General features: G+C 43.1%; 1 protein-coding gene across 5 annotated transcripts; it reads left to right on the plus strand.

The window, feature by feature from the left end:
- Positions 1-1,433: 1,433 nt before the first annotated feature.
- PLEKHB2 (pleckstrin homology domain containing B2) lies at positions 1,434-50,833 on the plus strand. Of its 5 annotated transcripts, none has more exons than XM_027082482.1 (8): positions 1,442-1,545; positions 14,953-14,997; positions 18,050-18,202; positions 19,221-19,323; positions 24,020-24,059; positions 25,340-25,429; positions 35,984-36,089; positions 48,077-50,833. In XM_027082482.1, the coding sequence occupies exons 2-8, from the start codon at positions 14,961-14,963 to the stop codon at positions 48,211-48,213; spliced, it is 666 nt and encodes a 221-aa protein (XP_026938283.1). In that variant the 5' UTR covers positions 1,442-1,545; positions 14,953-14,960; the 3' UTR covers positions 48,214-50,833. The 5 variants fall into 5 exon arrangements, with proteins under 5 accessions (XP_026938284.1, XP_026938283.1, XP_026938281.1 ...); XM_027082480.1 differs by having other exon boundaries at positions 1,445-1,545; positions 35,981-36,089; XM_027082481.1 differs by having other exon boundaries at positions 1,461-1,516; positions 35,981-36,089.
- The last annotated feature ends 20,677 nt before the right edge of the window (positions 50,834-71,510 follow it).

Raw genomic sequence — 71,510 nt, forward strand, 5'->3', positions numbered from 1 at the left:
GTGATTTTTAAGTTGTTTGAGTGATGCATTAAAGAAAATTTGGAAAGTACAGAAAAGTAGGAAGAAGAAATAAGTCATGCACAATCCCATCACTCAAAGACAATATGTTAGTGTATTTTTGGACACTCCAAATCCCTGAAAGATAGGTACCTAACACTGAAGGTAGTCAGAGTTAGACTTGTAGCTCTACAGAGAGAGGTCAGTATCCCCCAACGATACTGAGGGACTATACCCTTCACTCAGTTTCCCCTAAAGTTAACATCTTACATAACCACGGTACACTTGTCAAAACTAAAAATAGCTAATAATTACAATTAACTAAAATCAAGAATTTATTTGGAATTTACAATTTTTTTCACTAACATTTTTTTTCCCTGTTACAGGATCCCATCCAGGACACTACACTGCATGTGAGTCTTTCTTTGTTTTTCATGACCTTCATAGTTCTGAGGAATACTGGTGAGGTTTTTTTTTTTTTTAATATTTATTCATTTATTTATTTGGCTGTGCTGGGCCTTAGCTGCGGCACGCGGGATCTTTTATTTGCAGCATGTGGGATCTAGTTCCCTGAGCAGGGATCAAACCTGGGCCCCCTACATTGGGAGCGCGGAGTCATAGCCACTGGACCACCAGGGAAGTCCCTGGTGAGGTATTTTGTGGAATATCCCTCAATTGGGATTTGTCTGCTGTTTTTCTCATAGTTAGACTGGGGCTATGCTTGTTTTGGGGAGTAAGACTGCAGGAAAAGTGACCTTGTCATTATGTCGTATCAAGGGTAAATACTATCAACAAGACTTATTGCTGTTGATGTTAACCTTGATCACGTGGTTGAGTAGCGTTTGTCAGGTTTCTCCTCCGTAGAAGTTATTTTTCCCCTTTCCAACACTGCACTCTGGGAGGAAGTGACCATGCCCAGCCCACGCTCAGGGGTGCGTGGGTGGAGATTAATACACCCTCTGTATGGAGCATGATTAATTAGAATTCTTCTATAAGGAAGAGTTAGCTCCTCTCCCCAGTAATGTATTTAATTATTTATTTACAGCAGAATGGACTCTAATATACTTATTTTATATTCTAAGTTATAACTGTGCCAGGTTTGGGCACTGGAAGCTGTTTCAGGTTGACTCCTATGTCCCTTGACAGGCCTACACGCATTATTTTTGAGCATTCCGCACTTCTGGCGCTACACGATGCTCCTCCAATCAGCTGTACTTTCCCCGAAGCAGTTCTAGAGTCAGTCGTTTCTCTAAAGAGCCCTGCCTGGCTTCTTTCACTGGACGGTGGTACTTATAAGCAAGATCACGGGGCCTACAGTTCCTTTTCAGGTGAAACTTAAGCCTGCGCACCCCGCGCAACAGCCAGGCTTGCCCGGGCCCCACCGAACCTCCCGGCCTGCAGTGCGTGCCGTGCGCATGCGCGCCGGGGAGACGTGCCGTCGGACGGCAGCCAAGACGCTGGCGTGAGGCAGTCGGAGCCGAGGAGTCCGGCAGTGTCCTTGCGCTCCCACCCTGCTTCGGTACGTGGCTGCGGCCGGAGGCTTTGCAGGTGAATGTTCCTGTCTGGTCCGGGCGACCCAGACCCCCTCGGGCCGGGCTCACCCACCCCACGCCCTTCCAGGGAGACCCCAGGCCCGCGCCCTCCGTTCCCCACCCCGGGCGTCGGTCCCTCCGGAGCCTCTCCAGGAGACTCCCGTCAGCGCCCCCCAGCCCCACCCGAGTCCTTCCCCTCTTCTCTCCCCTTCCTTCCTCTCCTCCCCACTCCCCTTCCCCCTCGCCTCCCTTCCCCGGATCCCTCCGGAGCCTCCCCTAGAGCCGCCCGCTCGCCGCCCCTCCGGAGCAGACCCCCCTCCCCTTCCCCCTCCCTCGGTCAGTCTAGAGTCTCCCCTGGAGCCGCCCGCCCCGCCAGAGCGCTCCTGCTGCCGCCCCCCTTCCTGCAGGTGATCCCCGCCGGCCACCCCGCCTTTCTGCCCGCGGGGCGCAGGTCTCCGGCCCTGCAGCCCGTCTGGTCGAGGGGATTGGGGCTCTTTTTGGTTATCCTACCGCCCGGAGGTCGCAGCCTCCTTAAGGAGTCCGGAATGGCATTGAAGCTGTGCGCTCTCGGGTGGGGCCCGCCTCCGCTCGTTTCACCTACTCTTGGTTTTGCAGTGTCGTTGGCTCTAAGTGCTTGGTGTTGTATTATAGGTCTTTTTCCACGTTTGATTCTCTCACCTAACTACATGGGGAACCCCGAAGGTCAGGGGTTTTCATTTCGCGTCAGAGTAGTGTTTTTTGTTTGTTTTTAACTCAAAAATAGAGTAATTTACACAGAAAAGTCTGCATAAATGACCGAATAGTAAAGTTCCAGGTTTTCAGCGTGAGTGGGGGAAAGGAATGAGGTGGGATGATCACAGTGTCAAAAGATCCAGGGGAACATGCGTGGTTAATTCCAAACGCTGTTGACTCTTGAGAAGCTTTCGTTGTTTTAATACCTCCTCTGTCTAGGACGCGGTGGAGCCTCTGCCAGGGGGAGCGGCGCTTAGTCTAAAGGGAGGGAAGTTCCTGGGTCTTGGTAGTCTTTGAGGAAACCAGCGCCAATGCAGGAAGTGACTTGTGTAAAAGTCACGAGGGGAATTAGGGCCCAAGCTGGGACTGTTAACTACCTGTTTATTTACGACGCTTAATGTTTGTCTGACAAATTAGTGACCAAAATATCTGTGTATGTGTGCATGTGCTTCTGCGACTGGTTCTCTTGTGCTCAGGAGTGGCCCCTGGGCTGGGCTGATGGTTATTGATGGGAGGTGGGTATTGGGAAGAGAGCTGGGCAGGTGCTTGTCTGGGCTTCCCTTGTGCTTGGTGTTTACTCAGTGGGGTAGTGATTCCTTAACTCCCCCCATCTCTGAGGGCAGGAATCAAGCATATGTTGCAGGATTATCCTGGCAGATAAGAGTGTCTCGCACAGTGTAGGTGGTCAGTAAATGCTTCCTGAAGGAGGCTGCAGAAAAGAGCTCAGAACCTGACAATGGTTCTTTACTAGCATATTTTTAATGGTGTTAGCACATTCTGTAGGTAAATTTCCGGATAATCTCAGGGACTGAATTTGTGAAATGTATAGGTCAGTGGTATAGAAAGAACAGATACCACTCTTGAGGTAGTCATATTACTCCTTGGGGGAAGACACAGGTTTCTCTTTTCTTTTCTTTCTTTTTTTTTAAATTAATTTTTATTGGAGTATAGTTGTTTTACAATGTTCTGTTTCTGCTGTACAGCAAAGTGAATCAGCTATACGTATACATATATCCCCTCTTTTTTGGATTTCCTTCCCATTTAGGTCACCACAGAGCACTGAGTAGAGAAGTTTTTCTTGACTCTCTCTAGAAGGTTTGCTATACTTCCTAGCTTGTCATCCTACATTAATATTTGGGTTCTTTCTCCTTTCCTCTGTCTTTTTTCTTTTTTACTGGATGTCTAAAGAAATTAAAGAATTACTTTATTAGTGTCAGTAACTGCCAAAAACTGCTGAGTAAAATAAGCTATTAAAAATGTTACAAAAAGTGGGCTAGTTGAACCAGTCATGTTTTATTTGTTGTGTATTTGCTTCTGAACTTGATCATGAGGCCAGAGTTGAACTTTCTTGCCTCTTTGTTTTAGTCTGTCTGTCCTTTGATGAGTGCTTATTATTGGGCTTGTTATTAAGAACTGATTGCTACCTGAAATGGCCAACACCACATATGAACTGACTGGGATGGATCACCCAGTCCTTCTTGTCCCCTGTGTCGTTTTGGAGTCCTTGAAGAACAGAGTTTTCCTCTCTTTGATAAGGAAACAACTTTCACCGCTAAAATAATAGTTCTTCTAGTTAACATATTCTGAAAGTAGATTTCCTGATAATCTCAGGGACTGAATTTGTGAAATGTGTAGGTCAGTGGTACAGAAAGAACAGATACCACTCTTTTCTTTTCTTTTTTTTTTTGGCCACGCTTCGCAGCTTGTGGGATCTTAGTTCCCCGACCAGAGATCAAACCTGGGCTCTTGTCAGTGAGAGCACAGAGTCCTAACCACTGGACCGTCAGGAAGTCCCCAGATATCACTCTTGAGGTAGTCATATTATTCCTTGGGAAGATAGAGTGCTAACTAGAGGAGCCAGGCAAAGTGGGTTTTCAGTTCAAACTGTCAGATTCCAAAGGCAATATTCTTTCTACCTCTTAAGTTGGTCCCTTTTGGATTCAATGATTTTTACAGTGGTTTGAGTTCATATTTTAAAATAACTTGAATTGGGGAATTCCCAGGCGGTCCAGTGATTAGGACTGGCTCTCACTGCTCAGTCCCTGGTTGGGGAACTAAGATTCCACAAGCCTCGAGGCGTGGCCAAACAAACAAACCTCAAAAACTTGAATTGTTGAATATGGTTTGTATTTTTAAAACTTTCTGTAGGTTTTATTGGCATGTGAGTAATGTGGCTATTTTGCAACTAGTTTGCTGGCATCCTCTAGAGACCAGCAGCAGATCAGACTTTAGTGAGTTTTAGTTTATGCATTAGATCCTGCTCCAGGGTATAAATAATAGTGAAAGGTTGAAATAAGTTATGGAGAGTGGAGTTCAACAAGGTACGTCCAAAAGCTACTCCTGTTCCTTCAGAGACTAATTTAGTTATGTATTCTGGGAAGGTTTTTGGTTTGATTTTTTTTTTTTTTTCCTTCTAGGCATGTGTTCAAATTTTGACTGTCAGGCACATCTTACTAAGTCTTCTAAGCTATTTGAGAAGCAGCCTGATGTGCTTCTGTCTTCTAGAATGTTTTAGGCAAATTTTAGTCAGGTGGATAGTGAGGAAATAATAGCAAAAATAGTAGTAATAATTGCTGTGGGAGCAGCTACCATTCGTTAGTTTTAGTAACTAACAGGTACTATGCAAACACAAGTTATTTCACCCAATTTTCCAAACATCCTATCAAGTAGATGTTAGTATTCTCATTGTGTAGATGAAGAAATTAAGGCTTGGAAAAGTTAAATAACTTGCCCAAGGTAATTTATAAGTGACTGGGCCAGGATATAAACGCAGTTCTTTTAACTTCAAAGCCTGTATTATGAAACATTAGGCTCTATGAATTTTTCAAAGCATATTATCAAAATCATACTTTATGATTTTTGATTGCTAAGAATATACTAAGTTTCTCCCCCCATTTTAAAGAACTCTTAGAAGGGAGGTTCAAGAAAATGGTGTTCATCTAGGGTTTTTTTTTTTTTTGTATGTTTGAGGATAATTCAAAATATTGCGTACATGTTCACATTTATCAAAATAATACATATACATAGATTGAAAAGCCAAATAGCACTTTAAACCTCAGAGTCAAAAAATACTCACTCCCTTTCCATTAACTAGAGACAAACGTTTTCACCTTTTCTTAGCTGCCTTTTTTACATTTATATTCGGGACATGATAACATTGCTGTTGATTTAGATGTAATCTTTGACTTCTTGCCATAGAAGACTTCTGCCTCCTGTAAACACTCTTCTTGAGTCCACCAGACTCTCTTAGATGTCAGGCTCTGTCCCCTTCCCCTCCCCCGCCCCCCAACACTGTCCTCCAGTCTGGACTGGTTTCTTTTCTAGGCCTGTGGCACAGCTGTCTCCCTGGGACTTTCCTTCACCTGCATCCCCTAGTTCCTCTTGGTTTATGCTCTCATTTTGGTGGAATACATTCTTCGCTAGGCTCTGGAAACAGGGTAGGGTACATGGAAGGTAAATCTTAGGTCTTTCAGCATGCGTGTAAATGTCTTTATTTTATCTACTTGATTGATAATTTGACTGGGTGTGGAATTCTGGCTTGAAAATAATTTTCTCTCAGCATTTTGAAGATGTTGATCCATTGCCTTCCAGCTTCCAGCATTGTTGATGAAGATGCCCTAATGCTTTGTTTATCCTTTATGTGACCTCCTTTTTGCTCTGGGAAGTTTTTAGGTTCTATTCTTTGTCCGTAGAGTTCTGAAATTTCAGTTATAAACCTTACCGAGGATCTTTTAAAATTCATCTTAATGAACACTCATTAAATGTCTAGAAATGTGTCTAGAAATGTGTCTAGAAATGTATTGTCCTGTTCTGGAAAATGTTTGTATAGTACTTTTTTTTATACTTCTTTTGCTGGTTTATTTGTGAAACTCTCCTGTAAGCAGGATGTTTTATATCCCAGGCTTATCCTGTAAGTTTTTTCATCTCTTGGCCTTCTTTTTCTTTTTTTCCTTTCAGAGAGATTTCCTCCATAATGATCTTTTCAGTTCTTCTATTTTAAATTTTGGTTAATCACGTTTAACTGAGAGCTCTGAATGTTCCTATTTTAGAACATTTTGGTTTTGTTTTTTGGTTACAATATTGTGTATCATCTTTCTGATAATAGTAATTTTTTAAAAACTTTTCCTTTGCTCCCTGCAGTTGTCTCTGATTCCTGTGAGGTTTTTGAGTTTTTTTACTTTTATTTTTTTCAGTCTCTTTAAGCTTCCTCAGATGTCTGAACATACATGCTGTTTCTATTTAAGATATTAAAAAAACTGATTGAAAGTTCATGTGTTTGTTTAAAGTTTATCACTTGATGAGAATCCCTGTAGGGTTTTAGGCAGAGACCAGCTTTTTTTTTTAATATCTTTTTAAAAATAAATTTATTTATTTTATTTATTTTCGGCTGCATTGGGTCTTGCTGCGCGTGGGCTTTCTCTAGTTGCGGCGAGCAGGGGCTACTCTTCGTTGCGGTGTGCAGGCTTCTCATTGCGGTGGCTTCTCGTTGCGGAGCACGGACTTCATTAGTTGTGGCGCATGGACTCAGTATTTGTGGCTCGCGGGCCACAGAGCACTAGCTCAGCATTCGTGGCACACGGGCTTAGTTGCTCTGTGGCTTGTGGGATCTTCCTGGACCAGGGCTCGAACCCATGTCCCCTGCATTGGCAGGAAGATGCCTAACCACTGCGCCACCAGGAAAGCCCGGAAACCAGTTTTTTTATAGAAAAAATGTCAGTATCAACGAACCTTTGGCTGTGCCTTTCGTCCAGAGCTAGAGAGTCTGGGAGTTAAGTAAAGGAAGAGGACAGGGAGTTTAAGACATTCACTTACTCTGTTACTCCTCTAAGTTTGGCATCTCTCTTCCACTCTCAGCTACCCCTGGTGTCCCCAAGACTAGAGCCTTAGTGTTTCAGCTTTTCCAGAAAGACGATCCTCAGGATTGGGGAGGGTCGTTGCCTGGATGTGTAGAGGGCCTACTAACTCTTCTTAAAGACTTTCAGTAAATTCTGATATTCTTCCCCACCTTCAGCATTATCTCATACTTCCAGTTTCTGAATCTTTACAGTGTTCTGTGGCTAGAGTTGGCTTGCTGTGTTTTGGCTTATTAGCACATGAAAAGCAGAGAAAGCTTTTTATATTTTATATTAGTTACTACTTGTTCATTTGCCTTTAAAACTTTCTCAGCGTTTTTAGCATCTAATCTGCTTTTGTCTCTGCTGCGATTCTCTTTGTGTTTGTGGATTTATGCCTTGTTTTCCCGTTAACTGTCATTTTAGTTGCGTTTCAGGAGAGAGCAGAGTTAGGTGTTTAATCTGTCATTAATGTTGGAAATAGCAAAACAGTCACCGGCATGGGTGATCTTTACGTTATTCATAGATCTTTTGTCTTGGATTCTCATTTTTAAATTTTTAAAATATTTATTGATTTCTAGTTTTGGCTGTATTGGGTCTTGGTTGCAGCATGTGGGATCCTCCGCTGAGGCACGCGGGCTCCTCGTTGCGTGGTTCAGGCTTCTCTCTAGTTGTGGCATGTGGGCTTAGTTGCCCTGCGACATGTGGGGTCTTAGTTCCCCGTCCGGGGATCGAACCCGTGTCTCCTGCATTGGAAGGCGATTCTTAACCACTGGACCACCAGGGAAATCCCTGGATTCTCATTTTAATGTCACTGTTGTGTCTTCTGTCTTTGAAAATAACTCTCATGTGATTTGTAGTGTTTAGTATCAAGAAATATGTATTTTCCAGAAATATGTAATATTTCTATATACTGTAGAGGGAAAAATGGGAAGATGGATTTTTTTTTTTTTTTTGTGGTACGCGGGCCTCTCGCTGCCGTGGCTTCTCCCGTTGTGGAGCACAGGCTCCGGACGCGCAGGCTCAGCGGCCATGGCTCACAGGCCCAGCCGCTCCGCGGCATGTGGGATCTTCCTGGACCGGGGCACGAACCCGTGTCCCCTGCATCGCCAGGCGGACGCTCAACCACTGCGCCACCAGGGAAGCCCGGGAAGATGGATTTTTAAAGTCTGCCTTTTTTTCTTTTTCCCCTCAGAGCACTGGTCCTAGGTAACCTCAACGCAGGGCAGGCTAGCAGGATTCAGGGCCAGGAATTGGTCTAGGCTAATGAGTAGGGTACCTGTTTTAGGCAGTGGCATGTGAATGCTCTATAAGGCTGAGGGCAAGTAGGCTGAGTGATAGGCAATGTTTTCTTCTCCTCTGCTTTGTGGTCAGGGTTCAGGATACATTGGAAGAGCTTGGCAGGGGACAGACTCTAGATAGAAGGATTTAGCTGTGGTCCAGCATAGGTGAGGTGGGTCATTTGGGAGCAGATGAGGCAGCTGCTTATTTAAGTACTTGTTACCCTTGGTGTCTCTTACTTACATGGCCCAGTGTGGGGGTCTGTATTGTGTTACATCTTGCTTATGGGTTGGGAGCCAGAGGCGAGGGTGCTCCTGCTGATGAGGCAGTATGCTCCAGTGGTGATGGGATACCAACATGGTACCTGACAGCAGAGGCTGGTAGGCACAAAGGACACATACCCCTTTAATGGAGATAAAGAACTTACTTTTCTGCCCTCAGAGGACTGCCCATCTTGCGGTCTCTGCTAGATGGTAAAATGTCCAGCCTCAGTCCCCCAAGAAGATGACTGTTGGCTGATAATGTTGCCTGATCTGAGTGAAGACACCACAGGTGCTTTAGGAAGCTCCTTTATTTTATTTTTATTTTTTTTAAATAAGTTTATTTATTTTTTGGCTGGGTTGGGTTTTTGTTGCTGCGTGTGGGCTTTCTCTAGTTGCGGTGAGTAGGGGCTACTCTTCTTTGCGGTGCATGGGCTTCTCATTGCGGTGGCTTCTCTTGTTGTGGAGCACGGGCTCTAGGTGTGCGGGCTTCTGTAGTTGTGGCACGCAGGCTCAGTAGTTGTGGTGCACGGGCTTAGTTGCTCCACGGCATGTGGGATCTTCCCGGACCAGGGATCAAACCTGTGGCCCCTGCATTGGCAGCAGATTCTTAACCACTGTGCCACCAGGGACGTCCAGGAAGCTCCTTTAATATCCTCTTGGCTTCTTCTGACTTCTGGAGATTGGCTTGTAAGTGCTTGCCCAGAAAGTGCAAGTAACCAAACTCAGCGCATTGCTGAGGGTGTGAATCCAGGGTTCTCTTCCAGGAGTCATTTCTCCCCAGCAGTGTAAGTTTTAGGATGGTTTGAAACCTGTTCCTGCGGTCTTCTCTGCTGCCTATGTAGCAGTACACTTGAGTCCTTAACTCAGAAATCTAGACTTTTTGTCTTAAAAAAGAAATCCTAACATCTTAGACAGTAAACAACAAACATCTCTTACTTGTTAATTCAATAACTGTTTGAATTATTTACTGAGAGGAAGGAATTACACAAATCAAAGTGTTTAACCTTTTTTTTTTACCCCCCCCGCACCTCCCCCACCCCAGTTGTGAAATTGAAGTCACATTGGAAGGTGTGTTTCTCTAAAACATTCTATAGTGATGTATATGGTTTTAATCATTTTATACTTAGGATGCCTTTTAGTCTCAGTTGGTTCTAATGAACCATAATTATTATTTTCACATTGGCACCCATGTTGTCACAATTTGGCCATTAGATGCCGTTTCTTCAGCTGGTTGACTTCTTTTTTTCCTGAAATCATCTTTGTTTTTTGACAGTAAGACAACTTAGGCACATCTTGAGGTGTCCTGTCCCTGAATTGTAACCAGCTCGTTTTCAAGGAGTACTGGCTCCTTTTAGAGGAGACCAGTATTAGAGATAAAGATCTGGACATGTGAGATTGTTTCACATAATGACTAATGGTAGACAGGATGATACCAGATAAGAAGCTACTTGAGTCCGCAGAACAACTAGCCTTTCATAAAAAGTCGTGGGTTTCTGTTGCTAATTTCAGTTCAGGTTTCTTTCTACCTTGTAATTTAATTTTCTCTTTCTTTAATAGTTTGGAACTATTTTATATAGGCATGCCAGAGATATGTTTATAATGTTGTCCTCTTGATGGAGAAGGTTTTTTTCCATTTTAAATTCTTGACTCCAGTGGCCTGAAATTGATTTCCAAGTTGGCTTTTCAGTTTTCTCTTTTCTTAGTACATTTATTTATTTTATTTATTTATTTTTGGCTGCGTTGGGTCTTCGTTGCTGCACGCAGGCTTTCTCTAGTCGCGGTGAGCGGGGGCTACTCTTCGTTGTGGTGCGAGGGCCTCTCATTGTGGTGGCTCCTCCCATTACGGAGCACAGGCTCTAGGCACACAGGCTTCAGTAGTTGTGGCTCGCGGGCTCTAGAGACGAGGCTCAGTAGTTGTGGCGCACGGGCTTAGCTGCTCCGCGTCATGTGGGATTTTCCCACACCAGGGCTCGAACCCGTATCTCCTGCACTGGCAGGGGGATTCTTAACTACTGCGCCACCAGGGAAGCCCCAGTTTTCTCTTGTTGACGTCCCTTGAGCCACTTCTACCTGAGAAGTAAAAGAAACCCCGCCTCACCCGAAGGAAATGCCAAAGAAAACATAGGCACAATATCTGGCGACTCAGATGCTGACCCATACAATTAGTAGATAACTGGAAAGCTCTAGGTCCTTAAGGAACTCTGTTTTTAACTCTTTATTCTCCTGGATGCTACTGGTGGTGGTGTTAATCTTACAGCCACCTAAAGTTGTTGGACTCGGATTCTTGAAGACCTGTGAATAAATGAAGCTGTTCTTAATATCATTGTTAGGCTGAGCTGACATTTTGACTATTATGATTGTCAGCAAATAACAGCCAAATTAATATCAAGAATCATGAGAGATTTTAAAAAATTTACCACAGAAGTTCGGGAGACTCCTTTCTGTTGCATCACGTTTTTGCACTGTTCATTTGGTTCCATAACCAACTCAGAAGGTACCAGCAAAGTTGTATGACAACATTTCAGTCAGGTTTTAAATTTGTATTGTATCTAGGTAGCTCCCAATACATTCTACAAGTAATTTGTGATCTATTCCCAGCTATTTTCCAAAGAAAAATAAATGAGTTTATGTTATGATCGTAGGAAGTTTTAGTATAAATATCCAGGATTTGGCATGAGTTGAATACGTGTTATATACCCTTCCAGTTTTATGTTCTGGGGTAATAGTATCACTGCAGAGATGTGATGCTATCTATAACACTCCATCCTCTATCTTTTTAGCTTACAAGTTTAACCTGTTTCTTCCATTAGAATGTACACTAACATGAAAGCAGGGGTTTTAGCTTGGTCACTGCTGTATCCTTAGTGCCTGCTGCAAGGCTGGGCACACATTAGATGTTCAAAGAATATTTGTTGAATGAAAATATGTTGGTATTATTTCTGTGCCTCGAATCCTTTTGGAAGTAAATGATTGTTTTAGGATGTTTTAGGCTGCAAGTTGCAGGAAACTAGTTCAACTCAGTTTAAATAATGAAGAAACGCATCGTTTTGCTTAATGGAAAGCCTTGCATTAGCGGGAGATCCCTGGTTGGGTGAGTCAGTGACTCAGCAGTTAGCGCTGCCATCTCAACAGTCAGCTGCCCTCAGGCTCGTCCCTTCACTGTCAGCAGGTGTCTCGCAGCAGCAGTGAGCAGTGTGAACATGCACTGAGAGAAAGAGAAGAGACTGACTGTGCATCTGGTTCATCTGGGACTGTACGTTTGAGTACCTAAATGTGGGAGGGAAAAATGAAAACCATCTTTCCTTTCTTGGTGAGGACAGACAGCATGAATTTGCAGAAACTGCAGGGAGACTAAGAACATTCAGATTACAGGATTTTGGAGATGCTGGAATATAGGATGATTTGTGAGACTCGAGCCATTCTTAGACATGGGGAAAGTTAAATGAGGGAGAACCCATTTGTTCTTTTGAAGTGCCCACTTGGGCTTGCGTTCCATTTTGCTAACCTTCCAAACCTTTGTGCCTTAAAGAGAATACCTAAAACTGCTAAAGTAGAAAACAAAAGTGGCCCATAATCTCAGCCTCCAAATAATATGTGTTGATTTCAAAAATAAAATGATACAATACTTGCAAATGTTTTTTTAAAATTTATTTATTTAATTTTATTTTTGGCTGCGTTGGGTCTTTGTTGCTGCACGCGGGCTTTTCTCTAGTTGTGGTGAGCAGGGGCTACTCTTCGTTGCGGTGCACGGGCTTCTCATTGCAGTGGCTTCTCTTGTTGTGGAGCACGGACTGTAGGCGTGTGGGCTTCAGTAGTTGTTGTGGTGCGTGGGCTTCAGTAGTTGTGGCACGCGGGCTCAGTAGTTGTGGCTCGCGGGCTCTAGAGCGCAGGCTCAGTAGTTGTGGTGCACGGGCTTAGTTGTTCCGTGACATGTGGGATCTTCCTGGACCAGGGCTCGAACCCGTGTCCTCTGCATTGGCAGGCAGATTGTTAACCACTGCGCCACCAGGGAAGCCCCGCAAGTTGTTTTAAAAAACTTAAATAGTACAGAAAGGTGTAATAGGCCTGAATAGTCACCCCCTTTTCTGACACATATGCAGCACTGCCTCATTCCTCTCCTCAGAGGTACACGTTGTTAACAGTTTTTATGATTCCTTCCAGAAAATAGCTGTGTGGGTATCAGCTACGTGTGCTCATCAGCACATACTGTTCTACTTCATTCCTTTTCACATCTGCATAAATATGCCATGGGTGGAGGTGCTCATTAAGCAGTCCTCTTTCGTGGAGCCCTTTGGTTGGGGCTGGTGTTACACATGTGTTGGTGAACCTGTGTATGTTTATCAATGAGGCATATTTCTAGTAATGGTGAGAAAGCTAGGTCAAAGTATATGAATATCTAAAATTTGGATGGATATTGTCAAATTTCCCTCCCAAAATGTTAACAACAGTTTTCATTCCTGCCATTATGCTTTCTCCTTTCTGGGTATCATAGTTTTTTTCATTTGTGGCCCTCTGATAGGTAATATTGTTAACTTGTGATTTGAATTTTGTTAGTTGAATTGAGAGAGAAATGGAGTAGCTTATGAGTTTTTTGCGCATTCATGTTTCTTTTCCTGTGAACTGCCAAATGATTGTTGTTTCTGTTATAAGTGAGCTTTGTATGTGAAGGAAATTAACTCACTGCTGCCATATATATATGGTTGTAAAACGTATTTTTCTTAATCTTTTATTGGTCTTTTTGACTTTATTTTTTGCCACTCAGATTTTTATTTTTATGGAGTTAAATTTATCAACCTTTTTCTTCATGACTTCCGGTGTTCTGCTCTGACCTGGCCACTCCACCTGCTGACACCAGTGCGCACCTTACTGGGCTGTGTGCAGCTGTGTTCTAGGGCTGCTTTATGTCTGTTAGATGTAAGTGGAGTTAGACTTAGTTAGGTGGACAGGGTGCTGAGGCTAAAGCCTAGGGTGCGTGTGGGGGGTTGTATTGGCCATATTAAGGAGGTACTGGGTAAATTCCAGGTGGCCAGTGAGGTAAAATGGCTTTGGTCCTTTCCTCAGCTGACACTGAAAGGGCTAAGGATAGAGAGACCAAAGGGCTGTGATTTTGTGATATAATAAGAAACATATGAACTTCTAAAACTCTTGGAATTTCCTGAGAGATAGAGGTACTAGGGGTGTCTTTTTGTTGTCTTTTTATTCATAATAAACCCCTTTCAGCCATATCTAAGTTTATGTTAATGAGATGATGGGCCCCTAGATAACTTCAGGGTAGGGCTGGTTGCCAGAGGGACCAAGCTTGTGATGAGCAGGTTAGAACTTTAAGCCCCAGGGGCTTCCCTGTTGGTGCAGTGTTAAGAATCCGCCTGACAATGCAGGGGGCATGGGTTCGAGCCCTGGTCCAGGAAGATCCCACATGCCACGGAGCAGCTAAGCCTGTGCGCCACAACTACTAAGCCTGCGCTCTAGAGGCCGTGAGCCACAACTACTGAAGCCTGCACACCTAGAGCCCATGCTCCGCAACAGGAGAAGCCACCGCAGTGAGAAGCCTGTGCACCGCAACGAAGAGTAGCCCCCACTCGCCGCAACCAGAGAAAGCCTGCGTGCAGCAACAAAAACCCAACGCAGCCAAAAATAAAATAAATAAATGTATAAATAAAAAATAAAAAGAACTTTCAGCCCCATCCCTGGACCTCCAGAGATGGTAGAGAGGCTGGAGATGGAGCTTAAGGACCAGTGTCCAATTATATAATCAGTCATGGCTACCTAATGGAACCTCCTTAAAAACCCCTAAATGACAGGGTTCCAGTGATCACATGGAGATGCTGGGAGAATGGTGGCTGGAGAGGCATGGAAGCTCTGCGCTCTTCCCCCAATCCTTGTCCTCTGCATCTCTTCCATCTTGCTGTTCCTGAGTTGTATCCTTTTATAATGAATAGGTAATAGTAAGTAAAGTGCCTTCCTGAGTTCTGTGAGCCATACTAGCAAATTATCGAATCTCAGGAGGGGGTTGTGGGCACCCCCAATTTATAGATCAGAAATATGGGTGGCCCAGGACTTGTGTCTAAAGTGGGAGCACTCTTGTGGAACTGAGCCCTTAAGCTGTGAGGTCTGATGCTAAGTCCAGGTAGTTAGTGTCAGAATCTAATTGAATCAGTAGACATCCAGTTGGTGTCCTGAGAATTGGAAAATTGGTTGTTGGTATGGAAAAACCCCACACATTTGGTGTCAGAAGTGTTGTGAGTAAAAACAGCTCATACGGGTCATTCTCTTTTCTGGGTATAATTTTGAACCTGCCTGTTTCTTCTTCTACAGGTGGAAAGATGGCGTTCGTGAAGAGTGGATGGTTGCTGAGACAGAGTAAGTACAGGACGTGAGCCCCTTGGGCTGGGGTTAGTGTTGCCTTAGGGCACATCTTTATTTCTGTGGCTGACACTGCCAGTGTTTACAAACAAATAACAAAGTCTTACTAATGTTGTTGCCCTGGATTTCCTCTTGCAGATTTTTAGAGCTCTATGAACAGTTTTTCTGCACACGTGGAGCTTCTTGGTTGCTGGCTTGACAGGAACCAGGGGACAGTAATAGTCCCTGCTGGTTTCTCTTTTCTCACTAGCGTGCTATATTATTATTATTATTATTTGGCTACGCCGTGCGACAAAGTTAGCTCCCCGACCAGGGATGGAACCTGTGCCCCCTGCAATGGAAGCATAGAACCTTAACCGCTGGATGGCCAGGGAAGTCCCTAGCATGCTGTACTATTAACGGCTGACCTGAGGTTCTTGGACCTACCCAAGCTGAGCTGATATATTACCATGGAGCTGAGCTAATATATTAGCATGGAGGTACTGCTCGCTTTGTGGGAAACACCTGTCTCATCTGGGGATTGAACGGTGACCAGATTCTGAAATAGTAGAGTCTTTAATTATAGATTAAGATTTGACCTGAGGAAACAAGTTTATCTGAAACCAAATCTTTTGTGTCTCCAAAAGGACTCTGGAGAAGGGACTCAGTTCTTTTTTTATGGGATTAAGTTCATTTTCTTAGACTCATCTCTATGGGCTTGCATATACTTAACTCTGCTTATCTCTGAGGCTGCCACCTTAAGTAGGATTCATAGTATGTTTTAAAGCAGGAAGAAGCAGCTCTGTTTATTGCAGAAAGAGTAAGCAGATCATTCTGCTGTGTTCTAGAAAGAGCAGCATTAAGGGAAAAGTGACTAGTATATTGTTTATGACTCCAGCAAAAGCTTGAGTGGTGATATATACTGTATTGTTCAGATAGGAATTTGTATTTAAGGACTATTTTCAATACTTAGCTAAAATTGAGCCTAGCAAGGAAGAATGGACTTGCATACCTTAGACGGTTTATAAAAACTATTGTTGAAGCTTGTTTGTGTTCCCATTGTACAGATTTTTATATCAATATAATTATCACAACAGCTCTGTGAGGTGGGTGGCATTACCCCAGCTTCCAGCTGAAGAAATAGAGGTTCACTGATAACTGGTCCAGATGTTAACTATGGGTGGCAAATCTACATTCAGACTCAGGGCTGTCTCGTTTCAACATCAACACCCTTTCTACCAGGAGACGAGCTTTCAGACTGTCTGTCCTGTTACTAGTTTTACGTTCTCAGACCTGGAGCTGAACAGGTGTCCTTTCAAGGTCTATGACAGTTCTGTAGTCTAAGAATAGATGCAGCTATTGTATTGTTGGCTTAAAAAAAAAAAAAAAAGTTGTGACATATTGGAATCTAGCCCCAATGTTTGTGTAAGTTTCCTTGTCTTGGGTTTTGAGGATCTTGGGTGATCCTAAAATGGTCAGGGGACATGGAGAGCCTTGCTCAGACCTGGAGGATGTGCCTTCCCTTCCTGCACTCTTTGAGGGCAAGTGTCTTTTCTCCATCATGACTCAATGTAAATGCTCTGTCAACATAAGTGAACAGTGACCCTTTTGACAATTTTGTGCTTCCCATCAGCGCTTAGCGTGATGATGTACACAAAATAGGAGTTCTGTAAATAAGTTGTACAGACTTTTCCACTGTCTTAGTTATGGTTATCTCAAAAGTGTGTATTCGTAAGACTTATTCCACTTCCCAATCTCCTGATGTTGGGTTGATTTTTCCGTCTTTGCTAAAGCAGAAGTATCATTCATAATAAACTAAAATGAGGTGAGTTGTATTATATTCACTGAGTTGCAGAGCAGCAGAGATACACATGTAGTTACACATATGCACCACTGTCTTCAGGTTTCCTTTTCTTGCCATTGGCAGACTCTTAGGACTCAGTATCTGGACTCTGGAGGACAGCTTAATTTAGGGTTCTGCAGTCAGGCCTTTGATGGCAGGTGCGATTCTTGGGTAGAACTCCCCAACCCGGTGATTACACCTGTCTGTGTTCGGGTGGCTCTCTTTGGTAGTTTCTGCACAGCTCAGGCACTGCCAGTTAAATGGATGCTGGGTGTCACTTATTTATCAGTTTGGGCAAGTGCTGTGGTTGCCTCTCAGCAAGGTGGGTGTTTGATAGTGGTAAAAGGAATTTGGAAGGCTGCTGGGATGAATATTTGGAATTTGTGCACATTGGCCATGAACAGGGTGGGATCTATAGGAACAAAAGATGCAGCCGGTAGCGTATGGATGTGAGAAAGGTGCAGGGGTAACTTTTAGATTTCCCTTTTGGCTGACAAGGAAATTAGAGTTTTATGAAGTTAAATGCCTAGTCCAAGATTACAAATGAATGGATGAATTCTCTCAAACCGATAGAGACATGTGAGTTAGTAGGATGGATGCGTGCTGGGTAGGAGTCAGGCCCTGGGCCTGGGTCAGTGTCTGGGTGTGGATGTATCCAGTGTCTGAGCCTGCCTCTGCATAGTCTTAGGCAGGGAGACTCCCCACACTGTGGGCTGTAAGGGAAGGTGAGCATTAGAGAAGAGTATATGTGAAGGCCCTTCAAGAAAAAGAGAAGTTTTTCCAGAAGAGGAAGGTATTACTGTTATTTGTGTGTAGAGACTTTACAGTTCAACGTTTTCTGATCAATCTAGCAGTTAGATACTACTGGGAAGGATTAGGTATACCACATGGAGAGTTAAATGTTAGACATGTTTCATTAGCTCAAAATCAAAGTTTTATTGAACTTCCTTTTTTTTAAAAAATATTTTGATACTTTTAAGTTGGCAGCGTTCTCAGTAAGATCGAAGTTCTCATCTTAGAGCATGCTGCGTGCAGCCCTGGTACAGCATGGGTGTTCATGCAGTTCGGGTCTGCTTTCACTTCCATTTTGATGGACTGCTCTGGGAAATTGTATGCAGGTATACTTTGGGGACCAGAGGAAAGTTTCTTTTGTTTCTGTTACCGGTGAATTAAAGGACAAAGTCCTTGCTTTTCCACTCAAAGGCAACATTTCCCACTTTTTTTCAGGTACTATTTTGAAGCGCTGGAAGAAGAATTGGTTTGACCTGTGGTCAGATGGTCACCTGATCTATTATGATGACCAAACTCGGCAGAGTGTGGAGGATAAGGTCCACATGCCCGTGGACTGCATCAACATCCGCACGGGACATGAATGTCGGGGTAAGTGGGTCTGTCTTGTCCAGCTTCTGTCGCCTGCCCTTCTGCTTTCCTGATGGGAGTTGATTCTTCTTCCTTACCCATTCTGCTTTCATTTACAGACCAAAGAAGGGTTTCATCTGGGAAGAGGTAACCAGATGAAACCAGACACTTGGATTATGACCCATGTGGGTTGGCAGATTAATTTTCTCCTCTGAATTAGACCCATCAGTCCACATTTCCGTTCTCTCTCATGGAGAAGGTGGTGGAAGACTAAGGAACCAGAGTGCTGGGAACCCCAAGAAGGATGGAGCTACCCTAGGCAGTATAGATTTTGTGACTCAGAAACTGGCTTATTGATAACAACTCTAGTCAGTCTCTTAAAATCCATGATGTCTTTCAATATAATTATCACAACTATTGAAGGAATAGTTTTTTTTTGTTTTAATAAGCATAGACTTTTCTATTTCTAATTAATGGCATATGTAGACTTCCCTGTTTGTTTTATTAGCTCTGTTGCTATTTGGAATAAAGAGGCTGCTGTAGTCACCATTGGTGTAATAATATCCTGCCCCTATAAGTTCTTGAAACACAAGCCTCTATGGACTAGCTATTGAAATCCTTACTTAAACCAGGCTCAGATATCATAGGTCTTACTTCTTGGTACACAGAGATACTTTAAACAACCGATTTTCACTTTTAAAGCAGCGATCTAGTTTGATGCTTTGTGAATAAAAGCAGTAAGTATTCTGTTAACTGCTGCTTTGCAACACTTTCCGTTGTGCTTATTCTTCTAATGTCTGGGCTGTTTTGTGTATCACCATATGTGGATTGTGCTCTGGAAGAGGCTTCCGTGTTTCTCCAGCAGGAAGTTTAATTAGAATGGAGTAATGATTCATGTGTTTGGTTCTGTACCGCAGAACAAAGATGTTTTATAATTGTAATGTTCTGAAGTTCTGGTCCTTTGCTTATCTGAGCTGTTAAGAAATCCTTAAAAAAAAAAACTATGTAAATACTCCTGTATTCTATATATTTTTCATAGATATTCAGCCTCCAGACGGGAAGCCAAAAGACTGTCTGCTGCAGATTGTTTGCCGAGATGGGAAAACCATCAGTCTTTGTGCAGAAAGCACAGATGATTGTTTGTAAGTTTTTTTCCAGTGTGTTTAATTTTAAAAGTGTTTTCTGTTTTAATTTCCAGTTATGAGGAAGGGAGAAGAACGGGAGTGGTGTGTTCCTGTAGGCAGCAGAATAAGTGACTCAGAGGTTGTGTGAAAGAAATGTTAAGAGTCTTACTCCATGTCTGATAACCCTGATCCTCGTTTCTGCCTCTGCAGAGCTGCCCATGCAGGGTCCCATTGTAGTGAGTATGGCAGAAACTATTAGATACAGTCACTTTGCACTCTCTTTTTTCATTACTAGATGCCCATTGGGCGATGGGCATAGTTAAGTGGGTTCTTAAATTTTCTTTTTTTGGCCGTGCCATATGGCTTGTGGGGTATTAGTTCCCTGACCAGGGATTGAACCTGGGCCCTCGGCAGTGAGAGCGTGGAGTCCTAACCACTGGACTGCCAGGGAATTCCCCTTAAATCTTGTCCTTTTTATGTAAATGTCTTTTTAAAAAGCACTGACATCTGTATTATATAGCCTTTCTCCTTTTGGTGGTTCTTATTTCCATCTGCCATCTCTGAAGAAGGGGTATGGAACCACAAAGAAGGAAAACCCAACTTTATTAATTCTCAGTCTGTTAACATTAGCGTTGATGTAGGATCAGAATCTTGAAAACACTGATTTTTTTTTTTCCTGTCCACACTGTACCACTAACAAAGGTTAACTCTGGACATTGCAGATCTCTAGGGTTTATTTTAAATCCTAGATGTAGTTTCGTTTTTACATTCTTCTCATTTATATTAGTGAATCTTAAATAGCACTTTCTGGAAAAGATGTACCTTTCCTAAAGACTAATGGAGAAATGAACACAGGTCAAGCCAGTTTGCTACTTTTTTATAAACTGGATCTATATTTTTACTCTTTAATAATTTGAACACTTACTTTGCACTGGGTACTGTGCTAACTGCTTTATGTATGTTGTTTAATCCTCACCATATCTTATAAAGTGGATACTGTTCTGTTGTAAAAAATTGAGGTATAGTGAGGTTAAGTAACTTTCTGTATCAGTTTTTAATGCTCTTGTAATAAATTACCACAAGCTTAGTGGCTTTGAACAGTACACATTTCTGATTACATTTCTGGAGGTCACAGTTTTACACTAGGTTTCAAAGTGTTGGCAGGGCCATGATCCCTTCTTGAGGCTCTAGAGGGGAGTCCGTTTCCTTGCCTTTTCTAGCTTCAAGAGTCCTCCTGCATTCCTTGGCTTCTGGGCTGAGCCCTTCTCCTGCTGTCATCTGTCTGATTCTCTGTAGCTGGGGAAGGTTATATGCTTTTAAGGATTTAAGAATAGTTTGAGCCAGCCTCGATAATCCGGTATAATCTTCCCCATTTCAAGGTCCTTAACCTTAAGTATAGCTGCAGAGTCCATTTGCCTGGTGAGGTAACATTTTCAGAGGTTCTGGGGATTAGGATATGGATCTCTCTGTAGGGAGGAGGCATCATTCTGCCTGCCATACTTCCCAAGGTTTTAGAGCTTGTAGACTAGACTCAGAATTTGAATCTTTGTCTTCACAGCCCTTTGTTCTTAACTGCTCTATTCTACTGTTTGCTGAGATGTCACATGTATGGATGGTTCCTTTAAGTACTAGTGGAAAAAATATCTAGAACTAAAATTTTAGAATATTTTAACAAAACATGGGAGGCTTTTTTGTCATAGAGGAGGGAGAAGGAGTAAAAGTACACTGAAGGACTTGCCTTGTTTGGCATGGAAGGCTGACTTTTTCTTAACCTTTATGGGAAAATAGAGGTTTATTTATGTGTCTAATTTTAAGGGTACAATTAGGGACAGAGCAATGGAGGATAATACTAGAAGAATAAAAAAACCCAGCAGGTAAACTTAATAAGGCATGACAGGAGATGAAGTAGCAGTAATTAGACCAATGATATCTGTGAATTCAATAAATGTGAGTTGGTTAAATTCTCCTTAAAAAGGATAAGATCTGAGATTGGGCAGAAAATACAAAGTCCACCTATTTATTCTGTTAACAGGAAACACACTTGAAATAAAATGACACAGCAAGGTAAAAAAGTAAAGAAGAGGAGACCGTTTGTTTCCTGGGGCTGCTGTAACACAGTATCACAAGCTAGGTGCCTTAAAACAACAGGTTTATTCTCTCACAGTTCCAGAAGCTAGAAGTCTGACGTTACTGTGTCAGCAGAGCCATGCTTCCTCTAAGACTCTGGATAGAATCATTCCTGGCCTCTTCCTAGGTTTGGTTGTGGCCGGTTATCCTTGATGTTCTCTGGCTTGCAGCTGCACCACTCCAGTCTCTGCCTCTGTTATAACATGGTATTCTCCCTGTGTGTCTGTGTCCACATTTCCTCTTCTTATAAGGATATCTTCATTCAATATGACCTCATCTTAATTTGACTCCATCTGCAGCGACCCTATTTCTAAATAATTCACCTGTACTGGGGATTAGGACTTAAGCTTATCTTTCTGCAAGGGATACAATTCAACCCATGACAGAGACCTCTGAGAAAAAAGGGGGAAATGAATCTGTGTCATCTTCCTCAACTACCTAGTGAAATGAAGGGGAAGACATTCAGAAGCAACAGCCAAATAAAGAAGTTTAACTTCAAGCACAGAATACAAAGAGCAACAATCAGAAAAAGAAATAGAAGATTCTGTTGAGATGTATCACAGTTTTTAACCCTACCCCAACTCCCAGAAGCAGTAACAAGATGAGCTAATTTAATCTTAAAAATTTTTGGTAGTACCCTGCGGTCTGTAGAGGTGCTGATACTTCTTGAAAAAGCCAAGGAAAAACCCTTGAGCCTATGATATCCTTGGGACCTTAGCAGAGACTGGAAGGTTCCCCCAGGGCTTGTCATTTCAGAACACTGGAAGGCAGAGAAGGATAAGCGAGCCCCGGCGTAAGACATTCAAAGGAATTATGCTTAGAAGAGTGTAGAACCCAGATTTTTCAGAAAGGACTTACTCCCTATCTTGACCAGTCACAAAAATTAACTTGAAATGGATTGAAGACTTAAATGTAAGACCGTAAACTGTAAACCTACTAGAAGGAAACATGGGGAAAAGGTCTTTGACATTGGTCTTGGCAGCGATTTTGGATATGACACCAAAAGTGCAAGCAGCAAAAGCAGAAGTAAACAAATTGGGACTACATTAAACTAAAAAACTTCTGCACAGCAAAAGAAACAATTAGAAAAATAACAAGGCATCCTATGGAATAGGAGAAAATATTTGCAAACCATATATGTGATAAGGGTTTAATAGCTAAAATATATAGGGAACTTGTATGACTCCATAGCATAAAAACGAACCAATTAAAAGATGGGGAAAGGACTTGAAAAAACGTTTTTCCAAAGGTGCTCACCATCACTAATAACCAGGGAAGTGCAAACCAAAACCACAGTGAGGTCACCTCACACCTTAGAATGGCTGTTATCAAAAAGACGAAAGATAAGTATTGGTGAGGGTGTGGAGAAAAGGGAACCCTGTGCACTATTGGTGGGCATGTAACTTTGTGCAGCCACTATGGAAAACAGTATGGAGGTTCCTCAAAAAATTAAAAGTAGAACTACCATATGATTCAGCAATGCCACTTCTGTGTATATATCTGAAGGAAATTAAATCATTGTCTCAAAGAGGTAGCTGTACCCCTGTGTTTCTCACATTATTCGTAGTAGCCAAGACATGGAAACAACTCAAGTGTCTGATGATGGATGAACTGATAAATAAAATGTGATACACACACACACACACACACACGCACACACACACACACACACACACTTGTGCATGCATGGGTAATAGACTGTTAATCAACCATAAAACAGGAAACCCCGCCTTTACAACAACATAAATGGACCTTGAGGTCATTATGCTAAGTGAAGTAAGTCAGACAGAGAAAGAAAAATAACTATATGTTCTCACTTATATGTAGAATCTAAAAAAGCCAAAATCATGGAAGTAGAGAGTAGAATGGTGTTTGCCAGGGGTTGAGGGAAATGGGGGAGATATTGGACAAAGAGTACAAGCATCCAGCTGTAAAATGAGTGAGTTCTGGGCATCTATTGTACAGCATAGTGACTATAATTAATAATACTGTCTCATATACTTGAAAGTTAAGAGAGTAGATCTTAAGTGTTATCACCAGAAAAAATAAAAGGTAATCACGTGTGGGGGTCCTGGAGGTGTTAGCTTATTGTGGTAATCAATTCATGATATACGTGTCAGGTCATCATGTTGTACACCTTAAACTTACATACGTTATAGGTCAGTTTCTCAAATACCAACATTATTTTTAATAGCAAAATATTGCTGACCATCTAAATCTCCTATCATGGAACATTATGTAGCCATTAAAAAAATCAGGTAGATCTGTGTGTATAACATGAAGAGATACTGCTAGTTCTAGTATAGTTAAGCATGGTACATTTTACATTTATTTAAAAAGTAAAGGAAAAACTGTAGAGTAGATTATGCTTTAAATATTACATATGTACTGTAGATTTATTTCTTTACGTATCATATATTCCTAGTGCATGTCTTAGATAAGCTGATTGAGTACGTCTTGAGGCAAGGGCTTCAGATCTGCTCTTAAAAACAAGCTTTTTCAGAAATTCCGATGCCAATGCAGGTTTGAGAACCGTTGAGATACATGTTAGATTGCCTGAAATAAAGTACCTCTTTCTTTTCTTCAGGGCCTGGAAATTTACGCTTCAGGATTCCAGGACAAACACAGTAAGTTGCTAATGGCAGTCACTAGTAATGTTTTCACTTAGTCTTGCTGTAACAAACGGGAGAACAGGAGGTTAAGAAGGGAAATGGGGAAGAGGGTTTTTTTGCCATCAGGCCCAGGATGAGCAAGCAGAGATAGGCAGGCTGTGTTTCGCTGACAGTGAGGAAGCTGGATTTTGCCAGAACATTTTGGCAGGAGGAGCCCTCCTAACACAGGCACACTGGTCCCAGTGTTGTTTTCTAGAAATGTTTGTATCTCACAAAGATTTGCAACACTTTGAATTCTGCTGCCGTTTACAGAGAAGGCACAAAAGGGACCCCAGGGTCCTTTTCATGAATAGCATCTCAGCCTGTGAAATAAACATTTTTGGGACTTGTACTTGTCTCTAGTTTCTTCTGACTTTAGGAAGTAACTGAGACAGTAAACCCCATTTGTAGAGGCTAGTGATACCATCTTGGTGTCTGTCAGGGAATCAAAGGCAATTCCCTCTGTGGTCAACATTTTCATTCTTCAGGTAGGGTTTTATTTTTTCATTTATTTCTCTAGGAAGGAAAGAGAAAGGTAGATGGTGCTTTTAAAAGAATTTGTACAGGTAGGAAAAGAAAGTAAAAAGACTTAATATCCAAATGCTGTTTTTTCCTAGTTTTGTTAGCTCAGGACTGTTCTTCTTCCTAAGATTACAGGTCCAGTTACCTTTTCTTCGATGAAAATCCTTTACTTGAATGAAGTTAGTATTGATGATTCATATTGTTAGGGGCAAGAGCTAAGGTGATTCTTCATGTGGATATTTTTAAAAAGAGTACACATATTTTTGTTTTCCACCGGGGGTAATTTACTGAAAGATTTTTAAATTTTTTAATGGAAAAACCAGATTGTGAGTGTAGAACATATCCCTGACTGCTACATTTTAGATTGTAGGATTTTTATTTGTGAACAGAAGGGATGTTGAGAGTGGTGTAACATTTTTTAAAAGGGCTGGGTAACAGTGGAGGCCCTGTGGCCTTCTTGGGCAGTGAGAACTCTACTTCTGCCCCCTGCTGGTGGCTGAGGAGGGCCACATCCTCCTGAATTCAAAGGACACTGGAGTGCTGGGTGGTGGGCAAGGGGAGGGTGGTCCTACTAGTCATTGCTTCTCAGAGAGCTTTTATATTTCCTCTTCAAAGATTAAACTTTTCGGCTTTTATTAATTTTTTTATTTACTAAATAAAAGGGTATAGTATCATAAGAGCCTTTAGTTGCTTTGTGGCAACTCACTTGTTTTCATACTTTCTCTCCTCTCAAGGCTTATGTTGGCTCAGAAATCGTGTATGACGAGACTGCCGTGGTTTCCTCCCCACCTCCTTACACAGCCTATGCTGCACCAACCCCTGAGGTAGGGAGCAAATCTTTGCCTTATAGAATCCAAGTGAGGGAAACTTGGCGTCTCTGTGCTACTGTGCTTTTAAAACAAAAGAAAACTTTGAGCCAGCCAGTATCAGAGAAATTAGAAATGTACTGTAAACCCTTTCTTCTTTAAACTTTTCTTTTTTAAATAGATTGTTGCCATCTTCTGCTTTCCTAAAATAAAGCAACTGCTTTATAATCTTCCTGTTCACATTTTCTTTTTAAGATAGACCTAAAAATGAATCATGGTAATATGATTTTGATGATTCAAGTTTATACTTAATTATTTACTTGAATACTCTCTATCATCAGAAAAAATGCTTTTTTTATTTTGAAAAAACAAAAACAAAACCTTAAAAACAAAAATCACATGCCAAATACCTTGTGGTGGCCCCTAGTTAGAGGTGCCAGGCATTCAGTGCTACATATAGAAGTCTCCTGTGGGAGGCACTTTGATTTTTTTTTTTTTTTTTTTTACTTTTGATTTTGAAATAATTATAGATTCACAAGAAGTTGCAAAGGTAATATGGAGAAATCTCATGTCTCATGTACTCTTCACCCATTTCCCCAGCTATTACATGGTAGATAAAATCAAAACCAGGAATTTGAAATTGGTGCAATGTTTATGTCTGGTTCCATGTCATTTTATCATATGTGTAGATTTGTATAACTGCCACCTCAATCAAGATATAAAACTGTTCATAATATCTTCTTCCTGCTACACGCTCTTATAGTCACACCCTTCTTCCCCTTCCCTAACTCCTGTCAACCACTGATTTGTTTGCCATCTGTATAACTTTGTCATTTCCACAGTGTTACATACATGGAATCATATAACACGTGATCTTTTGAGATCTTTTGATGTTTTCACTAAGCACAACGCCCTTGAGAGTCATCCAAATTGTTGCATGTGTCAATAGTCTGTTCCTTTTTATTGCTGAGTAGTATGCCATGGTATGGACGTATCACATTATGTATTGAACGTTTAACTATTGGGAGACATTTTGGTTGTTTCTAGATTTTGGCTGTTACCAATAAACCTTATGTGAACACTCATGTACAGGTTGTTATGCAGACATAAAGTTTTATTTCTCTGGAATAAGTGCCCAAAAATGTAATTGCTGAGTTGAATGTATGGTAAGTATATGATTAGTTTTTTAAAAAGCTGACAAACTGCTTTCCAGAATTTCTCTACTATTTCTCTTTCCCATCAGTAGTGTATGTGTGGTTTACTTTCTCTGTATCCTCACCAGCATTTGCTGTTGTCGCTGTTTTTTATTTTAACTATTCCGATAGGTGTGTAGTGATATTTCACTGTGATCCTAATTGGCATTTCCTATAGCTTGTGATGTTGAACATCTTTTTATGTGCTTACTTGCCATCCATATATCCTGTTCAGTGAGATGTGTCTTCATGTCATTTGCTCATTTTCTACTTGTTTTATTATATTTTTATTGTTGAGTTTTGAGAGTTCTTATATATATGTTTGAGATAGGAATCCTTTGTCAGATATGTGATCAGTAGCATATATTTTTATTCTCTTGACAGTGCCTTTCACAGAGTTTTTAATTTTGATGCAGTCCAATTTATCAGTTTTTCCTTTTATGGACTGTGTTTTGTTGTCATGTTTAACACTTCACCTAGACCAAGTTTCCCAAGATTTTCTCCTATGTTATCTTCTGCAAGTTTCATAGTCCTAGGATTTATACACGAGTCTTTTCTGTTGTCAGTTAATTTTGAATAAGGTGAGAGGATTATGTTGAGGTTCTTTTATTGTTTTGCATATGGATGTCCAATTGTCCCATCACTATTTGTTGAAAAGACTGTGAATCCTTTCTGGAATTGGTTTTGCATCTCTGTAAAAAATCAGTTGGCTGTATTTATGTGTGTCTGTTTCTGGGTTCTCTGTCTGTTCCATCCTCTGATACCACACAGACTTGATTACTGTAGCTATATATCAATAATAAGTCTTGAGATTGGGTAGGCTGATTCCCCCCACTTCATTCTTCCTTTTCAGAATTCTTTTAGCTATTCTGATTCCACTTACTTTCCATGTAAATTTGTCTAAATGTACAACAAAATCTTTCTGGGATTTTGATAGAAATCAGGTTTTTGGGGGAAGCATTGACATCTTTATTATGTTGAGCTTCCAATCCATGAAAATGGACTGTCTATTTAGATCCTGTTTGATTTTTTTCCACTAGCATTTTGTAGCTTTCAATATATAAATCCTGTATGTTTTTTGTTAGATTTATACTTAAATATTTCTCTTTTTTTTGAATTTTTGTATATGGTATTTCAAATTTCATTTTCTCCATGTTTATTGCTAGTATATAGAAAAACAGTTGATTTTTATATGTTGATCTTGTAGCCTGTGAGCTTATTACTAACCTCACTTATTAGTTCTATAAGTATTTTATTTTATAAATTTATTTATTTATTGGCTGTGTTGGGTCTTCGTTGCTGTGCACGGGCTTTCTCTAGTTGCAGCGAGCGGGGGCTACTCTTCGTTTGCAGTGCGTGGGCTTCTCATTGTGGTGGCTTCTCTTTCTTGCCAAGCATGAGCTCTAAGTGCGCAGGCTTCAGTAGCCGTGGTTCGCGGGCTCTAGAGTGCAGGCTCATTAGTTGTGGCACGTGGGCTTAGTTGCTCCACAGCATGTGGGATCTTCCTGGACCAGGGCTCGAACCCATGTCCCCTGCATTGGCAGGCGGATTCTTAACAACTGTGCCACCAGGGAAGTCCAAGTGTTTTATTTTAGATTCTTTGGAATATACTACATAGATAGTCATGTCATCTACAAATAGAGTTATTTCTTCCTTTGTAGTCTGTGTACCTTCTATTTCCTTGCCTTGCCTTGCCTTATTGCCCTGGTTAGAACTTCCAATATTATATTGAAGAGCAGTGGTGAGAGCAGGCATTCTTGCCTTGTTCCTGATTTTACGGGGAATGCGTTCAGTTTTTCCACACTAAGTGTGATGTCTTTTGTAGATGTTGTTTGTCAAGTTGAAGAAAGTCCTTCTTTTTTTTAGTTTTCTGAGTGTTTACCATGAATGGGTGTTGGATTTTGTCAAATACCTTTTCTGCATCAATTGATTTGGTCATGTGATTTTTTTTTAAACCTTTTTTTTTTAAACTTAAATATGGTGGGTTACACTGATTTTTGAATACTGAACCAGCTTTGCATCCCTGGAATAAATCTCACTAGGTTGTGGTGTATAATTCTTTTTATTTATTGCTGAATTCTATGTTTGCTAATATTTATTAGGAGTTTTTGCAACTGTATTCATGAGGGATATTGGTCTGTAGTTTTCTTTTTTTGTACTCTGTTATATTTTGTTATCAGGTGATACTGACTTTATAGAAGTTAAGGAACTGTTCCATGCTCTTGTATTTTCTAGAAGATATTGTGTAGAAGTGATGTTAATTCTTCTTTAATCATTTGGTAGACATTTCCAGTGAAACTGTCTGGGCCTGCCTGGAGATTTCTTTTGGGGGATATTTTAAATTACAAATTCTGTTTTCTTAATAGTTACAGGACTATTCATTCTCTATTTCATACTGAATGGGTTGTGGTATTTTATACTTTTTGAGGAATTGGTCCTTTTCATTTATATAAGTTGTCTAATTTATGTGTGCAGCTCTGTCATTTGGTCCATACACACTTATATTTTCTTGGTGGATTAACCCTATTATCATTATGTTATGTTCTTCTCTGTTTCTGATAATTTTCTTTAGTCTCATGTCTACTCTATCTGATATTAATGTAGCCACTTCTGCTTCCTATTTATTAATGTTTGCATGATATCTCTTTTCCCATCTTTTTTCTTTCAACATACTTATTACATTTGAAGTTTCTTATAGACAGCATATAGTTGGGTCATCCCCTCATCCCCCCATCTGACAAATCTCTATCTTGTAACTGGTATATTTAGGCCATTTACATTTTTTTATTGTGTAAGTTTAAGGTGTACTATATGTTATTTTGATACCTTTATATATTGTAAATGATTGCAAATGTAGCAATATTTATTACACTACATAATTAAAGCATGATATTATTGTCTATATTCATTATATGATGGATTAGATCTCAAGGCTTATTTAATACTTGTTACAAGTTTGTACCCTTAAACACCATCACTCTTAACCTTCCCCACAGACCATTTGCATATGATGTAATTTTGATACGTTAAGTATGCCATTTTATTTTTTGTTTTCCTTTGGTTCTGTTTTTCATTTCTGTATGTTCTTTCACTTAAGCTTTTTGTGAGTTACTAGAACATGTTTTATTTTATCTTATTATTTATTTATTTTTACTTTTATTTATTTTTTGGCTGCACTGCACGGCTTGTGGGACCTTAGTTCCCCGACCAGGGAGCTAACCCAGGCCCTTGGTGGTGAGAGCGCAGAGTCCTAACCACTGGACTGCCAGGGAATTCCCATAGAACATGTTTTAGAATTACATTTTGATGTATCTGTAATGTTTTGAGTATCTCTTTGTATTGCTATTTTAATGGTTGCTCTAGTTGTTACATTATACATGTACACATATTTTTCAAAGTCCGGTGTTCACATTTTACCAGTCCAGTGAAGTATCAAACCATTACCTCTAAATTCCTTCTTTCTCTCTCATTTTATGGTATAATTGTTTTAAGTATTTCTTTTACATGTATTGAGAACCATATTAGATGGTGTTATAGATTTTGCTACAGCTGTCAAACTTATTAGAAAAATCAAGATGTGATTTTTATTATGTTTACATGTATTCTGCTTTGACCATATTTTTTTACCTCCTGATGTTTCAAGATTTCGTTTATTATTTACTGTTTAGTGAACTTCCTTTTGTCACTCTCTTAGGATAGATCTGCTGGCAACAGATCCTCAGTTTTCCTTCATCTGAGAATGTCTCAATTTCATCTTTGTTCTGAAGAATATTTTCAGTAGTATAGAATTCTGAGTTGACATTTCTTTCAGCACTTGATAAATGTGTGCTATTTCCTCTGGCTCTCCTGATTTCTGATTAGAAATCTGCTATCATTTGAATTTTTTTCCCCCGTGTACGTAGTGCATTGTTTCTGGCTACTTTCCTTGTCTTTAGTTTTCAGAAGTTTGACTCTGATGTGTGTATTTGGGGATTTATCTTATTTGGTGTTCATTCAGTTTCTTGAATACGTAGGTTTATGTTTCTTGCTAAATTTGGGAAATTTTAACCTATTATTTCTGGAATGTTGTTTTAGACCCACCCTCTTTCTCTAATGAAACTGATGACGCAGATGTTAGGTGTCCCACATGTCTCAGAGTTTTTGTTCATTTTTTTCTTCAATCTGCTTTTTCTCTGTTCTAATTAGGTAATTTCTACTCTTTATATTCATGTTCATTGATTATTTGTCATCTCTATTTGTTGTTGAGTCCATTCATTGAATAATTTATTAGCTATTTTTATATTTCTAAAATTTTCATTGGTTATTCTTGATATATATCTTTATATAGTTTTTCCTGATATTTTTCTGGTTTTGTGGAGACTTCCTGTTTCTTTTATGAATTTCAAACATGTTCTTACTTACTTATTGAAATATTTTAATGATAGCTGCTTTAAAATCCTTCCCAGATAATTCCAACATCTTTGTCATCTTGGTGTTGGTCTCTTTTGTTGTCTTTTGTCATCCAGTTTGAGATCTTCCTGGTTCTTGGTATGACGAATTATTCTTTATCAAAACCTGGACATTTTAAATATTATAAGACTGAATCTACTTAAGTCTTGCATTTTAGCAGACTTCCTCCTAATGCTCCTCTGCTGGGTGAAGAGGGCGTCTGCTTTGTTCCTTCATGTAACGGTGGAAGTCCAGGTTGTCCCCTGGGTCCCATTTGACACTGGCTCATTGTCACTGCTGAGAGGGCTGGGAATTCAGGCCCTTCTCTAGGCCTCTGCTGACACCAGCCTGCCTGGGAGTTGGAGAGACTTTCCCTGCTGCTCCCCACTAGCCTTCACTGATACTATGGTTACTGATAAGAGGTTGTGGTAGTACTTGCTCTCCACTGGGTCTCTGTTGATCCTACTCCAGCAGGACAGGAAGGGGCACCTTGTTTCTGCCGGGCAGAGATGGGAGTTCTGGCTCCTTGCATGGTCTCCACTGACACTGTGGTATGGGACTGGAGGTGGCCTGTTTCCATCTGGTAGCGATGAAATTCCCAGCTTCCCACTTGGCCTTCTCTGACACTGTTTGAGATGGGGGTGGGAGAGTGTCTTTCTCCATACTGGACTTTGCTGGTGGGAGTAATAGCCACAGCTATTTTTGTGTTGTTTGGCTGGAGTGAAAATGGTCTCTCTTGCCAGATTGGCCTTTTCCTTCTTAGGCTCTTTGGGTAGAGACAGCAGGCTTTCCTTGAGGCAGACCAAGAAAGGTCTGCACACGTTGGCATTTCTTGGTTGCCGCTTCTACATTATCCAGTCGGATGTAGGAGGCAAAAAGAAAACCCAGGGAACTCACTGTGTGTCCTTCTTAGGGTCATGAAGTCCCTAGACAGTCACCTGCTTTCTCTCTACCTTTCAGAGTCTCCTTGTGTTTGTTGTATGTATCGTGTCCAGGGTTTTCAGTTGTACTTAGAAGGAAGAATAGGGAAAACAACGTCTGCGTCTATTCTGTCTTACAGAAGCATACATTCTGTCTCCTGCTCTTGTAAGATAACAGGTTTAGATCTACATACGTATTTGCCAGGCCATAGCTCCCTGTTCTCCCCTGTGTATAGCCTTTGTCACATAATGACAATAATTGTAATTGTCTGTAAACATGTCTGCCCTGTCACCACCTGTGAGCTCATAAAGAAAGTCAGGCCTTTCATCTCCGTATTTCCCAGTATACGGTAGTCCTTTACTTGGTCAGTGGAGGCAGTCCACTGCCCATTTCTGGCAATGCCCTTTCATAGGCATGTCCTTGTGGAAAACTGCCAGTCACCTGCCCAGGCCTCAGACCTCAGACCCCCCGGTATCAGTCTTTTATATTCTCCTGCCAGGAACTGCTGGTAATTGGGCTGGGGAGGGTTTTGCTGCTAGGCTGGCTTCACCAAGAGAAAACTGGCTTTGGATGAATCTCGTTTATCACCTGGTCCAAACTGATCATTTCAGAGATGAACAAAACAAGGCCTACAGTAGTTAGATGACTTACTGAAGGTCAAGTTAGTGGTACAGCTGAAATGAAATTGGAATCTCTGGCAAGTCCAGTTCTCTTTTTTGTTGTGTTTTCCACCTACTTTATTTTACAGCCTGAAAGTAGATTCCAGTTGTGGGTTTGTTTTTTTAGGATCTTAAAACAAAGGGCATAAGCACACTGTCTCATGTTCTTTATTTATTGTTATTATTTTTAAAATATTTATTTATTTATTGGGCAGCACCAGGTCTTAGTTGCGGTGTGCGGGATCTTTAGTTGCAACATGGGAATGATCTCTTAGTAGTGGCATGTGTGCGGGATCTAGTTCCCTGACCAGGGATTGAACCTGGGCCCCCTTCATTGGGAGCGCGGAGTCTTAGCCACTGGACCACCAGGAAAGTCCCGTCATGTTCTTTATTTTTTTAATAGAGGGTCAAACTTTATTGACTGCAACTTGGAGAACCAATTTTAATATATTCCCGGTGGTTTCCAAATCGTATTTTTCAAAATTGAGGTATAATTGACATGCAACATTTTATTAGTTTCAGATATGCAACATAATGATCTGTATTTGTATATATTGCAAAATAATCACTGCACTAGGTCTAGTTAAAATCTGTCACCATAAAGAATTTTTTTTCTTGTGTTGAAATTTTTAATACATACCCTCTGTGCAACTTTCAAATATGCAGTATAGTAGTATTAACTATAGTCACCATGCTGTATATTATATCCCCATGATTTATTCATTAATTTATTTAATTTTTGGCTGCATTGGGTCTTCGTTGCTGCACGTGGGCTTTCTCTAGTTGTGGTGAGCGGGGGCTACTCTTTGTTGCCTTGTGCGGGCTTCTCTTTGCGGTGGCTTCTCTTGTGGAGCATGGGCTCTGGGTGCATGGGCTTCAGTAGTTGTGGCTCACGGGCTCTAGAGCGCAGGCTCAGTAGTTGTGGTGCACGGGCTTAGTTGCTCTGTGGCATGTAGGATCTTCCCAGACCAGGGCTTGAGCCCGTGTCCCCTGCATTGGCAGGTGGACTCTCAACCACTGTGCCACCAGGGAAGCCCCCAAGATGTCCTTTTTTAATGGCAGAATAATATTCCATTGTATATTTGGACCACATCTTCTTTATCCATTTGCTGATGGACACTTAGGTTGTTTCCATATCTTAGCTATTGTAAATAATGATGCAGTGAACATGGGGATACAGATATCTTTTTGAGTTAATGTTTTTGTTTCCTTTGGATGAATACCCAGAAGTGGAATTGCTGGATCAACTGTTAGTTCTATGTTTAATTTTTTCAGGAACTTCCTTCCATTACTGTTTTCCTTTTTGGAGGCACCAATTTATATCCCTGTCAGCTGTGTATGAGGGTTCCCTTTTCTCCACATCCGTGCCAACACTTGTTATTTCTTGTCTTTTTTTTTTTTTTTTGCGGTACACAGGCCTCTCACTGTTGTGGCCTCTCCTATTGTGGAGCACAGGCTCCGGACGTGCAGGCTCAGTGGCCATGGCTCACGGGCCCAGCCACTCCGTGGCATGTGGGATCTTCCCGGACCGGGGCACGAACCTGTGTCCCCTGCATCGGCAGGCGGACTCTCAACCACTGTGCCACCAGGGAAGCCCTCTTGTCTTTTTAATAATAGTCATTCTAACAGGTGTGAGGTGATACCTCATTGTGGTTTTGATTTGCATTTCCTTGATGATCAGTAATGTTGAGTATCTTTTCATGTGCCTGTTGGCCATCTGTATTTCTTCTTTGGGAAGTTGTCTATTCAGTTCTTCGGCCCATTTTTTAATCAGGTTATTTTTTTGCTGTTGAGTTGTATGAGTTCCCTATATGTGATTTGCAAATATTTTCTCCCATTCAGTAGGTTGCCTTCTCATTTTGTTAGTGGTTTCCTTTGCTGTACAGAAGCTTTTTAGTTGATGTAGTCCCCCATTTATTTTTGCTTTTATTGCCTTTGCCTTTGGAGTCAGATCCAAAAAATCATCACCATGACCAATGTCAAGGAGCTTATCACCTTTGTTTTTTTCTAGGAGCTTTATGATTTCAGGTCTTACATGTTTAATCCATTTTGAGTTAATTTTTGTGTATGGTATAAGATAGTGGTCTAGTTTCATTCTTTTGCATGTGGCTGTCTACTCTTCCCAGCACCATTTATTGAAGAGACTGTCCTTTCCCCATTGTATTCTCTTGGCTCCTTTGTTGTAAGTTAATTGACCATATACACTTGGGTTTATTTCTGGGCACTCTCTTCTGTTCCATTGATCTGTGTGTCTGTTTTTATGCCAATACCATACTGTTGTGATTACTTTGTAGTATAGTTTGAAATCTGGGAGTATGATGCCTCCAGCTTTATTCTTCTTTCTTTGGCTATTTTGGGTCTTTTGTAGTTTCATACAAATTTTAAGATTGTCCTGTTTTTGCAAAAAATGCCATTGGAAGTTTGTTAAGGATTGCATTGAATCTGTAGATTACTTTGGATAGTATGGACATTTTAACTATTCTTCCAATCCATTAGCTTGGAATATCTTTCCATTTATTTGTATTTTCAGTTTCTTTCATCAGTGCCTTATAGTTTTCAGTGTACAGGCGTTTCACCTCCTTGGTTAAATTTATTCCTAGGTATTTTATTGTTTTTTTGTTTGTTTTTGTTTTGCTTTTTAATTTTTATTTTATATTAGGGTATAGTTGATTTACAATGTTGTGTTAGTTTCAGGTGTACAGCAAAGTGATTCAGTTATACATACACATATATCTATTCGTTTTCAGTTTCTTTTCCCATATAGGTTATCACAGAGTATTGAGTAGAGTTCCCTGTGCTATACAGTAGGTCCTTGTTGATTATCTATTTTATATATAGTAGTGTGTATACGTTAATAATTTATTGTTTTTGATGCAATTGTAAATGGGATCGTTTTCTTAATTTCCCTTTCTGAATGTTTGTTATTAATGTATAGAAACGCAACAGGTTTCTGTATGTTGATTTCGTATCCTGCAACTTTACTGAATTCATTTATTCTTACAGTTTTTTTTGTGGAGCCTTTAGGGTTTTCTATATATAATATTCTGTCATCTGCAAGTAGTGACAGTTTTACTTTTTCCTTTCCAGTTTGGATGCCTTTTATTTCCTTGTCTAATTGCTCTGGCTAGGCCTTCCAATAGTATGTTGAATAAAAGTGATGAGAGTGGACATCCTTGTCTTGTTCCTGATCTTAGAGGAAATGCTTTCAGTTTTTCACCATTGAGTATGATGCTAGCTATGGGCTTGTCATATATAGCTTTTATTATATTGAGGAATGTTCTCTTTATACCCACTTTGTTGAGAGTTTTTATTATAAATGGATGTTGAAATTTCAAAATTGTATTTCTAATGGGCCTATATCTTTTCAGCAGGCATATGGCTATGGTCCATACAGTGGTGCATACCCGCCAGGAACTCAAGTTGTCTATGCTGCAAATGGGCAGGCTTATGCTGTACCCTACCAGTACCCATATGCAGGTAACTTATGCCAGCCTTTCATTCCTTGTTTCTCTTCATTTAGTGAGTAGATCAATAAAGCCTGAAGAATTTTTATTTCTCAATTTAAGGTGAGCTATGTTTCTTCTGGTTAGACTAGAAATCACTCCACTACTTAAAAAAAATATATATATATATCTTCACACTGCTTCACAAAAGTTAGAGTGGGCTTCATTTTTAAAACTTCACTATTGTATCCAGATTCATCCCCAAGAAGAGAATTTGTACTTACTGAAATTCATTTACATTAAGAAGCAACCAAACTAAGAGACCCATTTTAAGGGATAAAAGGTAATCTTTCTCTTTTATTTCCTTCTGGTAATATCCTTCAAAAATTATCACTACTTAGGTGTGATGTTCCATTTTGCAGGTGAAGTAGAGGCCTGGGAGGGCTTATGTTTATTCTGGGCTTTTAATGGGTTCCTTTCATCTTCCACCTCACCCGAAACAAGTTGTTAGGTATGAATGACTGGCCTGTGTAGGAGGCATCAAGTCCTAGGTGCAGCATGGTCAGGGGAAGTCTACAGGGCGGAGGTGCATGAATATGCTGGCGCCTACAACCAGGGCAAGAGGGACCAGAGCTACGTGCCTGATGGCCTGAAGAGTGAGGCCACACCCAGACCCCAATAAGCAGGTGAAGTCAGGCAGGGGCAGGTCACAGTGGATATTGCTTGTCAGAGTGACACACAGGAGAGTGAGTTGGTGAATAGACTGGAATGGGAGCCCAGAGCTTTCCAAGAGATCAGAACTCTAAGTGGCTGTGAGCAAACCTAGCACAGTGCCTTAACGCAGAAGCAGTAGAAGGAGAGTGTGTTACCAGAAGGGTGTGTGGTCACTGATATTAATGCCGCAGAGAAGCCAAGGGGCCTGCCACGGGGTCTCTGGATTTGGCCGGCCCCAGACTCAAAGTGTCCTTTTGGTTAGTGGTGGTTACTTTGGTTTCCCATGCATTAGCACCTAATACAAGAGAGTTTCTCCTGTTATCTGTGTCTGGAATCTGATGCAGTGCACTCATCTAGCATAGACTGAAGGATTCTGCCTTGCTTGATTTTTTTTTTTCATGTCAAGTTGAAAATTGATAAAATAATGATGCTGAAAAATGAACTGTCTATCCTCTAATCCTAGCACAACTATTTTTGTTTGAATTATTTTCCCCATGTAAAATAATTGTTTCATCTTTGTTATCTTACATTACTTTTTGCATTCTATTCTCATTTTATCAATAAAATTTTATGTATTTTGTTCAGAGTGCTACATAATCTTCTTAAGTATTTTTTTTTTTTTTGCGGTACGCGGGCCTCTCACTATTGTGGCCTCTCCCGTTGTGGAGCACAGGCTCCGATGCGCAGGCTCAGCGGCCATGGCTCACGGGCTCAGCCGCTCCGTGGCATGTGGGATCTTCCCGGACCGGGGCACGAACCCGTGTCCCCTGCGTCGGCAGGCGGACTCTCAACCACTGTGCCACCAGGGAAGCCCATTAAGTATTTTTAATGATTGCATACTGTCATGTGGGGTGATGTATTATTAGTTAAGCCTTTATTACTTTTTTCTTTTCATTTTTACTATTGTAGATATTGCTTTGAATATTTCTAATCATTTTCTTTTTCATTCCTGTTAAATATGTCTTAGAATACATTTCTGATTTCTCTACATTAAATTAATATGTCAAAGGGCAAAAACATTTTTGTTTCTTTTGATACCATTAAAAAATTATAAAAGTTTTCAAACACACAAAAGTAGAGACAGTAAATGAACTGTCAAATTTGCCTGTTACCAGCTTCAACAGTTACCACATCTTGTTTCACCTGTACCTTCTCTCCCCACCTCTGGATTGTTTTGAGGGAAATTCAGACTTTATATCATTTCATCTGACAGTATTACAGTAAGTCTTGATACCATTTACCAAGTTAATTTCCAGAATAGTTCATCAGTTTATAATGCCACTAGGAGTTAGTGATATACTGGTTTCTCTGTAGTCCCATAAAGATTACCTGTTGTTGTGCTCTGAAAGGTTTTTTTTTTTTGTGGTACACGGGCCTCTAACTGTTGTGGCCTCTCCCGCTGCGGAGCACAGGCTCTGGACGCGCAGGCTTAGCAGCCATGGCTCACGGGCCTAGCCGCTCCACGGCATGTGAGATCTTCCCGGACCGGGGCACGAACACGCGTCCCCTGCATCGGCAGGCGGACTCTCAACCACTGTGCCACCAGGGAAGCCCTGAAAGTTTTGATAAGGTCTTAACATGGAGTCAGGTTGCTTTAGTTTACATTTGTATGATGACTGGCAAAGATAAACATTGTACAGTTGTTTACAAATTAGATTTTCCCTTGTATGAATTATTTTTTTCCCCATGTATTTTGGGGTTGGTGGTCGGTTTTTAAGCCCTAGCCTAATCGTCTGATGAGAACCAGTCTTTTATTCAGCCCCTAGGCCACAGACTGGGATAATCCCAGCTGTTTCTAATTCTGTACAAAAGCAGAAGTTCTGTGCTTGTGCTTGTGAAGGGAATTTCTGTACATAGGATTCCATCCTTGCCTTTGACTTTGATGATGAAAAAAGAGACAGCACACTTGGGGCCACCTCAGCATACTTGCTACTGAGGGCTGAGTGCAGTCCATAGGCATTCGGCATTTGTGCTGTGACCAGCTAGCAGGGTGCTTGCTGTGGAAGGGCTGCTCAGTAGTGGTCGTCCCACTGCAGCATCGTGCTGGTAACCAGACAGGAGCTCTTCAGTCAGCCCGTCTAAGATACTCCGGTGCTTTGCCAGCTTCATGACACACTGCCTTGCAGTGTCCTTAGAGGCCCTGGTCGTGCAGAGAAGGTTAAAGGCCTTCTCTTTAATATGATTGGGGACTGGTGGCCGGGCAGCCAATTTAAAAGTGCTCAGAGTGCTGTGTACACACTAGAAGTATTCTGTTTTAATTTTCCCACATTAGTGGACATTTGTTCAGCTGTCTCTTGTTGTGGGCTTGAGGTCTTTGGTTTGAGTTGGCTCCTTTGGTTAGAGTCCTCTGTTTCTCTCTTACAGAGATGGTACTCATGTGACACATAATTGCACTACAGTTTCCAGGGCCAAGTCTGAGAGCAGACCTCTAGATTTTGTGATTCTTGGTGTCTCCTCCCCCATCTTTTATTGTTTACTCAATTCGTTGGTTTGATGATAATTTGTAAAAGTTACTTGCCTTTATTTAGACTTTCCTACAGTATCTAACTTAATTGTCATAGAAACAGTATCTGTCTTTTCTACATTCGTGTTTTGATCATTTATGTAAAGTTTAGTTAAATTAGATAATTAAAATAAGTACAACTTGGAAATGTCCCTAGTTGACTTTGTTAAGGACTTAGCTCCTGGGACTTCCCTGGTGGCGCAGTGGTTAAGAATCCGCCTGCCAGTGCAGGGGACACGGGTTCGATCCCTGGTCTGGGAAGATCCCACGTGCTGCGGAGCAACTAAGCCCGTGCGCCACAACTACTGAAGCCTGCGTGCCTAGAGCCTGTGTTCCACAGTAAGAGAAGCCACCGCAATGAGAAGCCTGCGCACCACAACAAAGAGGAGCCCCCGCTCGCTGCAATTGGAGAAAAGCCCGCATGCAGCAGCGAAGACCCAATGCAGCCAAAAATAAATAAATAAATAAATTTATTTTTTTAAAAAAAGGACTTAGCTCCCTGGTAGGAACAGAAGAAGTTGGCTCCTGGGCATGCATTGAGGAGATCCCTCTGGGGGTCTAACGGAGGGAATGCAGATTTAGAATTTTCAGGGGATCTTTTTTTTTTTCTTTTTTTAAATGTGGATTAAACATTTTTTTGTTTTACATCTTTATTGGAGTATAATTGCTTTACAATGGTGTGTTACTTTCTGCTTTATAACAAAATGAAACAGTTATACATATACATATGTTCCCATATCTCTTCCCTCTTGCATCTCCCTCCCTCCCACCCTCCCTATCCCACCCATCCAGGTGGTCACAAAGCACCGAGCTGATCTCCCTGTGCTATGCGGCTGCTTCCCACTAGCTATCTACTTTACGTTTGGTAGTGTATATATGTCCATGCCACTCTCTCATTTTGTCACAGCTTACCCTTCCCCCTCCCCATATCCGCAAGTCCATTCTCTAGTAGGTCTGTGTCTTTATTCCCATCTTACCCCTACGTTCTTCATGACATTTGTTTTTTCTTAGATTCCATGTATACGTGTTAGCATATGGTATTTGTCTTTCACTTTCTGACTTACTTCACTCTGTATGACAGACTCTAGGTCCATCCACCTCACTACAAATTACTCACTTTCATTTCTTTTTATGGCTGAGTAATATTCCATTGTATATATGTGCCACATCTTCTTTATCCATTCATCTGATGATGGACACTTAGGTTGTTTCCATCTCTTGGCTATTGTAAATAGAGCTGCAATGAACATTTTGGTACATGACTCTTTTTGAATTATGGTTTTCTCAAGGTATATGCCCAGTAGTGGGATTGCTGGGTCATATGGTAGTTCTATTTGTAGCTTTTTAAGGAACCTCCATACTGTTCTCCATAGTGGCTGTACCAATTCACATTCCCACCAGCAGTGCAAGAGTGTTCCCTATTCTCCACACCCTCTCCGGCATTTACTGTTTCTAGATTTTTTGATGATGGCCATTCTGATGGTGTGAGGTGATACCTCATTGTAGTTTTGATTTGCATTACTCTAATGATTAATGATGTTGAGCATTCTTTCATCTGTTTCTTGGCAGTCTGTATATCTTCTTTGGAGAAATGTCTATTTAGGTCTCTGCCCATTTTTGGATTGGGTTGTTTGTTTTTTTGTTATTGAGCTGCTGCTTGTAAATTTTGGAGATGAATCCTTTGTCAGTTGCTTCATTTGCAAATATTTTCTCCCATTCTGAGGGTTGTCTTTTGGTCTTGTTTATGGTTTCCTTTGTTGTGTAAAAGCATTGACAAGCAATGAAGTTTCATTTGGTCCCATTTGTTTATTTTTGTTTTTATTTCCATTTCTCTAGGAGGTGGGTCAAAAAGGATCTTGTGTGATTTATGTTATAGAGTGTTCTGCCTATCTTTTCCTCTAAGAGTTTGATAGTTTCTGGCCTTACATTTAGGTCTTTAATCCATTTTGAGCTTATTTTTGTGTACGGTGTTAGGGAGTGTTCTAATCTCATACTTTTACATGTACCTGTCCAATTTTCCCAGCACCACTTATTGAAGAGGGTGTCCTTTCTCCACTGTACATTCCTGCCTCCTTTATCAAAGATAAGGTGACCATATGTGCGTGGGTTTATCTCTGGGCTTTCTCTCCTGTTCCGTTGATCTATATTTCTGTTTTTGTGTCAGTACCATACTGTCTTGATTACTGTAGCTTTGTAGTATAGTCTGAAGTCAGGGAGCCTGATTCCTCCAGCTCCGTATTTCGTTCTCAAGATTGCTTTGGCTATTAGGGGTCTTTGGTGTTTCCATACAAATTGTGAAATTTTTTGTTCTAGTTCTGTGAAAAATGCCAGTGGTAGTTTGATAGGGATTGCATTGAATCTGTAGATTGCTTTGGGTAGTAGAGTCATTTTCACAATGTTGATTCTTCTAATCCAAGAACATGGTATATCTCTCCATCTACTTGTATCATCCTTAATTTCTTTAATCAGTGTCTTATAATTTTCTGCATACAGGTCTTTTGCCTCCGTAGGTAGGTTTATTCCTAGATATTTTATTCTTTTTGTTGCAATGGTAAATAGGAGTGTTTTCTTGATTTCACTTTCAGATTTTTCATCATTAGTGTATAAAAATGCCAGAGATTTCTATGCATTAATTTTCTGTCCTGCTACTTTACCGAATTCATTGATTAGCTCTAGTAGTTTTCTGGTAGCATCTTGAGGATTCTCTATGTATAGTATGTCATCTGCAAACAGTGACAGCTTTACTTCTTCTTTTCTGATTTGGATTCCTTTTACTTCCTTTTCTTATCTGATTGCTGTGGCTAAAACAACCAAAACTATGTTGAATAAGAGTGGTGAGAGTGGGCAACCTTGTCTTGTTCCTCATTTTAGTGGAAATGGTTTCAGTTTTTCACCATTGAGGACGATGTTGGCTGTGGGTTTGTCATATATGGCCTTTATTATGTTGAGGAAAGTTCCCTCTATGCCTACTTTCTGGAGTGTTTTTATCATAAATGGGTGTTGAATTTTGTCAAAAGCTTTCTCTGCATCTATTGAGATGATCATATGGTTTTTCTCCTTCAATTTGTTAATATGGTGTGTCACGTTGATTGATTTGCATATATTGAAGAATCCTTGCATTCCTGGAATAAACCACCCTTGATCATGGTGTACGATTCTTTTACTGTGCTGTTGGATTCTGTTTGCTATTATTTTGTTGAGGATTTTTGCATCTATGTTCATCAGTGATATTGGCCTGTAGTTTTCTTTCTTTGTGACATCCTTGTCTGCTTTTGGTATCAGGGTGATGGTGGCCTCGTAGAATGAGTTTGGGAGTGTCCCTCCCTCTGCTATATTTTGGAAGAGTTTGAGAAGGATAGGTGTTAGCTCTTCTCTAAATGTTTGATAGATATCGCCTGTGAAGCCATCTGGTCCTGGGCTTTCGTTTGTTGGAAGATTTTTAATCACAGTTTCAATTTCAGTGCTTGTGATTGGTCTGTTCATATTTTCTATGTCTTCCTGATTCAGTCTTGGCAGGTTGTGCATTTCTAAGAATTTGTCCATTTCTTTCAGGTTGTCCATTTGATTGGCCTAGAGTTGCTTGTAGTAATCTTTCATGATCTTTTGTATTTCTGCAGTGTCCATTGTTACTTCTCCTTTTTCATTTCTAATTCTATTGATTTGAGTCTTCTCTCTTTTTTTCTTGATGAGTCTGGCTAATGGTTTATCAATTTTGTTTATCTTCTCAAAGAACCAGCTTTTAGTTTTATTGATCTTCGCTATCGTTTCATTTCTTTTTCATTTATTTCTGATCTGATCTTTAAGATTTCTTTCCTTCTGCTAACTTTGGGGTTTTTCTGTTCTTCTTTCTCTAATTGCTATAGGTGCAAGGTTAGGCTTTTTATTCGAGATGTTTCCTGTTTCTTAAGGTAGGATTGTATTGCTATAAACTTCCCTCTTAGAACTGCTTTTGCTGCATCCCATAGGTTTTGGGTCGTCGTGTCTCCATTGTCATTTGTTTCTAGGTGTTTTTTTATTTCCTCTTTGATTTCTTCAGTGATCACTTCGTTATTAAGTAGTGTATTGTTTAGCCTCCATGGGTTTGTACTTTTTACAGATCTTTTCCTGTAATTGGTATCTAGTCTCATAGTGTTGTGGTCGGAAAAGATATTTGAAACAATTTCAGTTTTCTTAAATTTACCAAGGCTTGATTTGTGACCCACGATATGATCTATCCTGGAGAATGTTCCATGAGCACTTGAGAAAAATGTGTATTCTGTTGTTCTTGGGTGGAATGTCCTATACATATCAATTAAGTCCATCTTGTTTAATGTATCATTTAAAGCTTGTGTTTCCTTATTTATTTTCATTTTGGATGATATGTCCATTGGTGAAAGTGGGGTGTTAAAGTCCCCTACTATGAACGTGTTACTGTCGATTTCCCCTTTTATGGCTGTTAGTATTTGCCCTATGTATTGAGGTGCTCCTATGTTGTGTGCATAAATATTTACAATTGTTATATCTTCTTCTTGGATCAATCCCTTGATCATTATGTAGTGTCCTCCTTTGTCTCTTCTAATAGTCTTTATTTTAAAGTCTGTTTTGTCTTATATGAGAATTGCTACTCCAGCTTTCTTTTGGTTTCCATTTGCATGGAATATCTTTTTCCGTCCCCTCACTTTCAGTCTGTATGTGTCTCTAGGTCTGAATTGGGTCTCTTCTAGACAGAATATATATGTATCTTGTTTTTGTATCCATTCAGCCAGTCTGTGTCTTTTGGTGGGAGCATTTAATCCATTTACATTTAAGGTAATTATCGATATGTATGTTCCTATTCCCATTTTCTTAATTGTTTTGGGTTTGTTATTGTAGGTCTTTTTTTCTATTGTGTTTCTTGCCTAGAGAAGTTCCTTTAGCATTTGTTGTAAAGCTGGGTTGGTGGTGGTGAACTCTCTCACCTTTTGCTTGTCTGTAAAGATTTTAATTTCTCCATCAAATCTGAATGAGATCCTTGCTGGGTAGAGTAATCTTGGTTGCAGATTTTCTCCTTCATCACTTTAAATATGTCCTGCCAGTCCCTTCTGGCTTGCAGAGTTTCTGCTGAAAGATCAGCTGTTCACCTTACGGGGATTCCCTTGTGTGTTATTTGTTGTTTTTCCCTTGCTGCTTTTAATATGTTATCTTTGTATTTAATTTTTGACAGTTTGATTAATATGTGTCTTGGCGTGTTTCTCATTGGATTTTTCCTGTATGGGACTGTCTGTGCTTCCTGGACTTGACTAACTATTTCCTTTCCCATATTAGGGAGGTTTTCAACTATAATCACTTCAAATATTTTCTCAGTCCCTTTCTTTTTCTCTTCTTCTTCTGGAACCCCTATAATTCGAATGTTGGTGCATTTAATGTTGTCCCAGAGGTCTCTGAGACTGTCCTCAGTTCTTTTCATTCTTTTTTCTTTATTCTGCTCTGCAGTAGTTATTTCCACTATTTTATCTTCCAGGTCACTTATCCGTCCTCTGCCTCAGTTATTTTTCTATTGATCCCATCTAGAGTATTTTTAATTTCATTTATTGTGTTGTTCATCGTTGCTTGTTTCATCTTTAGTTCTTCTAGGTCCTTGTTAAATGTTTCTTGCATTTTGTCTGTTCTGTTTCCAGGATTTTGGATCATCTTTACTATCATTATTCTGAATTCTTTTTCAGGTAGACTGCCGATTTCCTCTTCATTTGTTAGGTCTGGTGGGTTTTTATCTTGCTCCTTCATCTGCTGTGTGTTTTTCTGTCTTCTCATTTTGCTTATCTTACTGTGTTTGGGGTCTCCTTTTTGCAGGCTGCAGGTTCGTAGTTCCCATTGTTTTTGGTGTCTGTCCCCAGTGGCTAAGGTTGGTTCAGTGGGTTGTGTAGGCTTCCTGGTGGAGGGGACTAGTGCCTGTGTTCTGGTGGATGAGGCTGGATCTTGTCTTTCTGTTGGGCAGGTCCACGTCTGGTGGTGTGATTTGGGGTGTCTGTGGACTGATTATGATTTTAGGCAGCCTCTCTGCTCATGGGTGGGGCTGTGTTCCTCTGTTGCTAGTTGTTTGGTATATCGTGTCCCACGCTGTAGCTTGCTGGATATTGAGTGAAGCTGAGTGCTGGTGTTGAGACGGAGATCTCTGGGAGATTTTTGCCGTTTGATATTACGTGGAGCTGCGAAGTCTCTTGTGGACCAGTATCCTGAAGTTGGCTCTCCCACATCAGAGGCACAGCACTGACTCCTGGCTGCAGCACCAAGAGTCTTTCATCCACACGGCTCAGAATAAAAGGGAGAAAAAGTAGAAAGAAAGGGGGGGGAGAGAGAGAGGGAGAGAGAAGGAGAGAGGGAGGGAGGGAGAGAGAGAGAGAGAGAGAGTGAGAGAGAGAGAGAGAGGAGAGAAAGAAAGAGGATAAAATAAAATAAAGTAAGATATAATAAAGTTATTAAAATAAAAAATAATTAAGAAAAAAATTTAAAAAAGACGTATAGAACCCTAGGACAAATGGTGAAAGCAAAGCTATACAGACAAAATCTCACATAGAAACATACACACAAAAAGAGGAAAAGGGGGAAAAAATCATAAATCTTGCTCTCAAAGTCTACCTCCTCAATTTGGGATGATTCCTTGTCTATTCATGTATTCCACAGATGCAGGGTACATCAAGTTGATTGTGGAGCTTTTTAATCTGCTGCTTCTGAGGCTGCTGTGAGAGATTTCCCTTTCTCTTCTTTGTTCGCACAGCTCCCGGGGCTCAGCTTTGGATTTAGCCCCGCCTCTGCGTGTAGGTCGCCGGAGGGCGTCTGTTGTTCTCTCAGAGAGGATGGGGTTAAAGGAGCCGCTGATTCGGGGGCTCTGGCTCACTCAGGCCGGGGGAATGGAGGGTTACGGAGTGTGGGGCGTGCCGTGCGTTCTCCCCTGGAAGTTGTCCCTGGATCCCGGAACCCTGGCAGTGGCGGGCTGGACAGGCTCCCCGGCAGGGAGGTGAGGAGAGTGACCTGTGCTGCGTCTCGCACCCGTCTCTGGAGTTCCTTTAAGCAGCCCTCTTAATCCCCTCTCCTCATGCACCAGGAGACAAAGAGGGAAGAAAAAGTCTCTTGCCTCTTCGGCAGGTCCAGACTTTTCCCTGGACTCCCTCCCGGCTAGCCGTGGTGCACTAGCCCCTTTAGGCTGTGTTCACGCCGCCACTCCGACTGAAGCCCGAGCTTCAGCTCCCAGCCCTGCCTGCCCCGGTGGGTGAGCAGACAAGCCTTTCGGGCTGGTGAGTGCCGGTTGGCACCGATCCTCTGTGATGGAATCTCTCCGCTTTGCCATTCTCACCCCTGTGGCTGCGCTCTCATCCGCGGCTCCGAAGCTTCCCTCCTCCGCCACCCGCAGTCTCCGCCCGCGAAGGGGCTTCTAGTGTGTGGAAACCTTTCCTCCTTCACGGCTCCCTCCCACTGGTGCAGGTCCCGTCCTTATCCTTTTGTCTCTGTTTTTTCTTTTTTCTTTTGCCATACCCAGGTACGTGGGGAGTTTCTTGCCTTTTGGGAGGTCTGAGGTCTTCTGCCAGCATTGAGTAGGTGTTCTGTAGTTGTTGTTCCACGTGTAGATGTATTTCTGGTGTATCTGTGGAGAGGAAGGTGATCTCCGCTTCTTACTCTTCTGCCATCTTCCCCCTCTCCTCTCCAGGGGATCTTTTAATTAGGTCAGCTTACAGGTTCCTACTGTATTACATTTCACTAGTTGGAGTTGCCTAATTGAAATTATTTAAATTTCAAGGCTGTGATAGTGAATGCTACAGTTCACCAGTTTTGTAGTTTAAACATACTGCCCTCAACCCCCGTGTGCCTCACTTTTGCCTGTCTATAAAATAGGGATAACAGGAAGCTCGACTCATAGGGTTCTTGTGAGGATTAAGTGAGTCAATGAATGTAAATGCTTGTAATACTATAAGTGCTTAGACTAGTAAGCACTTGTAGATGTTAGCCTTTAGTGTCACTGTTGGTTTCACTTCCATTCTTCATCTACGTGGACATATCACTATTGGATTAATCTGTTTCCTAGGGTTGAACTGCTAAGGGAATAGTGGGTCAAGGAGGAAAGTTAACACTATATGTGAGCAATTTTAAAGCTAATTAGCTATTGGACCATATATTGTGAAGCATAGAAGAGAACAAGCAATACATTTCCAGTTGTAAACTCTAATTGTGCAAATAAACTTTAAATTTGTTTAAAGTTTGCTTTTTAGAAGTTTTCCCCCTAGCATAAATATTTTTCCCCATAAAGACATAAGGTTAAAAATGAAGAGCAGGTTAGGTTAGCAGATTAAAGGTTTAATTTAAAAACGGTTTGCATGAATACTAAGAAGCTAATTAACTTCCAGGTGGGTTTTTCTTCTTAGCTGTCAGTGGGGATTCTTGACTCTCCTATTGTCTCTAGGCTCTGTGTGTCTCCCACACTCCTTGTCTGCCTGCCATCCTGATGAGCAGAATGTGCGGGGCTGAAGTGGACACTGGAGGCTGGGGGTTGCAGCTCCATTAGGATTCTGCTCTCTGCAGTGTCTGGGACTGTGGACCTTGGGAAGCTGCGCATCTTGATTTTCTCTTAGTGCCATCTTAGAAATGGAGGTGTCCTCCTCACTTGGCCAAGTCCAGTCACTGTCGCCTGTGGTGGAGGAGAGCTGGGGAGCACTCACTGCAGTCACCCCACCAGCGCTCCGAGGGAGGGGTGCAGTGCATGGAGAAACCTCTGGAAGGGTCCCAGTCAAGTGAGCCATCTTTTTGAGTGAATGTGGGACTTCACAAACTGCTCCTATTTTTTCCTTCTTTTCTAGGACTTTATGGACAGCAGCCTGCCAACCAAGTCATCATTCGTGAGCGGTATCAAGACAATGACAGTGACCTGGCGCTGGGCATGCTGGCTGGAGCAGCTACAGGCATGGCCTTAGGGTCTCTGTTCTGGGTCTTCTAGAGTCCTTGGAACCTGGATGTGCATAGCTTCTGATACCCTGTGTGCAATAATATAATTTGCAGGGCATTTCTGTTTGTTACAAATGTTTTTAATAATAGTTTTAGTAGTTCTTTTGAAAGTAGTGACATCATACTTATAACTAATCCATATATGTACCATGGAGAAGGCTTTGGAGTGCTGTTAAAACGTGGACTATTTGGGGGCACTGGCTCATTCTAGGAGTTTTTTTATGGAACTCTCAGAATACCTTATTTGAACACACCTGTTTGGAAAGGGCATTTTCCTTTTAGAGTTAGGCCTTAGTGCTTAAGGGGTAGTTATTTTAGTGTTACGCGAGTAACGTCGTGATGTATGAGTGGTGAGTGATTGTGGCAAGAAGAACTGCAGCTGTTTTGGTTTAATGCCAGACTTTGAAACCTCAGACCAGACCTGGATGCACATTACTTCAGGAGTCGTAGGCTGGAACCTTCCTGAGGCAAAGGTGTGATATCGCCACAGCCTCTGGGGCTCTGCAGGCTTCCAACAAAACCGACTGTTTAGGATGATGGGCGGGATGGCAGATCCCCCGCTTTAAAATGATGCTTTTCATTTTATTTTTACTAGTTTGTTTTTGGTAGTGATCTTGGAAAACATCCCAAATTAGGAGTAGGCTTGAGTCTCAGCGTTTTAGGGCTTTATCATTTAAAACTTGAACAAGACAAAACAATTACAAACAAGTGTGTAGAGGTAGATTTGCTTTATTCAGAGGCATCATGTTTTAAGTGTTTGAGTGTTTTCATTGCCACTTCAGTCTACTTATAGCTTAGTTTTCTACTTGTTGAGAAAGTAATATTAAGAGAATGGTGAGGAAAGTGGAATGAGAGCCATAGTTACAGTGTTATTGTTTCAGGGGATTGGGCTGCACTGAGGGTCCTCTTTCCCACCCTTCTGAAGGCTGCTAAAGAGCCCGTTTCCTGTCCTGTGCAGGACTGGGGCACTGTGGCTGTCCCTGAGCATTGGGGTGCGTGGAGCCCTGGTGGTGGCATGGTGGGGGAGACTCAGGTTACAGATGGGAGTTGCGGCCTAAGGACATGAATGACCTGCTCAGGGTATTACTCCACCTGACCAGGACACTGGCCTTGTTTTCATTCTTGACTCAAATGTCACAGAGAAGCTTAAAACCATTTAATTTGAGCCCCAACTATGTGTGAAGCTCTGGAAGACTTCGTGCATTTTTCTTACTTCTTTATTTATGTAAATTTTAAAACATCAGTTATTCCAGTTTTCTGTCCTGCATGCTTTTAAAAATGTACTTTTACAAAGGCAGTTTAGCGCATTGAAGGTCTCTACTCCTGTACTCCATGTGACCCAATTTTCCATAAAATACACTCCTAGTAGCACAAATTCCGTTTTTATTCTATGTGGGCAGTTACATACATAGTCTTTTGTTTCACTGATCAACCCACTCCATCTCTAAGGCAGACTTAAATAGATCTATCTCCGTATGAAACCAGATGCCAAATGAACTTTGTGGTGACCACAGGTGTGTTTTCCTAGCCAATTCTATTGCACTTGTTGACACTGGAGAGTCTGTTTCCAGCTGAAAAGAAGCATACTTGGCTGTCATCTCTTTGGATGTTTGACATGGTGGAAAGTTGCCAGATGTGATGTGTGACGACACTGGTTTTCATGGTTAAAAATGTTGCTTTAGTTATTTTACATCGTATGTAGTAAGAATGGTTCTTTTCAGGTGGTAATCATTATTCGAGCTGTATGTTTTACTTACAAAATACTAAACTCAGTTTTTAATGTTGCATCATTTTGAACTTGGAGTTACTGGAACCACTGGTACTGAGTTACGTCAGTGAAACGCCTTTGAAGCAGATGGTCTCCTTGTGTTTCCCTGGCTTCCCTCTGACAGAACGGGGAGAGCTATGGACTGAAACTCGTGCACACGTGTGCCCCCCCATCTTCAATCCCTGTCCCCAGCGGGGCCAGTCCCACTGGGCAACTGTAGTTGAGTCTGGAAGTTCACTGTCACTAGTGACTTGATCCTGAGAGGAAATGCATACTCTGTATAAAGATGGGCTGAGATACTTCATTTCCCTGGCCCCAGCTCTCATAGATGCTAGCGCTTAGGTAATCAAGAAGGTGAGTTGGAAGGAACTTGTTCAGGTTTAGTCAGTATTTTACTTCCATGTGTACTTTTAACTGGTTGGCTGTTGACATTGCACACATGCCAGTTGGCTTGTTTCTTAGCTTGAGTTAAATTCAGGGTCTTAGATGTAAAGAGAAGGGAGAGACCAGTGGTTGTTTCAGATCATCATTCATGAAACGGGCCAGACCGGGACACAAGATCTGGATCACGGGAGAAGTTCCTGCCATTGAGACAGAATGGCCCACATTTATTTTCTACATTACTTGTGATACTGTGTGATCTTTCTCCTTCCCAAGTTTATGTAGACACCAGCATGGGATGCAGTTCCATTTTTTTCTCCTAGGGTTGATCTTTTTTTCTGATTGCTTGCCTGTCTCTAGTATTCTGTTGTGTCCTCAGAACCTATTTTTCCCTGTATATGCAAATTGTATGTTTATAAGTGAAAATGTTAATACATTAAATGATTGTTAACCTTAAAGCATATTTCATTGACTTCTATTGTTTTTTTAAAATTCAATTTATTTAAACTATAAAGATAAAAACGGTTCATGCGTTTCTCCCATCCCCACCCCCTCGCTCTGACAACCATGAATCTGGTTTTGTTTTTTTTTTTTCATTTATTTTCTAGTAACACAGTCAGCTTTTTCTGCTGCATCACAGGCAATAAGAATGCCTTTTATTGAGTATTCCATAAGTGCTAGGGAATGTATTGTCACATCAGAAAACAATAACTTATTAAATTCCTATATTAACTCCATAAGGGGTGTATTATCCAAGTTACTCTGGGTTAAATTCTTTTCTTGGGAGCGCACAGGTAGTAACTGAAACAGATTTACATCTGATATTAAAACATATTCTTTTTCCCTGTGCCACGTGTATATGAGAGTAATTTCCACAAGAACATCGCAGGGGTCAGTACTTCTAGGATGACTATTAAAAAACTGACAGTATCTTCCTCAACCAGATCTACTTGGCCTTGTGGGTTCAGTAACTTCTCCAATATCTTTGGGTACACGACTTTGTGTTTTTGTTGTTTTGTTTTAAAAAATTATTTACATTTTTTTTTCATTTCTGCATTACCTCACTCTCTTCCTGGCTAGCTTTTCTGTTTATCTCGCCTGTTGCAGACTTTGATTAAATTGTGATGTGTGGTTGCCTGTAATAGTTTAAGATTAGGAATCTCATACTAGAAGCTCTGGGTCTGTTGGTTTCATTTCTTTAGGGAAGAAGTCTCTAGTATTTTGCCTGGGGACACTTATTTCTGGATGTCGGGTAGGGGAGACACTGCACACAGCCTTTGTAAGCCCTTCTACTTTTCAGCTGGACTTTATCTCATCTTCCATCATGCTGGCCCTTGCTGCCTCTGGCTCTTTTTTTTTTTTTTCAGTTTTTGAATAGGTTACACACACACACACACACACACACACACACACATAGCTTCAAAATGAAAGAAAGGATTCAGTAAAGTTTCTTGCATCTGCCCATTTCCTATCTTCTCTTTGCTTAACCACTCATACTGGTTTATTTATCCTTCATGAGTTTTTCTTCATGCATATATAAGCCAGTACAAAGATAAATTCTTATTTTTCTTCCTTTTTTACAAAATAAGGGTAGTATATACACCAGTGGTACTCAAACTTCTTAGTCTCAGGATCCTTTTACAGTATTAAATTTTTGAGGCTTCCCAAGAGGTCTTTAAGGTGAGTTATATCTATCATTATTTACCATATTAGAAAATAAAATTGAGAAATTTGAAAACTTTCTTAAGAAATGGTAAACCCATTATATTTAAAAAATAGACTTGATAAAAAATATTTTCCAATACAAAATCAGTGAGGCAGAGTGTTTTCACGTTTGAAAAAGTTTAACATCGGGCTTAATAGCTGGATTTGCCTGTTTGCTTATGCGTTCAGTCTGTTGTTACTTGTCTTTTGGTTGACGTATAGAAGGAAATACAGCCTCACATAGATACATAGTTGGAAAGGGAGGACTTTGCAGACCCTCAGAAAGGGTCTTGGGTATCCTCAGGGTTCCTTGGATCGTACCTTGAAAACTGCTGATGTATGCTGTTTTATCCTTTTTTTTTTCACTTAACATATCTGAGGTATTTCTATATCAGCACGTAAGGAACTTGCCCATTCATTTTATTTGTCCTGTAATTCATCCAGTACCCTTTTACTTTTGCTAAGAATGCTATAATGAAGGATACTGTACAAAAGTGACTCATCCCAGCGTGGGACTCTTGGAGGTACTGTGTTCTCTTTGATAGTGTGCAACTAGTGGATGACAGGGTTCCCTGGAGCGTAACTGTCTTGAGTGCCTCCAGGATGACACCAGGGCCTGGGACTGGGTGTTAGAGAACCGTATGCACAGAGGCTGACTGCTGTGATAAGCCACCGCAGGAGCTGAAGGCCAAAAGCTCTGCTGCTCAAGCCGCGTCCACTGTGGTTTGCTTGGGAGGGAGACTTCTGCTCCAGGTGCTCATTTGGAGACCGCAGCTGCCTCTCTTGAGTGCCGTGGAGTCCTCAGGGAGCTTCTGCATCCTGCTGGCGGTGAAAGATGGTGAAGACACAGCCCGCTCCTCAGCTTGGCAGCGGTGCCCGAGGTTCTGCTCTCATTCCAGTGGGGAGAGCTAGTCACGTGGCCCTGGTGCCATGCAGGGGGTCTGGGAGGTGTAGTCTGAGCTCAGGAAGAAGTCGCCCTGGCCACAGCTGCCGCTGAGCCACAGTAAATGGTAAATACTGATGGTCCACTATCTTCAACACTCAGTGGAAGTCAGGCTCCTATTCACCCTCATTTGCACAATATTTACTGATTAGTGAAGTGGGTGGTAGCAAATTACATGTAAATTGTTGGTTCACGTAACACAGATGTCATTTGGTCACAGAGTATTTTTGTTGCTCAGTTATTTCTTTCCCTACTTACCAACTGATGGGCAGGTTTGCACCTAGAGAAAGACATTCACCCTGTCCAGCAAGGAATATAGTCATTCCAACCATTTGTTCTTTAATACATTAAATTCGCTCATTCCATCAAGTATTCACTGAGCATCATGGCTCCTGATTATTTCCGCCCCCCCCCCCCACTTCCCTGTGAGTTACACATTCTTGCCTGTTGCTGTGTGACCTCCAGGGTCTCCTCCCCCACTGGGAAGAATAGACCCCCCTGCCTCACTTGGGATGTGGGGTGTGGCGTTCTTCAGCTCAGGAACATCGAGCTCCAAACTCTGGTACCTAGGTGCTGATGAGAAATGCGTATTCCTGGGACTCAAGCCCAGAAAGTCCTGAGAGGGTCCACGGTGGGCTGGATTCTGCAGTGCCCCCAGCCCCCAGGGGTTTGTGTCCAGGCTTGACTCTCCCCTGGTCCTAGCTCCCCCAAGCCCTACCTGTCCTGAACACTTGTTCCTTCCTTTCACCTCTGCCAGGAGCATCTCCCTCTTGCACTTGCAGTGCCTGCTGACAGCCTAGGAAGACTTTCTCCCCTTGCAGCTCAGCACGGTGATGAGAGGAACGACACAATGGGGGACGGGTGTCCGGCACTGGCTTTTTCTCTGCCTGGCTGGTAGGAAATCAGGTCAGAAGTGCCTCCCCCTGGACCCCAGGTGGGCTGGTGACTCTGTGTCATCCAGGTGACATTCCTTAACAGGGTCACCCCCCAGTGGGCAGTGAGCCTGGGGTGCTCGAGTGGCCTCTCCAGCAGGGCAGGCCTGGTCTTTTTCAGTTACCTGTCAGAGGCCAGGTGAGCACCTCCTGGGCACAGGGAATGTGTTCTGGGTGCAGTGGGAGGCTGAGGCCTAGGGTCCCTGCAGGGAGGTGTCCTGGGCAGTGTGCGTGGAGACTGTTCATCCCAGTTTTCAGGAGCTGCCTCACCTGTCCAGATAGGCATGGTAGGTACAAGGGTGGGCTGCGATGGCTCTGCAGACATGCAGAAGGGACCACAGGGAGGACTTGGGGCCACACTGGGGGAACGTAGACAGCATGGGCTCTCCAAGTGTCAGCTACTTCTTCCATAAAGTAGGCGTAATGATGAGAGTCCCGCCCTGGAGGACACACGGTGAGCAGTCATCCCCTTTCTCCCACTCCACTCCTAGATGGTGGTTCTCTGTGCTCCCAGGCCACCAGCAGCCCCTGGGAACCTATCAGAATTGCAGATTCTCTGGCTCAGTTTGGACTCTTGAGTCACCAACAGCCCTCTTGTTGATTCCAGTGCAAGTTCAGATCTTGAGAACCACCGGTCTAGAATGGATCCCCCCGCCCCGCCCTCTTCCATCCTCTCCTCTTCCCTCCCCCGCCTTCCTTCTCTCCCCCTTGGGAGCAGCTGCACTTCATCCTTGCCACAGCCGGATCTGAGAGTCACCACTGGGTGTCAGAGCAGCCCCAGGAATGTCCCTGCTGTCACACCTCTCAGCCCCGCCCCCCACCCCCCAGTCCCTGCTGTGTCTCCCAGGGCTTCCCAGACTGAGCCCAGAAGAAGAGGAAGTGCTTGGATTCGGGTCTGGTTGCAGAGTCCCAGAGCCCTGCACCCGTGCTCCCGCTTCCTCGTCACGGGCTTGGGCTGGGCCGCCTGCTCCACGGCTCTGCCTCCAGTGTTCCTAGGGGCCTCAGGCGAGGTCCTGAGAGGCTAAGGCGCCTGCCTGAGGTCACCCCTGAGCCTCTATCAGGGCGAGGGCTTGGCCCGGTCCTTCCCTAACTGTCCGGGGTGAATCGTCTGGGCACCAAGGTAGCTCACCTGGCAGCACCCATGTGGTAGGGACCAGGGCAGTCCCTCCACCGTGTAGGCTGTCATGAGGGGCGTGAGGGTACAGACAAATCCCACTCCTGCCAAACTGCCTCTCGCTCATTGTCACAGCCTGTAGAGGGTACGGACGGCGGCGTGGTCAGGGAAGGGGGCAGTAGAGGGTGGCCACTGGGTTTGGCAAGTGGAGGTCATCAGTACCTTAACTTGCTTCAGTGGAAAGTGGAGAGGATGGGAGTGGGTTTGGGACAGGGCCTGCACACAGGCCCACACACCCTCCTGAGCTTTCCCTCCTCAAGCCCGTCATGGCAAGGGCCTGGCTTCAGGCATCAGGGCCTACCAGCCGGCTCTGAAGCTCCTCTACCTGGGGATGAAGCCTCTGAGCGCACCGGGTGATGCAGGCTGAGCATCCCGGGCAGTGTGGTGCATGCGGGCTCCGTCTACTTTGAGACCCTTGCCGTGAGCAGCGGCCTGTGGCACACGAGGAGGACGAGGGGTCCGGGTGGGCACACCTTGGCCTCAGGGAGCTACACACAGACACGCGCAGCTGTGCACACACAGAAGGGGCACGTGTGCTCTCCAGACGGCATCTTCCAGGAGAGCTCCACATCCAAGACTGGAGGGGGTTATCACCATTCTCGTCACCCGCTGCCAGGTTCAAGTCTGGCCCTGAGCTGTACCTGCTCTGTGAGCGTCTGGGCCAGGCACCAGTGCAGGGAGGCGAGTGCCCGCTCAGTGGGGACCAGGAGAGAGAATCCTGGAGAGAGTAGGGCCCGGCTGTCTTCTTTCCTCCCCTCCTGCCCTCCTGAGACTCAGCAACCTCATCTGTAAAATGGGGACGTGGCCGCAGCCGCCCCAGGGGGGAGCTCATCTTGTGGAGTTAACACACAGGAGACGCTTTGAAAGAGGGCCTGGCGCAGGTGAATGCCCTGTGTGCTGCTCCTAGGACTGTTTTCACAGGTGAGGACACCGAAGCCCAGGAGGGTAACCCAGCAGGGGCTCCTGTGACTGGGACTCCTTCCCTCTCCCAGAAACGGCTTCCAGCATGCTCTTGTGGCTGGCATGGAGCTGGGTGCTCAGCAATGGTGGAATTCACTAATAACATTCTGTTGAATATTCAGGGTTGGAAAATAGCATCTTATTAGAACAACACTTGGGCCATCTGCAAGGGAGTGACATCAGCTTGCCCTGGGCTAAAACCTTGGCCAGTATAGACTGGCTGGCCAGTTTTTCCAGGCCACGCCGTGAAGCAGCGGAAACCCTGGTGCCATGTAATGGGAAAGGCCTCTTGTCTTTCCCATTAGCTGTGGAGTCCTCAGGCACTGCAGAACCTTCCCATTTCTCACAGCATTCAGACTGAACACCTTCCCAGCACTGGACCGGCCCAAGCCTCCCTTCTCTTCACCTACAAGGGGCTTCTGGCCTCTGGTCCTTTGCACTCACTCTTCCCCTGCATGGACACTGTTCCCTGCTCCAGAGTCCCCCCACTTCCCCCCACCCCGCTGCACTTCACTCTTTGCACATGCTGTTCCTTACCCATGGGCATTGTTCCCTGCCCCAATGTCCTCCCTCTCTCTACCCAATTCTGCACCTTTCACAGCACACATCTGCTCCCCAGTTAGTTCTAGCTCATCCTTCAAATCTCAGCCAAAGGAGCATTTTCTCAGGGAAGCCCCCTGACCTTGGAGACAGGCCTCTCATTTCTTTGATGGTGCCTTCCTTTTCTTTCTTCTTTTTTTTAACTTTTTATTTTATGTTGAAGTAGAGCCAATGAGCAATGTTGTGATAGTGCATAGCAAAGCGACTCAGCCATACATATGCATGTATCCATTCTCCTCAGAATGGTGCCTTCCTTTTCTTCACCGCTCCTCTGTGGCTTCTCCTTTGATACGTGCATATTTGTGTAATTAACCAGTCAAGGCTCTCAGCCAATGAGTGGCATGCGTCTCTGTTCCTATTCTACCTTCAGGCCTCCTGTGGCACCTGGGGGATGGGAGGTGCTGAACGAATGACCTTCCATTGTTTATGTCTCAACTTTCTCCCTATCACTTGCAAGGGGAAGCCGCCAGAGAAAAGAGCCCAACAGGACACTGAGGCACCCTGAGGAAATTTGAAGAAAGCTGCTTGATAAGATCTCTTTGGGGGCCCCCCTTCATGAGGACTACCCACATGGGGGCTTAGTCTTCACAATGCCAGACTTGTGTGTGGTCCGAGTTCCTTCCGTGCCCACTGCATGGCCCCCTTCCAGTCTGGGAATAGCTGGCACTGCCCCCAAGGGGGGGCCAATCTCTGCCTTCTAATAGGAGAGTTTACTTATACTTAAAGTAATTTACTTTAATGAAGGATTTACTTCTGCCATTTGCCTATTTGTTTTCTCTGTATCTTACATATATTTTTTTCCTCCATTGGTTTTGTGTGTGTGTGTGTGTGTGTGTGTGTGTGTGTGTTTAGTTGATTCTTTTTGTAGTGTACATTTTGATTCCCTTTCTTTTACTTTTCTATATAATTTTTAGTTATTTTTAAGTGGTTATCTTGGGGATTGCAATTAACAGTTGTTTCAATTAAACACATTTTGTTTGAATAATATCAGCTTAGCATCAACAATATAGAAATACTCTGCTTATATACCTTTACATCCTTTACCCTTTATATCATTATTGTCACAGATTACATCTTTATACATCATTTTCCCATTGACATTGATTTATAATTATTGCTTTATGTATTTGTCTTTTAAATCATTTAGGAAAAAAAGAGGTGTTACAAACCTAAAAACAATAATATCAGCCTTTATATTTACCTATGTAGTCACCTTTGTCATTGTTCTTTATTTTTTCTAACTTTGAGTTAATGTCTAGGGTTTTTTCATTTCGGCATGAAGGACTCCCTTAGCATCTCTTATAGGGTAGTTCTACTGGTAATTCACTCCCTCAGTTTTTGTTAATCTGGAAATATCTTAATTTCTTTCATTTTTAAAAGATGTTTTTGCTGGATATAGAATTATTTGTTGACAGTTCTTTTCTTTCAGGACTTTAAATATGCCATACCCTGTCTTCTGGCTTCCATGGTACTGATGGAAAAATCAGCTGTTAATCTTATTGAAAATCTCTTGTACATGATGAGTCTGTTCTCTCTTGTTGCAGTAAACATTCTCTATGTTTGGGCTTTGATAATTTACTATAATGTGTATTGGTGTGGATGTCTTATCCAACTTGGTATTTGTTGAGCATCTTGAATGTGTATATGCATGTGTTCCATCAGCTTTGGGAAATTTTTGGCCATTATTTCCTAAGAATTCTTTCTGTCCCTTTTTGTTCCTTTCTGTCTTCTCTTAGTATTCTATTATGCATATGTTGGTATTTTTGATGGTGTTCTACAAGTTCCTCAGGCTTATTAACTGTTCTCCATTCTTTTTACTTTCTGTTCCATAGACTGGATAATTTCAGTTGCCTTATCTCCAGGTTCATCAGTCCTTTCTTCTGCCTGCTCAAATCTGCTGTTGAATACCTCTAGTGATTTTCATTGCCAGAATTTTGGTTTGATTCCTTCTTATAATTTTATCTCTTTATTGATATTCTCATTTTGCTCACATAGTTTTACTGATTTCCTTTAGTTCTTTTCCATGGTTTCCTTTAAGTGACTGAGCATATTTAAGACAGTTCATTTAATGTCTTTGACTAATATTTCCAATGTCTGGGCTTCCTCGGGATGGTTTCTGTCAAAAACTTACTTTCCTGTGAATGGACTATTCCTCTGTGTGGTTTGTAATTTTGTTGTTGTTGAGAGTTGGGCATTCTGAATATTATAATGTGTTTACTCTGGAAATTTGATTCCTCCACTCATTAAGGATTGCTGAGTTTATCTTGTTGAGGGCTGACCATCATTTAGTGACTTTTCTAAATACACACAAATATGTATATACACACACATATATAAAGATAAATGAAACTAAATGGAAGTAAGGAAGTATGTTTCACTTGAAGTGGTAAAATGTTAATACCTATAGATCATAAGTATACATCCTTACTTCCTTTTAGTTCCATTTACCTTCCCTATTTAAAAAAATGTTGTTTTTGATATCAGATCATTTCTGTTTTAGTCATCAAGTATGATTTATAAGTTCTTTAGAGAGAAGTATAATCTATTGTATATATTTATATTTCTGCTCTTACTGTTTTTCTTTTTTACTTCTTCTTTGATCATTTTTTTGATGTTTGAAGTACTACCCTTAGTCTATCTTTAAGTTTAGGTCTGTTAATGACAAATTATTTTAGCTTTCTTTCATTTACAAATACCTTTATTTCCACTTTGTTCCTGAAGGATAGTTTCACTGAATATAGAAAATTACATTTGGGAGGAGTTACATCAGCATCATGGCATAGTAAGATGCTCACTTTGTCTCTCCCCCTTCAATCTATAGGCAATAAAACATACATAACTCATAACTCAAAGGTGCCTCTGCCCAACACACCAGGATGCCAGAGAATTCCACACATCTGTACATCTAAAGGTGGGTGGATTGGAACACATAGAGGAAGTGGAATCAGGGAACAGTGGAGATGGTACCTGCAATCCTGGTCCCCTGGCTATGGCTGCTGAACCACAGTCCTAAGGAACCCAGGAGGAGCAGGGGAGGTGGTTGCACAGGACTCTGGCCTCCTGGCTGCAGTAGCACTTGCAGCTTTGGTAACTGGGTAACAGCAGCAGTTGGGCCTGGGACCCTATCCCTTCAGCACCCCCACCCCCAGTGGTGGAGCCTGTGAACCTGACAACACTTGACACAGCAGAGGCTCCTATGACTCGGGCTACCCTCCCACGCTCCCTCTCCCCTCATGGAAGTGGAGCCTGCGACCCAGGAGATCATGGATGTGGTGGAAGAGCCTACCGTCTTGGTGCCCCAGGCAGTGACACCAGCGACACTGGCAGTGGCAAGGTACCAATTACCCCAGAGCAACAAGCAGTGATGAAGGCTCTCCACGACACCTCTGACCCAGATGGTGGAGAGCTGGAAAGTGCGACTCTCAATTATAAGCAGAGGTGGCTCAGGTAAGAGAAACCAAAACCGTATGCTACAGCACCACCTACTACAAAACAAAAGAAAGCCCTCTAATTTCTAACCTGTTGAATCCTTAGAATCAAGTTAAAAAAAAACTTTATCTAAAGAAGAAAGATGTTCACTACTTCAGATGTGCTGGCAGACAGCTCACCAAGCACCACAAAGAACCACAGGAACACTATACAACAAAAAGAAATTGACAGTTCTTCATAAATCAAACTTAAAGTCATGGAATACTGCGATAAAACTGTTAGAGAATTCAAAACAGCTGTCATGAAGCTGTCATAGTTGTCCATGAGCTACCAAAAAACCAGAAAGATAGCCCAATGAGCTCAGGAGTAAAATTAATTAACAGAAGGAATAGTTTACCAAAGACTCTGAAACTCTAAAAAAGAACAAAACAGAAATTCTGGAGCTGAAACTCTCAATAAGCAAGATGAAGAATATATTAGAAAGCACTAGAAACAGAGCAGACCTTATGGAAGAGATAATTAGCTGAGCTCAAAGATAGAAATCTAGAAATGATGCAAGCAGAAGAGGAAAGAGAATTAAGACCCCCCCAAAAAATGAGAAAATTCTACAAGTGCTATCAAACTCTTTTAGGAAGGGTAACATTATGGTAATGGACACCCCAGAAAGAGAGAGAGGGAGAGGGAAGGAGATAGTTTATTTAAAGAAATAATAGCTGAGGACTTCCCAAACCTGAGGAAGGAACTAGATATACAAGTCCATGAAGCTAAGAAAACACCTAATTACCTCAATGCAAAGATAGTTTATTCAAAGAAATAATAGCTGAGAACTTCCCAAACCTGGGGAAGGAACTGGATATACAAGTCCATGAAGCTAAGAAAACACCTAATTACCTCAATGCAAAAAGACCTTCTCTAAGATATATTAAAAGTATCAAAAGTCAATTACAAAGAAAGAATTTTAAAGGCAGCCAGGGACCAAGGGATGGTGGCCTACAAAGGAACCCCCATTTGGTCATCAGCAGATTTCTCAGCAGGAACTTTACAGGCCAGGAGGAAGTGGAATGACATTCTCAAAATACTGAAAGATAAAAACTGTCATCCAAGAATACTCTATCCAGCAAAGTTTTCCTTTAGATATGGAGGTGAAATAAAGGCTTGAGACAAACAGAAACTGAGGGAGTTCATCAACACTAGACTTGTCTTACAAGAAATGTTGAAAGGAACTCTTCTATGAGGGATGAAAAGGCAAAAGTACACAAAACTTTGAGTAAGGTGATAAATAGCATCAGAACATTGCAACTCTTTAGCAGAATAGGTTTTTTAAACACTTTATTATAGCATAAAAACTAAAGGGAAAAAAAAGCAGAAAAAATAACTATAGCTATTTCAATTTTGTAACAAACTCACAACGTAAAAAGGAATAATTTGAGACAAAAATGGAGGGGAAGAGGAAAATGATGAAACCCATATAGATGAATGAACATAAGATGTTATCAGCAGAATCCAAAACAATTAAGAAAATGGCAATAGGTACATACATATTGACAAGTACCTTAAATGTAAATGTATTAAATGCTCCAAACAAAAGATATAGACTGGCTGAATGGATACAAAAATAAGACCTGTATATATGCTGTCTATAAGAGACCCACTTCACACCTAGGGACACATAAAGACTGAAAGTGAGGGGATGGAAAAATGTATTCCATGCAAATGGAAATTGAAAGAAAGCTGGAGTAGCAATACTCATATCAGACAAAATAGACTTTAAAATAAAGACTGTTACAAGAGACAAAGGAGGACACTACATAATGATCAAGGGATCAATCCATCAAGAGGAACATAAAACAATTGTACATATATATGCATCCAACATAGGAGCACCTCAATATATAAGGCAAATACTAACAGCCATAAAGGGAGAAATAGACAGTAACACAAAAATAGTGGAGGACTTTAACACCCCACTTTCATCAAGGACAGATCATCCAGACAGAAAATCAATAAGGAAACACAGGCCTTAAATGACACATTAGACCAGTTGGCCTTAATTGATATTTATAGAGCATTCTATAGATAGATTACTAACAAAATTCTGAAGATTCCTTTATTTATATTTGTCTATTTTTCATTGAAGTGTAGTTGATTTACAATGTTTTGTTAGTTTCAGGTGTACAGCAAAGTGATTCAGTTATACATACATATACACCTATTCTTTTTCAGATGCTTTTCCCTTATAGGTTATTACCAAATATCGAGTATAGTTCCCTGTGCTATACAGTAGGTCCTTGTTGGTTATCTAGTTTATATAGAGTAGTGTGTATATGTTAATGCTAAATTCCCAATTTATCCCTCCCCCCTTTTCCCTGTGGTAAGCATACATTTATTTTCTATGTCTGTGAGTCTGTTTCTGTTTTGTATATAAGTTCATTTGTATCATATTTTTTTTTAAGATTCCATATATAAGCAATAGCATATTCTAGCATATTTGTCTTCCTCTGTCTGACTTCACTTAGTATGATAATCTCTAGGTCCATCCATGTTTCTGCAAATGGCATTATTTCATTCTTTTTTATGGCTAATATCCCACTATATATATATATATATATATACCACAACCTCTTTATCCATTCATCTGTTGATGGACAGTTAGGTTGCTTCCATGTCTTGGCTATTGTAAACAGTGCTACTAAGAATATTTGGATGCATGTATCTTTTTGAATGAGAGTTTTCTCCAGATATATGCCCAGGAGTGGGATTGTAGGATCATATGGAAACTATTTTTAGTTTTTTAAGGAACCTCCATACTGTTCTCCATAGTGGCTGTACCAATTTACATTCCTACCAACAGTGTAGGAGGGTTCCTTTTCGAAGATTCATATTTTAAAAAAACTTGAGAAAATTCTCAGCCACTTTCTTTTCAAAAATTGTGTCTCCTCCATTCTGTCTGTTCTCTCCCCTGGAACTTCTGTTCGGCAGATGTTGGACCTTCACATTCTCTACCCCACGTTTCTTAACCTCTTTGTCATACTTGCCATCTTTTATCTTTGTTCTTACTTTCTCCAGTTCACTACTTTTCCCTTCAAATATATCTAGTTTGCTATTGAACCTGTCTTTTTGATTTGAATTAATATATTTTTCATTTCAGGAAGTTCTATTTGCATACCTTTCAAAATTCTATACTTTAAAAGAATTATATCATCTCCATATTTTTGAGTCCTGTGTAGATATAAAGACTTTAGCCTATCTAATTAGCTGGATCTAAAAACCTCTTAACCCACTAACCGGACAGTCACTGCATCAGCTCATATACTTCAGGGTGCAGTTTTTTAGTTCTCCTTTTGTTTCTGAGATGTAAAGATTTTCATTTATTTCTTATGAGCCCAGTTATACATTTAAAAATTGTTATACTTAATCTAGTATTTCTTGATTTTTGTATTAGAAGGGTTTTGGGATTATTCTAGTCCACCATCTTATAGGACCTGGAAATCAGTGTATTCTGTTCATGTGTGGAGACTGAGTGGGGAAGTGGCTTGGTCAAAATCAACAAGCAAGACAGCGGTAGAGCTTAAAAAAGAACTTGTTATCTCCTAGCATATAATACATAAAACGATGTTTCACTTTTTGGATCATTGAGACTCAAAGACTTAGTTTCCTGAGAGTGAGTAACTGGGCCCATCTCTTTAAAGTTTTGTGGTTTATAATATATTATCCATCCATCCCTCCATCTATCCAGCCCTTCCTTCCACAAGCTGTGGCATGCTGGCCACGTGCCTGACTGTGGCAGAAAGGAGGCACTCTCTCTCTACTAAAGGAGCTCACGGTCTGGTAGTGGAGAGAGAGAGAGTAGTAAGCAGAGTCCAGGACCAGACAAGAAAGGCTCTGATGCCTAAGCCCAAGGGAGTGCTGAGCACCAGGGGAGACCCAGGATCAGGAGACGGTTGGGAAAGGTGGTCATGACTAAGTAAGGTCAGACCTGGAGTGTGAGTCTGAATTGTTCAGGCACAGGAGAGGTGGGGAGAGTTTTCTCACCTGAGCCTGGGGACTGCACAACCCTGAGTGAGGATGGACCTCCAGGTGTGGATGGGGAGTGAGAGTAGAGAAGATCAGGGAGGCCATCGGAGGCCATCAGAAGACTCTAGATTTTATCTGAGGCCCAGAGGACCCACTGAAGGACGTGAAGGGAGTGGAGAGGGGACTGAAGCGAAGGCCAGTGAGCTGCTGGGTCTGGGACGGGGGCCCGTTGGGGGCAGGGTCAAGTGGGGGGCATGCTGGGGGCAGAGCAATAGTACCAGTGGAGGCAGGCAAGGCAGGGCAGGGGAGGGCAGGGCAGGGAAGGGCAGGGCTGGGAGGGGAGGAGAGGGACGTAGCCCCGGAGACTGCAGGTTTGTGCCTGAGCGCTCTCTCCACCACAGTGCCCGGGTGCCCTGCTCTTTTCGCCAAGCATCTCCACACCGTAGGCCAGTCACATGGCTGGTTTCCCACCTTGTCTGCAGTGTCCTCCCAGCTCTCCCAGGCTGGGAGGAGGGCACGTGACTATCTTCCTTAACCTTCGTGGAACCTCCCTGCCAGGATCCAGAGAGGGGTTATGGTGGGGCTTTCCAGTGCTTTTCCCAGAGAACACAGAACAAGCCTTTGAGCCGAGCTTAAGTCAGTACCATGGCTGACACACCTATGCCGGCAGGGCTACCGGTGGCCTGCTCCCTCGGCCGCCTTCTGTCCCCATTTCCTGGCTGCCCAGGCTCAGCACTCTCTTCTGTGGGAGAGATGCCTGTTTTTCTTTCACCTGGGTGTCTGAAATTATGGCCTCTCCAAGTAGGCAAGACACATGATGGGTGCTCTCACTGGCCATGCAGTTAGGGACCGGCCGTCCCCCCGTGGCTGGGTTGCGGAGCCCTTCTGCTGACTCATCAAGGGGACTGAGAGACGCTTCAGAGATGTGGAATCATCTACAATGAAAACAGATAAATTAAATGATGTTTATGCTTGTGCTCATTTAAGCTCCAAAGATGAATTGCTTAAAAAGCAGCCACATACATGGATATATATACACTACTAGATGTAAAATAGCTAGCTAGTGGGAAGCAGCCGCATAGCACAGGGAGATCAGCTCGGTGCTTTGTGACCACCTAGAGGGGTGGGATAGGGAGGGTGGGAGGGAGGGAGATGCAAGAGGGAAGAGATACGGGAACATATGTATATGTATAACTGATTCATTTTGTTGTAAAGCAGAAACTGACACACCATTGTAAAGCAATTATACTCCAATAAAGATGTTAAAAAAAAAGAAATATATGAAAATACTCAAACAAAATGAACCTGCTTCACAGTGATTAATTTGCAGATATTTACATTTGCAATAGTTACCAATATATGTTTAAAGTCTTAATTCTTGGAATATCAAAGGATATACAGAAAGAGCTATTCAGTTTCCCCCTTCATGTTGTGGTAACAACGGGCTCTTTCTATGTGGCTCACTTTCTGGAAGTAGTTGTAAGCAAACCTATAAAATTTAATAGTTCTATTTTTTTTTTTTTTTTGTGGTACACGGGCCTCTCACTGTTGCGGTGTCTCTCATTGCGGAGCACAGGCTCTGGACGCGTAGGCTCAGTGGCCATGGCTCACAGGCCCAGCCGCTCCGCGGCATGTGGGATCCTCCCGGACCGGGGCATGAACCCGTGTCCCCTGCATCGGCAGGTGGACTCTCAACCACTGCGCCACCAGGGAAGCCCTGTTCTATTTTTTAATCCTATAAATTAATTCACGGGTCATACATATTTTATGACAAACTACCACTGAGATTCAAAAATTTTGTAATGTGGCAACTTCTTAGATGTACAGTCTTCTAAACTGTCATTAAAATCTGGTTGACTTTTTACGTCTTAAAAAGAAAAAGCAGCCACATAAATCTTGGAAGAGGAAGAGTCAAGATTAATTGAAATAGTAAATCAAATTATGGGCGTGTGGGAGAATGCATTTCGAGTGCGTTAGTCACCTGCTCACTAAAGCAGCACTGTTTAGGATGCTGACTTACAAATGGAAAGGGGGATACTGGGGCAACAGGTTGCTTCAGTGTGCTACCAAATTAGAAGATTCCTATGAGAAAGAGTCATTCTTTGGCATTTGTCTAAGTGTAGAATCAGCTGAGTTCCTGTTTTTCCCAGTTCTCTTAATCTGAAGCTATGGGAGCTGTGCTCTGGCCAGCTGGACACGCAGGCCAATAGCAAATGCAGGACTCCCCAAAATATCATTTCACCGAGATGAGTCCACAGAAGGCCCCAGTGATAGATGGGTGTTTACATCTGAACACCTTCCTGTGCCAGCATTCCCTGCCCTATTTTTTCTCCTAAGGAAAGACCGTTTAACATGCTTAATTTTTAATTTATCGCCTGTTCAATCTCACTGGAAGGTAAACTCCCTGAGGGCCAAGGGTTTGTCTGTTTCATGCCCTGCCCGGCACTTTCCCTAGATAGGCCTGGCGCATCACAGATACTGCCTGAGCATCTGTTGACTGACTGACGGAGCACAGCCCCTGCTGTGAGGACCTGCCCTGTCCATCGCTGCCCTGGCCTCAGCGCACTCTGCTGTCACTGCAGAGGCCACTTGCCTGGGTCGGGCCAGTTTACGATGTCACTCCATAGGGATTAAGGAATATGCCTGGCTGGGGGCATTCACATAGGCAGGGAAGAGAAGAGAAGAGAAGCCAGAAAAGAGGAGGCCTGGGTCCACTGATCTTCCCATTTCTCCATTGGGGTGGGTTCCAAGGCCAGGTGCTGTTGTGTTTCAGTGGAGGGAGCCCTGCCCTGCCGATGTCCCTCCCGTAGGGCGAGCGTGAGAGCAGCCTTCTCCGTGGGTGTGAGTAGACACGCTCGGCACCACGTGGTCTGGGCTGGGCTGCTAGCTGTTGACAGGAGCTGTCTGGGAATACCACTACCTGGAAACTGCAGCCTGGCAGGAAGCTGAGCGGGATTAATCCCCTCCCACGGGGATCTGGGTACCTGGTGCCCCCTGGCTCACTGCCCAGGGTCACCTTTGGAAAATCCTGCTTGTTGCCCCGCGTTTTGTGGTGAGGAACCGAGGCGCAGAGAGCCGCACACTTTGCTCAAGGTTGTATAACTTCAAGTGGCAGATGTGCAGCCAGATTTGACACCCAAGACTGTTGCCGTCTGACTGAGCCATCCTGCCCAGATTCCTCCAAGCTGCTCAACAATCTTGGGAGAAACGCGATGTCACCACTGGGTTACCTCTGGGGGCCCTCGTGTCTGTGGTCTGGACACATCTGCTGTGGGGGAGGGAGAAATGTCAGTGTCTGCCTGGGGCCTGGGGTTCTTCCTGCCTCCTCTCATTTGCTCCTGGTGGCTGTACAGCAGAGTTTCAGCCACTTGCCTGGGTTCACGCAGCGAGAGATGGTGGGCCAGGGTCGACCTCAGGCCCCTGCCCTGAGAGGCGTCTGCTTTGCACTTGTGCTGTCCTGTGGCAGGATGCTGCGGTTTCTGCGGGTTTTCATGTCACTCAAGCTCCTGCACGGTGATGCCTCGTGAGCACCGGCAGGGCCACGTTTTCCTCTGCCTCCACCCCCTGGGCAGTGTCCAGGCGAGGCTGCCACATGCAGCCTGCTGTCCAGATGTGACTGACCTTTGGTAGTTTGGGGCTGTCGTCTCAGCTTTGACACCACTGGGAACTAGGCCCTCCAGTGCAGCAACAGGCTCATGGACCAGCTTCCCCACTGAAGAAGCCAGAGGAGCTAAACATTAACGGAGTGAGGCACAAGGACCAGCAGTGCCCACATGAATGCATGGCACACATGCGGGGGTCATACGCACACACGTCAGCACAAGGACGTATGCGTGCCCTGTGATTAAATACATGCTTAGATTCACACATGCCGGGTGCCTGTGTCTGTGCATGTAGACACACACACACACACACACACACACACACACACACACACACACAGCCAAACCGACACGCACAGAAGGAGCATTGTGTGGAGATGATCTCGTTTGGTTCCTATATCTGTTAACTTTTGATTCCTTCCCTTGGGAAATACATCAGACCTTAATGCATGATTGAGCAAAATGCTCTGGACTCCAGTCCTGAGAATCGCGTTGGCCTTGGTCAGGGTTACCCACGTCCAGGGAGTTAAGCTGCTCAGGCCCCAGGCCACCAGTCCACTCTGCAGTGTGGGTCCATGCTTCTGCCTGGGGCCTGCCGCGAGCCCCTCCCCCTCCTCCCCCAGGCGCAGCCCTGGTGGGTCCCACGGCTGCCTCCCCTGTGCCGCTACGTGGGGTTCCCACTGTGCACACTCTTCAGAGAAGGGGCCGTGCTCCCCATGGGTTGGTTTCCTGGCTCTGTTGCCCCTGGGCACTCTGCCACAGTTTAATTTATTCTAAGAAGGAAATAATGACACCACGTCCGTGGGGTCATGGTGAGGAATAAACGGAAGTCCTTTTGTAGAGAATCATAAATCCTCTGAGCTTTATGAGAGGCGGCAGGTCCCAGGAAGGAACTGCTCTTCTGAGGAGGCTGTTTCCCTTTCCCCCCATCGTGATCCCTCCTGTCCCCTCTGTGCCCCACGCCGGGCCTGGGAGGGTGGCCTCTGCACACACCCCGGGCGCCCTTGCCTGTTGGCTTCCAGGTGGGTTTGGCCATCGAGGGACCCAGACAGGCGTGATGGTGCGAGGAGGGAGGGTAGGGGTATCTCTTCCCCATCTTCCCCTGCCAGCCCCGCTCTGGTGCTTCCTGCCTCCCCCTCCCCCTGACCCGAGGGCCAAAATGCCGCGCCGCCCACCCCCCATCTCGCCGTGGTGGCCTCCGGGGGCGTGTCCTGTGCATCCTCAGGTCCACAGATGGGAGGAGCTTGCTCCCGCTGGGATGGGGAGAGCGGAGCCCCGGCGGCGGTCGGGCTGGAACGATGAGGTTCGAGGCGCAGGGGCTGTAGGGGGAGGTCAGAAGGAGGAACCAGTCCTGGGACGTGGCGCTATTGTACTTCTTTGCATGGGGTGGGCTGGTGTGAGCAGCTGAGCGGCTGCCCAGCTCTTGCTGGGGATCGCACAGGGTTCTGAACGGGGCCACGGGGCAGCAGGTGGTGAGAAGTGGAGAAGCCATACCCCTGCTGGGCCACCTTGCCCGAGGGGAGTCCAGTCCTGTATGGAGACCTGGGAGCTGACCCCTTCTCTGCGGGGGTCTTCCCATGGCCTCTCCTGCTTTGACAGGTCCTGACCAAGCCCTGCTCTCCGGGCAGGCTGCCACAGGGATGGCGCGCCCCTCTCTCCCAATACCCAGCCCCACCCATCCCAAAGCCATCGCGGGGCTTTGCCTGTCCTCACATGCTGGGAAGATCCAAGGCTCCTTACCAAGAGGTTTTCCAGCCCAGTGGTAACAACAAAGAAGCAAATAAGACCTGTGGGCATGGGAAATAAGATGGACCAGTGTGAGGGGCTCCACACACAGGGCGCACACCATAGGGCCTGTCCAGGGGCTTCCTTCTGGCCAAAGGAAAGAGGAAAAGTGACTGGAATTTGTTTCCCTGCAAGGCTAAGGCTCCTTTGGCCTCCATATGTTTCCCCTTCATCTTGGCACTTTTTTTTTTTTTGCAGGCTGTTATAACTGAGGCCAAGGCTGTGGGAGGCACCCAGGTCAGGTGAGGCCCTGGCACGGACAGCGCTACGTGCCCAGGGCCGGAGCCCCTGTCTTGAGACCTCCTTGCTGCACCAACAGCGAGGCCTCTGCCGTCTCCCTTCTTCACGAGGCGTGTTGTGTGACAAGGGTGGGAGAGACAAAGGAGCTGAACTCAATTCAGAGATTATAAAAATGTCGCAATGGGAGATTATATTTCTACTTTTAAATCCTTAAACAAAACGGACCTCTTTGAGCAACGGGACCCCGGTCCGTCCCTATGGTGCCAGCAGGCCTCAGCGACATAGGGGGGCTGGACCGACGTCTGCCTCCAGGGTGGGGGGCCCTTGGTGCCAGCCACAGTGTCCCAGGAGTTAAGGCCAAGCAGGTGCCTCTGTGTGTCTCTGTGGACGGCACCCGTGCCATCACCTCCCACGAGGGATGCAGCTGCATTCCTGGGACAGGCCTTAGGCTGCCCAGTTCACAGAGCCCCAGACAGCGCTGCAGCGGACAGCAGGCCTGCGGGAAGAGGCAGGAGCAGAGAGCCTTAGGGGTCCCCCTGCTGGCACCCCGAACCGCCACACCCACTTTATCCAGATCCGTGCCGCTCATTCCTGTTTCATATGTGGTGCTTCCTTTTAAATCTTTGTAAGGAGAAGAAGTCCGCCACTGAAAGTGCCCAGAGCACTGTGGGCCCCACGGGCAGGCTGCCAGCCAATCTCCAGGTGAGCCACGTGAGCATCACTTCTCCCCGTGCCTCCGGGCACCATTCGGGCACCAGAACAGGCAGCACCACGTTTGGGGCGGAAGGCCAGTGCCCTTGGTTGACCCACGTTGGCCTGCTCTGCCCTCATCCTCTTCCCCTTCCCCCTTCCTGCCCTGCTGGGCCCAGTGGAATGGGCTGCCTGGGGACACGGGAGGGCCACTCGTGGGGCAGGCACGACACGTGGGGTTGGATGCCACGGGGTGGATTCAAAGACTGTAGAGAGCCTTTTGTGGGAGTACCTTTGAGGCTCCCTCTGTGGATAAATGTGGAAAAGTTGCTTCACGAGTTTGATAATCAGGTCAGAGTCATTTTTCTGTGTAGCCAAAACTGTCTGCATCCATAGCTTACTCTAAAATATAGGTATCGGGAGGCAGGCCGTTTCCTATTTGTGGATATTTCTGTATCACCTTGTGACAACCTCATAAATACTGTTGAAGGATGGCAGCTTGACTGAAAACTTCTTCACATCATGGTAAATGGTCCTTCCCTGACAAGCATAAGACAGCAGAGGGTGGAGTGTCTGTGCGGTCAGAGCGGGGCTCAGGTGCTTACTTCTGAGGGAGGGGCCTCAGAGCTGGTGGGGACGGATGCTCCCTGGGGGTGGAGGTGCTGGGGCCCTGGGAGCCGGGTGAGAGCTAGCTTGGAGTTCATCTGGTGCCTGCCTGATCCTTGGGTCCCGGTGCTCTCTGAGAGTTTGCCCAGGGAATGGGGAGCCCAGCTGCAGCCAGGACCCTGCAGGGTACGTCTCCCCAGGACACTGGGCTGCGCCCTCCACTGCCTGAACATGGAGCTGTGAGGCTGAGCCACGGCCATAAGCTTTTGCAGCTGTGGTCGCCTGCGCTTTCCTGCTAAAGTTGCTGGAGGCATAGAGGAGGAGATTGCTGCACACTTAGACAGTGACTGACGAGTAGGAACAGCTCTCACCACGGCCACCAGCTGCTGCTGCTCTGCTGCCCGTGGTCAGCGAGTGGACCCTACTGTGCACTTTTGATGTCCTCTGGACCTCACAGTTGT

The sequence above is a fragment of the Aethalodelphis obliquidens genome, unplaced genomic scaffold (genome assembly GCF_003676395.1).
Source record: "Aethalodelphis obliquidens isolate GAN/ISIS:26980383/991018 unplaced genomic scaffold, ASM367639v1 scaffold47, whole genome shotgun sequence".
In the NCBI taxonomy this organism is placed as follows: domain Eukaryota; kingdom Metazoa; phylum Chordata; class Mammalia; order Artiodactyla; family Delphinidae; genus Aethalodelphis; species Aethalodelphis obliquidens.

What these genes read in the sequence shown, in the direction of transcription:
- PLEKHB2 (XM_027082480.1), top strand. Translation starts at nt 14,961, where the DNA reads ATGGCGTTCGTGAAGAGTGGATGGTTGCTGAGACAGA. An exon ending in CACGGGACATGAATGTCGGG is followed by an intron (nt 18,203 to 19,220) that starts GTAAGTGGGTCT and finishes TATTTTTCATAG; the next exon opens with ATATTCAGCCTCCAGACGGG. An exon ending in CTACCAGTACCCATATGCAG is followed by an intron (nt 36,090 to 48,076) that starts GTAACTTATGCC and finishes CTTCTTTTCTAG; the next exon opens with GACTTTATGGACAGCAGCCT.